The sequence below is a fragment of the Callorhinchus milii genome, unplaced genomic scaffold (genome assembly GCF_018977255.1).
Source record: "Callorhinchus milii isolate IMCB2004 unplaced genomic scaffold, IMCB_Cmil_1.0 Scaffold3, whole genome shotgun sequence".
Taxonomy (NCBI): domain Eukaryota; kingdom Metazoa; phylum Chordata; class Chondrichthyes; order Chimaeriformes; family Callorhinchidae; genus Callorhinchus; species Callorhinchus milii.
This window is the reverse complement of record NW_024704744.1, coordinates 52,096,908-52,163,584: the sequence shown is the minus strand read 5'-3', so window position 1 is coordinate 52,163,584 and position 66,677 is coordinate 52,096,908. Positions and strand designations below refer to the sequence as shown.

At 40.2% G+C, this 66,677-nt stretch overlaps 2 protein-coding genes across 3 annotated transcripts; one reads left to right on the top strand and one right to left on the bottom strand.

The window, feature by feature from the left end:
* Positions 1-26,892: 26,892 nt before the first annotated feature.
* wasf1 (WASP family member 1) lies at positions 26,893-49,287 on the top strand. 2 transcript variants are annotated; one of them, XM_042333494.1, is made up of 8 exons: positions 26,893-27,051; positions 32,107-32,241; positions 34,753-34,906; positions 42,893-43,007; positions 44,135-44,301; positions 45,377-45,568; positions 47,010-47,623; positions 48,334-49,287. In XM_042333494.1, exons 1-8 carry the CDS (start codon positions 26,919-26,921, stop codon positions 48,489-48,491), a joined length of 1,668 nt encoding a protein of 555 aa, XP_042189428.1. In that variant the 5' UTR covers positions 26,893-26,918; the 3' UTR covers positions 48,492-49,287. The 2 variants fall into 2 exon arrangements, with proteins under 2 accessions (XP_042189428.1, XP_042189429.1); XM_042333495.1 differs by lacking the exon at positions 26,893-27,051 and adding an exon at positions 28,256-28,314.
* A 15,317-nt stretch (positions 49,288-64,604) lies between these two features.
* Positions 64,605-65,588, bottom strand: LOC103178340 (G-protein coupled receptor 12). Its single transcript, XM_007893028.1, has one exon. The coding sequence runs from the start codon at positions 65,586-65,588 to the stop codon at positions 64,605-64,607; it is 984 nt and encodes a 327-aa protein (XP_007891219.1).
* Positions 65,589-66,677: the final 1,089 nt, after the last annotated feature.

Below are 66,677 nucleotides of genomic sequence, written 5' to 3'. Positions count from 1 at the left end.
CGCACTTAACGCGGTACCCACAGCAGAAATTGATTTTATGCCAAAGCCTCTCTCAGTTTATTTATTCTGTGTATCCTGTGTATCCCGTCTAAACTGTCTCAACATTTTGAGGAGACGGCAGCCGATGTAAACGTGGGATTGCAATAGCAGCGGGAATGCAAAGTGCAGTACATTTGTGTGGAATTTTTATTTAGTTTTGATTGCAGAATAAATGCCCACTTTTACCGTGCGGGATGATGGTACTTGTTTTGAAATTAACTTCAGGTCAAAGTAAATTTTTCACGGGTTTGTAACGTGCCCGGATTTTCTGGTATCGTCGCATTTTGCTTGGGAGAGGAGGCACATTTCATTGAAATGAAGGCGATGCAAATTTGCAACCTGTGTTTTTTTTAAAAAAAACAATCAGTTGTCGTGTTTTTTTTAAAAAAAATGATCACGGTTTCGAATTTAAGCACCAAATCTTTGCTGATACGTATCTTCATTGTCTGAACACCAGAGAACAACAGTCAGCATTGATTCATTCGCCAGATCCCCCCCCCACCCCCCCCCGCCACCGCCACCCCTTATACTTCAGACATTCTGATGTTCAAAGTTACGCCCCTATTATCTGCTAACAATACATTAAGTCAGGTATGTTTTTCGTGTAGGGAAAATATCTATGCACGGAGCAGTGCTTCAGTGTTTTGAAGCCATGTATTGAAGTTATAGTTTCACACCTGATAATAATCCCTCAAGAAAAACAATAATAATTTGGTCACTCAATCCACCACTGTTTGTGGGACACTGCTGTGCGCAATTGACCGCCACGTTTCACCCACAAATATACAGTCAATTCACTTTACAATATACCCTATGAAGCGCTTTGAGACGTCTAGAAGACGTGAGAAACGCTATATCAAATGCAAGTATTATTTATTATTATTTGAGGACTGAATTTCAAGTAATGTTTGTATAAAATAACCTCAAGGTTACTCTAATGCTATGGATGACTTAAACAAAAGGGAACTTTGTGTCATGCAGAGAAACATCTAGTGAAATGTCTACCTTCGAGGATTAATTTACTGGTTGATGAAGCTGCATTTTAAAATGTTGAAGCTTGGTAGGTTGAGAGAACTCTACTGTAGCATTTTATGATTTGTGTTTTTAACAGCATATCACAACCATAAAAATCAGAAATTCAAACATGGACATTTGAGTCCTTTCTAATATATTGCACAAATTAGATACAACTGCACCTACTTCAGTTAACCAATACTGCACATACGAACTGCAAAAAATCCCACTTCATCCAAGCTAGTTGTGTACCTCATTTATTTTGCTGATTTCATGGGCAATTTTCTTTTAAGAAAAAAGTGAGTTATGAAAAAAACATATGCAACAATATTGAGAGATATTGAGATCAAACTCATGATCAGTTGAATAAGAACAGTTTTTTCTAAATTTGAGAAAAATAGTTATTTATTATGAAAGGCCAGTGTTATCAAAATCGGTTCATTTGTAATTCAGATACAGCGCTTCAAGTATTTCATCTGGCATCTTGAATGCATGCCTAATCTTCATTTGAAGTGCCCCAAATGAAATGGTGCTAGATGTCATGTATTATTGGCTCATTTTTGCGAGAAGGAGTCTGGTACTTTGCATAACTCCAAATTATGGAGATGTTGATAGGCAAAGGAGAGAAAATATTTCCACCAATCTTGTAGGTGGGGTAAGGAATTGTTTTTTTGTTGGCACAAAGTTAGGAGATGGAATTCTCTGTCAGGTGCAATGGTCAAGCCAAAATCCATAGTAACTTTCAAGAGAGAGCTAGAGAGTTATGCAAAAATGAGTAATTTGTAGGGGTACAGGGTAAAGGCAAGTAAATGGATTGCTTTTACAAACATTCAACACAGACAACATTGGCGAAATGGCCTTCTGTATTTTTAAAATTCCTATGATTTTAGGTGGTCATTCTTCATTTGCCCTACACTGTGAATGTTGACAGGCTAATCAATCCCAATTCTAAACACATTTAACTTTCTAATATGAGTCATTGAATAGGATCAGAAGTGGGAACAGTGGCTGATTTCTCCCCAATCCAAGGATGCTGCAGTCAGGACTGCTGACACTCCATCTAACATAATGTTGAGGATGTTCTCATCTACCTTGCTGCATTATTTGCACTTTATTAGGATGGTGTCATATCCTGAGGGAAAGGGAAGATGACTGAAGGTATGGTCAAAGGGGTATGTTTTTAGGTGGCATTTAAAGACCAATAGAGAGGGAATGAGATCAGGGTTTGAAGGGAGTTCCAAAGGTTGAAGTTGCTGTAGGCTCGACCATCAATGATGGGGCTGGAAACGTGGGCCCTGAGTTTGCTGAGTAGATGAGATGAGAGTGGGATAGTAAGTATCAGATATAGCTGGTGTGCTTGTGTGTGTATATGTTTGCTTGCATTTGATACAGCACTTTCTTCCACATTCTCACTACCCTCTGTGTAAAGAATTTCCTCCTAAACGCTTCCATACAACAACAACTTGCATTTATATAGCTCCCCTCATGCAGGGCAGCATCCTAGAGCTCTTGACAGTGGCGGAGCACAACGCTGATCCCGGAGGAGGGCTTTCCACCCCCGGAGATCCTGAAGCAGCCGTTCAGCTGCTCCAATATCTCTCCCCAAAAGCCACTGAAACTCTGGTCCATGCCTTTGTTACCTCTCGGCTGGACTACTCTGACGCCCTTCTCGCCGGTCTCCCATCCACTACCATCCATAAAATCCAAATCATTCAAAACTCTGCCGCGTGCATTCTCACCCGCACAAAACCGCTCCCCGATCACCCCAGACTGCACTGGCTGCCTATCTCAGAGAGGATCGATTTCAAGATCCTCACCCTTGTTTTCAAGTCCCTGCACTCCTCTGCATCCCCCCTACCTCTCTGACCTCCTCTCTCCTCAAAACAGTACCGTTTGCCTTCGTTCCTCTGGGTCTGGCCTCCTCCTCGTCCCGCTCTACCCTCGGCAGCCGTGCCTTCAGCCACTATGCCCCGAGGCTCTGGAACTCCCTTCCTCACTCCCTTCGTCTCGCTCCCTCCCTTCCTATTTTCAGGTCTATGCTGAAGACCTTTCTTTTCGACCGCGCCTTTGGTCACCTTCCTCCCCCTCCCCCGGCTCGGTTCCGGGATCCGTTACTGTGAAACGCTCTGTGTGGAGAGCGCTATATAAATCCAAGTTGTTATTGTTGACTGTAGGCACAACCGAAGAGGAGGGTCTTCAGATTATTTATGGAAGTACTACTATTTGTCAGATTCATGCTCCTTTGTTTTGGACAAGTGAAATAGCTTATCAACATCCACCTTATTTACTCCTTTCATGATCTTAACAACTTTTATCAGTTCCCCTCTCAATTGTCTCAACTCTAAAGAGAAAATATCTATTCTTTCTTGATAGCTGTATTCCCTCAACCTTGGTTACATCCTTGTAAATCTGTGCTATCCTTTCAATTGCTACAATATCCTTCCCTTAATATGGTTACTAGAAAACTATCGACAGCATTTTTATTCAAAATAAGTTTTTATATAACTTTAACATTATTTTCCTACTTTTATACTCAATTTCTCGGTACCTAATGCCAAGATTCTATTTGCATTCTTTCTGGCTTTGTCCACCTGTGTTGCTACTTTTAAAGTCCTTTGAATATAATAATCCTTGCATTTGATATAGTGCCTTATCACATCTTCTAGATGTCTCAAAGCTCTTCACAGAATATACTGTAAAGTGAATTGCCTGTTTTGTGGGTGAAGCTCAGCAGCCAATTGCTCACAGCAATTGTTGTTGTTGTAGCAGTATCCCACAAACAATTGCTAATTAAGTGACCAAATTATTTTTGAGCGATTATTACCCTCAAAAAAGCGATCCGGCAATCGACTAATAACTGGGTTCCTACTTACTTGCTAGGTAAACAGAAACACATGGAGTAAGGAAATTTGCCTAACGCTTTGCATGGCTGGGAATCGAACCCAGAGACTCTCACTTGCGAGGCGAGTGCTCTAACCACTAAGCTACAGGACTCCACTGAATCTGATTCCTAAATCTTTTTGTTTCTCCACCTTCTTCATTATCTGCCATTCAGGGTATAGTTGGCTACTTTATTCTTCCTATTCACATTTCCCTATATTAAATTTCATCTGCCACCCATCTGACCATTTTGCTAGCTTATTTGTGTCTTTCTGTATCTTATTGCTAACCTCTTCACCATTTACACACACTACTTTGGTGTAATTTTGAAAATTTTTCAATTCCATACTTCCTATATCTGAGTCCAAAACATTTGTGTACATGGTAAACAGTGGCACTACTAGTATGTATGGATTCCTGCAGAACAACATTCCCTACTTCTTGCCAGTCTAACAAACTGCCCAATACTCTTAGTCGTTTCTATTTTTTGGCCATCTCTCAATCCATTCCACTATCTCTCCGTTGATGCCATGTGTCCTGATTTTATCCAGGACTATCATATTGAAGGCCTTCTGGATTTACATATAGACCATATTCTGCTTGTCAGTAAAACATTCTGAAGTTTCTTCCTAATGTTCTTAGTATTTATACAGTTCCATATTTCTGTGCCTGTCTGGCTATATATCGTCTTTTTATATTTCCAGATCTCTTCCATGTAGTGAGATTTTATTCTTTTGATTTTGACTCATGTGAAAAGTAACAGTATCCTTATAATGTGAGGTTCTTGGACTGTTACATACTCCCTAGGTGAAATGTACTATATAATACAATTTGTTGTTCTGACCTATATATAGTCATTTTCTTCCATTGTAGTCCTCCCAATAAATTCCTTAAAATATCTCATGATCATTGTAAGATTTTTCATATTCCTCATCAATTTGATTGCATTTTACAAGTTCAGATTGATCTGGCCTATAGCAGATTCAAGTAGTTTGTTTCTTTCTCTTGTGTCACTCAATTTTATCTACACTGATTCAGCTATATCTGCACCAGATCCAGACTTGTTCATCTCAGTTATTTGCATCTAGATATACATATGAGGGAGAAGGGAATAGAAGGGTGTGGGAAGCAGTAAGCAGTGGGTGGAAACTCATCAAGTATATAAATAATGGCAAGGACTGGTTGGGCTAAATGGCGTGTTTCCATGCTATAAATTCTATGTATGTAAATTACCATGTTCTCCCTTTCATGACAAGTTCTATTTTATTATTTCTATCCTTAAACCAAACTATAATTTTTCAAACCATTACTTTAACCCCCACTTTTATACATTAACTTAGCAAATCTTCTGAGGAATCCAAATTTATTTGTAAAACTGTCATGGTATTTATGAACATGATTCTAAATAATCTATTGTCCTAATAATAACCATTTTACTTTGTTTCCTTGAAAAATTAGTTTTCCTATTGAGATCATCTTTTCTTTATTTCTAATCTTGTGTTCCTTCTCTACTTTCACTCAGAAATATATAAAGCATCAAAAGGCCATTGTGGTCTGCTTAGCAAGGGTGAACAAAAACCTATGCTATAATCTCATATCTACACTATTTCTTTTACCACTCAATTGGTTTCTTCACTAAATAATCTAATTCCGCCTTGAATCTAGTCTATAATTCATATTCAATACTCTTTATTTCATTACTTATGCTAAGAAATGAAATCTGAAATGCATGTTCACTTTGCTACTTCTGCACCATGTTCTAGATGTTTTGACCATGTTAATCATATTGTTGGTATTCAGTTATCTACCATTTTAGGAACATGAATATTATAATATCTACTTTGAGTCTTCTCTAAATGTGGACATTCTTAAGTTCCATAACTATTCCCAGCTTCTTACAACGAAGAGTCTATTTCTACTTAATCTAGTTGGTCTTCCGTATGAAACCCACCACCTGCTCCCTCAACCACATCCCTACCCCCCTCCTTACCTTCTAGCTCCACCTCTTTGCCCCTCTACTCACTGACATGTTAACCTCTCCCTGTTCTCTGGTATTTTTCCCACCCCTTTAAAAAATGCTGTCACCACTCCTATCCTTAAAAAAAACACTCCCTGGACTCTTCTCTACTCTCTAACTACTGCCCCATCTCCAACCTCCCCATCCTCTCCAAGGTCCTGGAATGAGTTGTTGCTTCGCTCCTTCTTCTCCCGGCACTCCTTTCTCGAACCTCTCCAATCGGGTTTTCATGCCGCCCACAGCACAGAAACCATCCCGGTCAAAGTGACAAATGACGTTCTGTCCATCTGCAACCAGGGCTCCCTCTGCCTCCTCGTCCTCCTTGACCTCTCTGCTGCTTTGGACACCGTCGACGACTCTATCCTCATCCACCGCCTCTCCTTTCACCTCAACCTTCACGGCACTGTCCTTGATTGGTTCAGATTGTACCTCTCACACCTCCTGCACTTCATCTCCTCAAACAGCTTTTTCTCTAGCTCCTGGACCATCTCGTGTGGCATTCCTCAGGGCTCTATCCTTGGTCCCCTCCTCTTCAACATCTATATGCTCCCTCTTGGTGACATCATCCGCAGACATGGGGTCAACTTCCACATGTATGTGGATGACACCCATGTGTATCTCTCTGCCTCCACCCTTGACTCCAGGACCACTGCTGTCCTGACAGAATGTCTGTCAGACATCAAGTCCTGGATGAGAGCTAACTTTCATCAGTTGAACGTCAACAAGACCGAGGCTCTCCTGATTGGCTCCCGTCAGGGGCTTCTCAGGTTGCAGATCATCCAGAAGTCTACAGTGTGTGTCCTCTCCTGCACCAGGCTCCGCGACCCTATCACCCCCATCCTTACCCAACTCCACTGGCTTCCCATCACACAGAGGATACAATTCAAGATCCTGGTCCTCACCTTCAAAGCCCTCCACGGTCCTGCTCCCCCATACCTCTCCGACCTCCTAATCCCCTACCGCCCTGTTCGCTGTCTCCGCTCAGCGGGCTCCGGCCTGCTTCACATCCCCCATCTTGCTCACCCCACTATTGGCGGGAGGGCCTTCCGCCACTCTACACCCACCCTCTGGAACTCCATCCCGCAATCCCTCCATCTCGCCCACTCCCTACCTTCAAGACCCACCTCAAAACCCTCCTCTTCGTCCATGCTTTCGATCCCCCGCCCTCCCCCACCCCGACCCTCAGCTCAGGTCCATAACTCTGTCTGTCCAGCTCCTTGGGACGTCCTCCTGACATGAAAGCGCTATACAAATGTAATTTTGTTGTTGTTGTTCCTTACATAGTCAAAAACATCCATAGCTAATGAAAACAATGTGAAAATGTCAATCTTGATCTTGTGTGATCTTATCTATAATTTGTTGCTTTGTTTGCTTTGCACAAACTGATTAGAGTAGATTTTGTGTTAATGTGCTCATTTCACAAAAGTTAGTGCTTTGCATATAATGATGGTCAGTCATATCTCTACTTTTAGTAAAGAGAACATTTTGAAGGCTTCTTTCATCACATACTGTTTGATGAAGGCGATTGAACTCTTATTGAAAACCTGCATCAGATCTTAAATCTTGCCATAAAACAACTGAATTTAGGTGTATATATGACATTACATTTTGACATTTGCTTCAATTTATTTATTGAATTTAATTGGAAGAATTGGCATTTTTAATTTGGTACTTCAATCTGCATAATGTAATGAGTTTTTAAAATTGTTTTATTTATTTCACGCTTAAAACTAGACAGCGGTCTCATTAATGTAAATAGAAAAAATTTCGTGCAAATATTTCATGCATCATCTGGCTGCTAGTACTTGCACTTAAAATAATTTTGTCAAAACTATTACAGAATAGGGAACCCATCTAGATTTTTTTTCAAACGTACTCATAGATGAAGCAGGGATATCTGCATAGGGGCCCAATTTATTTGAGTGGTAACTACTATTGGAGTGTTGCAGCTTATCAAATGTAGTTTATCAAATGCCCTACACTAATCTTTTGGATTGATGGATGAATGTTGCTTTAGCTATTCTGCATATGAATGCGTCTGGTTGTGTATGCATTAATTTGGAACCTGGCTTGTGAGTATTAAGCAGTAGGGTATACAGTACAACTACCGAAGTTGCTCTGCAGTGATGTCACTTGATGTAAATTGGACAACATTTACACTGATCCAGTTTTGTGCTGTGTGAAAAAAGTGATAAATAACTTGACATTTCCTGATTTCCGATATTGATGACATATATTCCCATATTGATTGCTAACCTCCCCGTTACTTTCTCAATTACACTCTGGTAACCTTTTGTCCAGGAGTGATAATAGCTGTGAAGCTGGAAACAAACTGCCTGTTGCAATCTAAGAATGGATTTCTACCCTGTTGACTTTTCACATAAGGCGTCATTCCCTGTCACAGTTGATGAAAGTATGATTGTTTTTATTGCAAGTGAGTCTTGCATATCGTATTAATAAACTGTAGCACTTCCAATTGAAATTATCAAGTAAGGATGAACATCTTTGCAATTATACTTCGATACACTTGTGGACTAAACATAAGATACAAGTTGAGCAACTGTAGAAATGAGCATATGTAATGTAGGTACTATTATCCTTCTGAAATACTGTATCTTGTTTTGGTGCAAAACTACTGCTGTAGTTCAAAGGTAAGTTTAATTACAAAATCAAGTTCTTTTGCAGTTGGATATTAGATTCTCTTTTGCTGCAGTCAGATAAATAATCCTTTTAGGCAGATTGTTCTCATCAAATTTTGGCACAAAATACATATTTTCAGTTGGGCATTTGAAATTGAAACGAGGAAACAGCTCTAAATTTCTTTTCTTAAGTATTCGGAAATGTTTTTCCTTGTGGTCACTGGAAATTAAACCCTTTAGAATCAGAAAGTAAGACCTTAGAAATTAAGGCTTTCCTAAGAATCATAGTCTTCTTCCACATATCATTACTCTATAATCCAGACTAGGAATTCCAACGTACCAAATCAATTTCCATTTAGAGTTGAAGAGGGCAGTTTTATTATATTTATCACTTTTTTCAATTAAATCCCTAACCATGTCTGATTTATAAAGATAATCTGGATATTAATATACAAAATTATTCGAACCACTGATGTGTGATCCCTCTTGGGACCTTATATAATTTTATATCTAGAAATTGGGGTTCTGTTTTCCTTGGTGTCTAAGATCAAGATATTGTGGGAACATAGGAACATGAGTAGGCTATTCAGCCACTCGAGCATGTCCCGTCATTCTATTAGATCATGTCTGATCTGTACATCAAATCCAATTATCTGCCTTTGCCCCATATCCCTTGATGTCCTTACCAAACAAAAAATCTATCCACCTCAGTCTTAAAAATTTGAATGGATCCAGCATCCGCAGCCATTTGGGGAGTGAGTTCCAGATTTCCACTATCCTTTGCGTGCTGGTATTTTGTCCTTCTTCTACTATGAAAATGATGTAAAGTATTCAATAAGTCTGTCACTTCCTTATTGTCCATTATAGTCTCACCTACATCTGTCTTTAATGGGCCGACATTCCCCTTTACCAATCTTTCTCGTAATATATTTATAATAACTTTTACTGTTGCCTTTAATATAACTCCTGGACAACTCCCACCAGAGTTTCACCTCCTTTTCTGTTCCTTAATTCATAGTGTTTCCACAGCCTGATCACCCTTACTGCAATCCTTTAATTCTACTGCTGTAATTGTCTTTTATCAATATTGCTCATCCTCCTTTCCCAATGTCCCTGTCCTTTCTAAAGATCTTATAGCTTGGAATATTTAGCTCCCAGTCATGCTCAGCTTGTAGCCAGGTCTCTGTAATTGCTTCAACATCATACCATTTAAACTGAATTTGTGCTTCTAACTCACTTGTTTTATTTCTTATGCTACGTGCATTTGTGTATAAAACTCTAACTCGGGTAACTATCCTTACCCTGCCCGTATGCCCTGATGGTGTGTTTCTCATCCTTATTGACTTGCCACACTTTTTGCAATTACTTCCTGTAACCTTTTCCTGGAGTGTTTGTGTTATCGCTTTTTGTACTCTAACCTTTGCTCTCATCCCTTCTGTTTCTTATCTTTAGATTACAGTTATTTCCAGCTGAACCCCCCTCCCTTTACTGATTTATAGTCCTGTATTTATCAAAGGGTTTTGATCTTTCAATTTAACATTCCCTTTTACCAAACAAATGCAAAGTTAAACATTGATTTCTAAAACGATTGAATAACCTGAAAAAAATGGATTTTCTTCATTGTAACAGTGATTTTAAATTGCTTGCAGAAATTTGCAGAAATTCCAGCAAACATTTTAGCACTTTTTTATTTTAAACCCCAGATTTTTATGAAATATTTTGCCTTTTGTTTGTGTGCCTCTGGTGCTGAAATGATTTAGTGCCCTGTTGTCTTGTTCCAATAAATTGTGAAACGCTATCTAACCAGCATCTGTAGGCAGCACAGATAACCTTAAACCCATAATCCTGATGTCTTACCTGAAGAAGAGCATCTCCAACAATTCAGTGTTCCACAGTACTGCTTAGCCACAGTTTCTGGCGCCTGGAGCTCCCGTGCTGTTTATCCAACACAACTGTAGGCAGAACAGCTCTGGATGCGCATGCGCGGTGCAGCACAAGCGGGAAATAGGCTTCGCTCCATTCGTGGGTCCCGCTGTTGGGATTGCCTGTGTATCTCTCTCTCTCTCTATGTGTTTGTGAGTGTCTTTTTCTCTGTGTCTCTTTCTGTGTGTGTATGTGTGTGTGTGTGTGTCTCTCTCCTCTGCATGCATGTGTTTGTGAGTGTGTGTGTTTTCTATGCAACAATAACAACTTGGATTTATATAGCGCCCTCCACGCCAGACGGCGTCTCAGAGCGCTTTACAGTAACGGATACCAGGACCGAGCCGGGGGGGGGAGGAAGGTGAGTAAGGCGCGATTGAAAAGAAAAATGGTATGCATGTGTGTTTGAGTGTCTCTCTCCTCTGTCTGTGTGTGTCTATTTGTGTATGCCCGTGTGTCTCTCCGTATGTCTCTCTGAATGTGTATGTGCCTCTCCCTTTGTGTCTGAGTGTCTGTCTCTCTCTCTCTGTCTGTGTGTGGTGCCGGGCCCTGAGAGTTAGGAGCTCTTGTAACCCTGCATTCAGGACATCGGTCTGTTTTATGGTGGATCTCCAGGCCCTTTGGGCCTGTGCTGGTATGTTAAACCCCCCACCCTCAAATGTGCCACCCAGTTTTTCTTAAAGAGGAAATTAATTTTAAAAATTCGCAACAATGTGTTATTTACTCATGTTTAATTTTCATCAATAAAGTGAAAAAATGTAGGTTGACAGTAAAATATACCTCAATTGCAACAACCAACTCACCGCAATTTTCTGCAAAATTGCCAAATTTCCCTGCATTTTTTTGCAAATATTTCTGCGATTTTCTATTGGCCCTACCATGGCTTGTCCCTTTTGATGCATAAAAGATTACAATTTTCAACTGAAAATGAAAGATGTGGAGTTCTCTTGCAGAGCAAAGCCACGGTAACCAACTGGTCCCAGTTGTGGACCCAACCTCATATTACAGACACAGGTGCTAGCCAGAGATTGTATATATCATTTGTCTTATACAAAGAATAGTAATTGTATTGCATCTGTTCATTTTGTTTGAGAGATTAATAATCCTTGCATTTGATTCAGTGGGTTAGGCAGTGAATTAGTACATCTCAGATTTGATTCAAATCCAGTCTTTTTTTTATTCTTTCCCCCCAACCACCCATGAAAATTGAGTTTCAGAATTCAAACTGGTTGTTGGTACACATTGTGATACCAGCTTCATAGATGGTAGCTTAGCCATTTTCGGCTTCAGCAGAATTCTCAGATTGAGGGCATTCTATGGTGAGAGATTTAAAACTGCTCTGGTTCAGCTTGTGCAAGATCCCTTGTTTTGGTGGTGTCACAATTACTTTGGATTCTGCTCTGCAGAGTAATCCAGGCAGATTCCCAGCTCTATCAACCTCAAGGGTATTTCAGAGGTATTTCTATTTGAGCCTGGGGCAGCGTAAAGAGCACTGACCTTTGGAAATAACTGTGCTGTAATTGACATGTGGATGCGTGAAGCTGACACAAAGATGCCTGAAATTGGAAGTATTCCATTCTCCAGCAATAACATTTATCATCTCAATCACAATAAATTCACACAAAGAAATAAATACCTATTTTATGTGCATAATTAAAGGGGAATGTGAGTGGTGTGCTGTGATCATGCAGATTGCAGCTTTAAGATTTTAGGGATCACAGAGTTGAGTTTTAGTGTTTGATGCATTGTATTTCATGTTATTTTAGCATCTTGCACAATATTCCCTAAATTTGAATGGAACAGAGTAACAGTAGAAGTGTGATATGGTGCCAGATGATATGTCCTTGATAAATAGTTTTGAGCACTTGCTGCCATTGGTAATAATGAACCCCACTTGCTGTGGCACAGAAACAGGCTAATTAAGTTCCAAAGAAGTTATTATAGTATGCCTATTCTCTGTTACCAGAAGAGGCTAAATAACTGGATTTATCTGCCAGTGAGGTTTCCATCTCTGTCTGACACAGTGAAACAAACATTGGATGCTTTTCCCTGTGAAGACCGGTTTCTTTATTTTGGTACTAGTCTTCATACCTGCGTGTTAGTTGCTGTTCAACATTGAAGTCTACCACTTGCACCAAGCTCCTCACCACTTTCATAGCTATTTTTCCTTTTCTTCCCTTTTGTTTTTTCATCTTCGCAAATTTTATATTTTTCTTTTTTACATTTTAAATGCATCTCCTATGCTGCAAATTGTAAACCTTTATTGGGAAGTGGGACTGAATCGGAAGCACTTTCAGAGAGCTGGCTGACTGAGGTAAATTCCTTTTTTTGCTGTAAATTCTCTGATTCAATGGACTGGTGTCTGACTTTTTTTAAAAAAAAGGCTATTCCCATGGCTGTGATTTCCAGTGTGTGAAATTATTACCTCACAAGATCCTGTTGCCATTGATTTCTATAAGATAGCCTCAATGGTAAGTAGGCCTTTTTATTGAGTACTTTACTTAGCCATATGAATTAATAAATGTATGGCCATAAGGAACCTTATGCTTTATAATTATTTACATTTATGGCTCAGTTGATGGCACTCTCACCTCTGGCTCAGAAAATTGTGGGTTCAAACCTCATGCAGGATGTTGGACTTGTATTCTCTGTTGACGCTCTGATGCAGCACTGGGGTTGTGGAACATTGCTGTGCACAAATTGGTTGCTACATTTGCCTATGAATAGTAACTACACTTTAGAATAGTGAAGCACTTTGAACATAAGAAATAGGAGCAGGAGTAGGCTATTCAGCCTCTCGGGCCTGCCCCGCCATTTAATAAGATCATGGCTGATCTTCTAACCTAATTCCACAAATTCACCCACAAAATATACAGTCAATTCACTTTAAAGTATATTCTGTGAAGCACTTTGCGATGCCTCAAAGATGTGATAAGGCGCTATATCAAATGCAAGGATTATTATTATTACTCACCACTTTCATTTTGAATTTTGTGCTCTCCTTTCAAGGTGTGATTGTTTTTCTTAACTCCAAGCTTTTTTTTGCCAATCAAATATGTATATTTGCACTTGAACCAGAGTTGAAGGGTAGAAGAACTCTGGCCTGTTGATTATCAGGAAAAGAAGGGAAAGGTCGATTAGAAATGGACTGAAAAAGAGGATATGTAAATCAAGAGCACGAAGGAGCAAGAAAGTCTTGGTTAGCAAGACTAGAAAGGTTGGGGGAGGGGGTAAAAATAGATGTAAATACATAAACACTAGAAGGATTCAAAATAAATTATGGAACAAATGTCACTGGCGACAACTGGTAATTACAATGTGGTAGGAATTGCAGACATGGCTAAATCCGGGTGATTGAAATGACCACATCTTGCAAGATTATAAGTTGTTCAGGGATCAGAGAGATAGAAAAATTGAAACTGAACTTCTAGGTGGGCTCAAGGGGCTGAAAATTAACAAACCCCCTGGGACAGTCCAGGGTAGTTAAGAGAAGCCAGGAGATTTGTGAAGCACTGACATGAGGGAGTCAAATCACAACTGATGAGCTTCCCATAGACTGGAAGCAATAAAATATGGTTTCTGTATTCAATAAAAGTTACCGAACCATACTAGGCAACTACAGATCCATTAGTCTGGCATCAATAATTGGAAAAATATGGAGCCGTTCATTAAAGATTATGTATGTAAAACAAAGATTTTAATGAGCATATTGGCTTGTGACTAACAAATGAAGTTCATTACTGATAAATGCACAATACTGCATCTAGGGAATAAGAATATGAGGCATATGTGGGGTAGAACTTGCCAAGGGTGAAGTTGAAGGAGTTGGTTGACTCATTGCTCACCATGTGAAAACAATGTGACACAACTATATTGCCAATCTGTTGAGCTCATGCTCAAGAAATCATGCAGAAATCATGCTCGAGCTGTATAGTTCTCTGGTCAGTATTGCATGCAGTCCTGTCATTTCAACATAAGCCCCTAGAGCAGTGGTGGTCAACTTTTTGGTTGGCCAACCTAATACATTTTTATTTATTGAATTTTTCTTCATTTATGGCCACACCATGGGTATCGTGGCTTGGTAGCTACTAGAAACAAGGTATTGATTTGGCACAGACTTGTCTGGACTGGTGGGCCACTTCTTGATGCCCCAAAAGTGGCCAGTATTATGCAGACAGAGGCACATCAGTCTTACAGGGGTGTGTGGGTGTATGTATATATGTATGTATGTAAATATATATGATATATATATGTATATGACAATAAAGTTGTGAAACTGGGGATTTTACAAAATCCCTTGAATTTTCAGTAAAATTGTGAAACCAGGGATAGTATGTAGCTTATTTGAGCCATCCTCTTGAGAATGGATAATTTATTATTTAGTTCAGTTGTGCTGTTGAATGCTTGTTTATTCTTGATTCAATGCCCCTTAGGAAATACACAGTGCCAGTCTTTTCTTTTCCTGAGCAGTAGTGAAAAGGTCTGATCACAAGGGCATATTGGTTCTTATTCTCTTACAAATGCCCGGCTCCAGCAATGATACTTAGCTGTGTTCTGAATCTCAATTCCTTGTGGGAAATGCACAAAACATTTTAGAAAAATTCAAGTGCACAGTGTGATTAATAATTAGACAATCATATGTACTTTTTTTCTGTACAAAATATTCAATGGTGCAGTGTAACTGGTAGATATTGCATCATCTAAATTATTATTGAAATTTTGCAAATGTTTTCACTTTATTGACAATACTCGGCATGGAAGCTGCTGGGAAAGGAAGAAGGTAGGGGGTTTGGGTTATGGTTACTTCAACAAATGGTGATGGATGTCAGCCTGGCTCAGTTGATGGTATCCAACAGAATTGGAAAGTTCATTCCCCATGTCTCTCACTGGGATTTTGAGTTTATAATCCAGGCTGATACTTCTATGGAATACTAGGGGACTGTTTCTTTGTTGGAGGTGCCATCCTTCAGATGAAACGTTAAACTGAGGTCCCATCTTCCTGCTCAGGTGAACGATAAAGATCCCATGGCGTTTTGGAAAAAAGAAGGCAATTTCTCTTGGTATCCTGGCTTCCAATATTTTGTGGACGAAACGCAGCAGCCAGTTGCACACAGCAGTATCCCACAAACAGTTGTGCATTGAGTGACCAAATTATTTTTTTTAAAGGATTATTACTCCCAGGAAAAGCGATCTGCCAATTAACTAACAACTGGGTTCCTACATATTGCTAGGTAAACGGAGGCATGTGGAGTACGGAAACTTGCTAACGTTTCGCCCTGACCCTCCTGGAAATCAAACCCAGGTCCTCTTGTTGCGAGACGAGAACTCATACCACTACACTATAAGACTCCATGCACCACTGCTGGGGATGTTTCAATGTGACAAGGCACTATTTCAAATGTAAGTGTTATAAATGTGTGTTCCTGCATGTTTCCAACCAGTTGGTAAAGATGTTGAATCATGTAGGAGTGAATACATGCAAAATGGAGATGAGTGCACAATAAATTTGAGCTCATCCAAGAATCTCCCTGCAGCTTTTGATTGAATGTTTTACAGCAAAACACATGATGTTTTGTAACCACGATAATCAGTGTCAGCTGAGTCAGCCACACACTAACAAGCTGTTTAAATAGTCCTAAACTCCAGTGTATCTCAATTAGATTTTTTTAAAAACTGTTTTAATACATTAGGTCTTCGTGTTAAAATGTCTTATTTGACATTCTAAAGTTTTCACAAGCTTTGCATTGAGAAGGTGTATTTCACACACAAATCTTTGGACTGCACATACAAATGCGATTTGATCATTTCATTGGGGGAGAAAGTCAGAGAAAATCAGCATTTGGACCGTTGGGTGATATTGCAAATTATTTTACTGTGCAAAAGATTATTTTTCTTTCATTGTTGACAGGCAATATGATCTGTTTCCTACACTAGTGAAAAATCAAAAATTGCTCTCTATCATTTACCACTCAAGCAATTAAGAAACCCGTTTTGAATCTATCACTTTACAAAGTGCTCCTCTATTTCAGCAGTCTCAAAATCAAACTGGTTATCCTGGATTAGAGGTATCCTGGAAAGAACAATTTTGAGATTGCTTAAGATCCTAGGACTTGTGATTAATAGAGTGAAATCTACTGGGTCTCATTCAGGATCTGTCGCTTAGAAGCCTATTTATAGGTTAGAAGGTTAGAGCACAGAGGTCTGATTTGCAACGAATAGGTCTGAGCTTCAGTTTATGAAGTTTGTGATCAACGAATCTAAAGTTATTTTTTTAAAAAAAGCCAGTGAACAAAATGGCTGATGTTTTCCCACTAGACCACTAATCACCAGTGTTTTTTTTGAAACTTAGCAAATTTGGAATTACAGGTCAAGATGTTCACAAACCAGAAGATGAAATAATTGGAACATATTGGAAATATTGCACATTTCCATAGTTCCCTGTATTTACTCCGGTGGAATGTTCCAATTCAGAGTCTGATTTTATGCAAATGCTGGCATACTATCTCCCATTTAAATATTTTTACAGTAGTTGTCCATCTTAAATATATCACCTTTTGATTTTTGGAGTGGAGAATATTAACTGCAGTGTGGCATTTTTTGGAAGTCATCTGTAAGGCAAAACAATTTAAAGCTCTGTGTGTTCATATAAGTAATGCAACAAAACAAAATTACATTTGTAATGTGCCTTTCATGTTGGGATGACGTCCCAAGACGCTGAACAGTCGGGGATCAGGACCTGAGAGTGGGGGGACAGGGTTGGGATGAAGTAGGGAAGAGAGGTAGGAGGGGGCATGGTCGAAATACACGGTCTTGAGTCGTGCCTTGAAGAAGGCAAGGGAGGGAGCAAGGCGAAGGGATTGTGGAATGGAGTTCCAAATAGTGGGGCAGAGATGCTGAAAGCCTGGCTGCCAATGGCCATGGAGCAGGCCGGAGTCTGCTGAATGGAGGGAGCGGACAGGTTGATAGGGGATTAGCAGGTCAGAGAGGTAGGAGGGGGCAAGGCCTTGAAATAATAATCCTTGCATTTGATATAGCGCTTTTCACGTCTTCTAGACGTCTCAAAGCGTTTCACAGAATAGGCTGTAAAGTGAATTGACTGTATATTTGTGGGCGAAACGCGGCAGCCAATTGCGCACGGCAGCCAATTGCGCACAGCAGTGTCCCACAAACAGTCGTGGATTGAAAATTACCAATTTATTTTTGTTTTTGGAGGGATTATTATTAGGCTGGTGGAGTAAGGAAACTTGCCCAAGGTTTCGCCCTGCCTGGAATTGAACGCAGGTGTCTCGCTTGCAAGGCGAGTGCTCTAACCACTGAGCTACAGAACTCCACAAGTGAGGAGAAGGATTTTTAATTCTATCCTCTTAGGGATGGGGAGCTAGTGGAGCCGGGTGGGGGTGATGGTGCAATTTTTTCAAATGCAATAATACTTAAGATACAGAGCCTTTCAGTTTGGGAGGACTCAAAAGTGTCACATGGGATATTCTGGAAAATTTTGTGACTATTTTTTACAGTCGACTGTGGCAGCCATTCGTGCAGTAATGTATCACACATTGATGAAGTGAATGAACCATTTTAGTTGGGGGAGCATAGACCAGGACACTGCAAGAAACTTCCTTTTTAAAGTGCCTTGGAATCTTTAGCATCCACCTGAATAGGCAGACGGGATCTCGGTTTAACATCTCATCTAAAAGATTGCCCTATAACAATGCACCACTACACTTGAGTGCCAGCCGAGACTGAGTTTAAAGTCCTGACATGGGGCTTGAAACCGTTACCTTTTGACTCAACCGCGACTGTTCTACCAACTGAGCTAGGCTTATTATTATTTATCATCATCACTTCTTTCATGACCTTTGTTCCCGTGCTATCTTCAGCATTGTTTGTGTGCCACAATATGGACCAGCTGAGTTCTCAGCAAACAAAAGTGCCTTCATGATGCTGTGTTCCAAGCTGATTTGAGAAATTTCTAGTTTTTGTAAAATACTGGTATATATTCTAATTGTCTGTGGCTTTTAAATTAATGCGAAGAAAGTAGGCTACTGCATACCTTGGATAACTCTTATTTTGTACGAAGTTCAACCTCCACTGAAGGCTCTCTTCCTGACTGCTGCTTCTTGTTTTCTTTTATCACCTGGCATTGACTGGAGCTGCAATTGTTCTACTACTTTACTCCTAGGTTTTTGATTACCAGCTTCATTTGGCTATACTATTTCAGTGCTCTTCACTGCTGGTTCCACAGGTTCGCTGCTGCATGCCCTGGGGAAAAACTTGATGCCTTGTCTCAGAAAAAGTGTGTTATATAGTTGAGTGGGAAAACATCACCTGACTGCCCAAGGTGCAATGTTTTAAAGGGACAGCAAATAGAGTGATTGTTTCTTTGTGGCATTTCCAGTATGTAGACCTAGATTAAATTTCTTTTAAGGAAAGAAATCCTACCTACCATAAGTAATCTATTGTTGTGATTCCTTAAAATAGACTTTCCAGAACATAATAGACCACCTACAGTATTTAAATTTTTGTGGACTGGGAATTTAATATGTTGAGGATTTTTTTAATGTAGAAAATTAAATGAATACACTTTCATTCATGTTCGTTCAAGATTTTCTCTTCCCTTTGGAGATGCCAAAAACAGATGTTATTTTTTTGTCAGTGACTGACTGGCTTTGCACTAATAGTGGCTTTGCCATATATTAAAATGGAAAGGTATGTGCCTGCATCTACATTTCAGATGTACTTTAATATTTTTAAAAATCTTTTGATATTTGCCACTTTCATTTGTCTCCATTGCCTTGCCCCGTGCTACTCTGTGAGCTCCTGGGTCCCTTCTGCTCCACTCGCTCAGGAACGCAGTCTGTTTCACGTTCCCTACCTCTGCCCCAATATTGATGAAAGAGCTCACTGCAATTCTGGCGTGCTCTCTAGAAGTCCATTGAAAAATCCTACTGCCCACTCCATCATCAACATCCTCCAGAAAACCTTGTGGAGTCCTGTAGCTTATTCCACGTGCCTCTATTTACCTAGTAGTAAGTAGGAACCCAGTTGTTAGTCAATTGCCGGATCACTTTTCCGGGTTAATAATCCCTTCAAAAAAATAAATAATTTGGTCACTCAATCCATGACTGTTTGTGGGACACTGCTGTGCAAAAAATATACAGTATGCAAAATTTACAGTATGCAAAATACTGCAGACGCTGAAAATCAGAAACAAAAACAGAAGGTGCTGAGAACACTCAGCAGTTCAGGCACCATCTATGGAGAAAGGAAAGTGAGTCAATGTTTTGGGACCACCACCCTTCGTCAGAACTGGGGAAAAGCCCTTAAAAGCCTCTCCCTCCCAACATGCCGCAGTTCTGACAAAGGGTTGTGGACCCAAAGTGTTGACTCCCTTTTTCCATAGATGCCGTCTGACCTGCTGAGTGTTCCCAGCAACTTCTGTTTTTGTTTCACTTTACAGTATATTCTGTGAAGCACTTTGAAATGTCTTGAAGACGTGATAAGGCACTGTATCAAATGCAAGGATTATTATTATTACCTCTGATTGAGCTTTCAATTGATTTTCCCCTCAGTTGTCTGAAGCACATGCCTCTTGACATGAAAGGCACTATATTTACAAAGAAGGTACAGCAAGGGTGCTGGTGAATAAATAAATGTAGATTGCTTTAAATGTGTTGAGTTTGTTCATGTTTCAGCAACGTATTTGATTTTGAAGTTTGGTCCTTTTGTTTCTTGGTCAGGGTTCACTTTGCATTCATCTTTAATGTAAATGTGCATTTTCTTACTCCTCTCCAATATATCTTTAATAGAAAAAAGAGTATTGTCCTCATGAGTAAGCTATCAGTGTGGAACTCGGCCAAACAGACCAGACAATTGCCAGTTTGATTCTCAGTTTGTGCTAGCTTAGCTGATTTTATCCAGGGCAGCAGATGGGTGCTACAGGGAAGTGAATAAATCATCTGGGGATTCTGCTCCTGATCATTATCCATTGTTTTTTGCTGAGCCATTGATTGAGAAGAGAATTAGACTTAGCTGTGCTGTCCTCCACTGTTGACTGGCCTCTGGAGACCTCTCTCGGCATACACATGAAGAATGGTACTTGACCAATGCATTGGAGACATTCCAGATGAGTCAGTCACTGATTGTTAAGGAAAGCAGGTGGGAAGGGAATTGGCAAAGAAAGCACACTGTATTTTTAAAAAATAATAATAATAATCCTTGCATTTGATATAGCAACTTATCACGCCTTTGAGACATCTCAAAGTGCTTCACAGAATGTACTGTAAAGTGAATTCACTATATTTTGTTGGCGAAACATGACAACCAATTTCATACAGCAGTGTCCCACAAACAGTCGTGGATTGAGTGACCAAACTTTTATTTATTTTTTGAAGGGATTATTATCCCCGGAGAAGCGAACCACCAATTGACCAACGACTGGGTTCCTATTTCCTGCTAGGTAAACAGAGGTGTGTGGAGTAAGGAAACTTGCCCAATGTTTTGCCTTGCCTGGGAATCGAACCCAGGTCCTCTCGCAGGCGAGTGCTCTAACCATCCAGAATAGTTTTTACATGACAATTTGCTGAGATTTTCAGATTAAAAATGTCCATTGAGGATTCCCTGCAGTTACATTTATTTTTTTAAAAAACGAACCACCTTCAGTGATCACTCAAAATTAGTGCCTAGATCTGAAACCGTTTTCTCATCCCAAAAAATACTAGATGCAATACTATTTTTAAATTTGAATATTAATGCTTCTAATAAAGATGTGTAACTAGTCAGGCTTAGTGTGTGCAGTCGGAAAAATAGCTAACTTGAATGTGGAAGGCAATTGTGAATCTCATTTCATGCATGGTTATGTCCATGTCTTCAATGATGAAGGATGCTATGTTTATACAGAGGAAAAAAATTGGTGGAATGTGCAGGTTTGCTTGTAGGCATTCGATGGTTGGATGAAAGAAGTCAAAGAGTCTCCTGTTTTATTTGACAACAAAATATACTGCATTTGTCTCTGAAGCATTTTCCTAAAAAGCTGTATTTTGTGGTCAGTGGCTATGTGGATACATCCCGGTCTTTCCTCTGATGTGAGGTAATAATAACAATAATAATAATCCTTGCACTTGATATAGCGCTTTTCACGTCTTCTAGACGTCCCAAAGCGCTTCACAGAATATACTGTAAAGTGAATTGACTGTATATTTGTGGGCGAACACGGCAGCCAATTGCGTACAGCAATGTCCCACAAATAGTCATGGATTGAAAATGACCAATTCATTATAGTTTTGTTTTTTTGGAGGGATTATTATTAGGCTCTGTGTGGAGTAAGGAAACTTGCCCAAGGTTTCGCCCTCTGCCTGGAATTGAACTCAGGTCTCTCACTTGCAAAGCGAGTGCTCTAACCACTGAGCTACGGGACTCAGGTAACAGATTGTATTCATTAGTATTAGTGGCACTCTGTTCTGTTGCCTCTTAAGTCAGAAGATGTGTTCAGGTGGATGATAAACATGGCACTATTTGAAAAGAGAAGTTCTTTCTGCATATCAAATGGCCATTCATTTCATGGCTGTTTATGGGACATTGTTGTGTGCAGATTGGCTGCTGGTTCGCCTATGAAAGCAATCGCTACATTTTCCAGTAAATCCTGTGAAATTATGTTTGTTTCAATTATGTAATAAGGTGCTTTATCAAACTAACAAATTATTACCCAGGAGCAATATCCAGACTTAGTCTATTCTAGATAAATAGCGATGAACCTTCTTTTTTTCTCTTTTTCCCTTTATTATGAAATTAAAGTCATTTTTATTTTTAAACTTTGAAATATGCAGTTTGATTTCCTGGTCATTGCTTTAGGTGGTAGAGGTACATCTATCCTAAATGCCTCCTTTGGTGCGTTTGATGCTCCGTGCACCTGTTAAGAAAAATCAAAACTTAGTTTGAATATAAACTTGTGGTTTTCTTCATAATTCAGGCTATACATGTAACTTTGGATGTAGTGGACGGGTTTGTGATTATTCTGTTTGCTTTACACACATGGACAGGTAGCCTGTTACTGGTTTCAGTCATTACGGCTCTGCAATTGACCACTAACTCTGAAACTGACCACACTAACTCTTGTTAACAGCTTGTTGTTGACCCTGAATTGCCCCCCTTGTTGTGAAGTCTTTGGCTTTCACTCCGTGTTTCACCATGACAACATTGCTTAAATCAGGAAGTCAGCCTGTGGAGGAGCCAACATAATGCCATTCTGTGCTGTGGTACAGTGGTCTTTGTTTTCCGTGAAGTATAGAGTATTCTATTTGTAGCTTGCTACTGGGTTTTTTAAAAGAAAATTTGATATGAATTTATTTAAAATTATGCTGGCTTCCAATCATGAACTTGAGGTTAAGAACATAAATGTTAGACGAAAAAAGACCATGGTCCATCTAGTTTGCCTTCCACCTTCCTGGGGGTCGTATGCACATATGTCCCAAAATACCTATGTAATATATCCCATAATGTTATCTCCTAAAAGAAAACTATCTAATCTGTGTTTGAAAGAATCAACACTTCCTGCTTCAACCGTCTCCCTAGGGAGCCTGTTCCACAGGTTCACTATTTGCTTACTGAAATAGTGTTTGTGTAGATTCGTTCTGAATTTATCCTTCTTCAATCGCAGGCCGTGTCCTCTGGTTGAACCCAGTCTTGACTCTCCTAAAAGTTCATGTTTTTCCGATTCTCAGTGAGATTGCTAGATGGGATGTTTTGCTCTATGTCCAATGGATGAGATCTTGAGTGACCTTTTGTGGTCTCCATGGAGAAAGTACAGTGGTTGCAGAGAGGCTGAAAGTGGAACTGTTGTAGAGCCGGGTGGTGGTGGGGGGGAGAAGTGAAGAGAAGACCAGCAAGAATTACTAGAAAGTCTACCCTAATTTGTATGGATGCACTGAAAACAACTGAGCTGCTTTTTGTTGTCTCAAGTAAGTTCTTACACCAGGCTGCTATTTTATTGAGTTGAGATTTGACGGCAATCAAGGCAAGAGGCTGATTTTTAGTTGGTTGTATTTTTCTACAAATTCGAGTATTCAGTGCTTTGAAATCTGGGCATTCCTTTACTTCATTATCAGGGAGCATACCCTTAAAGCCTGTTGTAAATAATTGGATCAGTATGGGATCAAGATAGGTTAAGTTTCCGCACTGGACACCTGGAAATTCACTGCCATAAATCCGAATAGCTGTGCACTCTGCTACCATGGAACAGATTTATTCTTTTCAATCATATCCAGTGTTGATGTTTATTAACACAATTAATAAACATTAACATTTATATTAATACAAATATTGATATTTGGTCATCTTTCCTCCTCCATCCCTCTCTGATCCCAACCCACAGCTTGGATGCAAACCCCCTCATTGGCACTACGTAAATGCAATTTGTTTTTTTTTATACTTTATCTGAATCAAAATTGTTAATTTAATTCTTGGAATTCCGACTTTGTGTTACCTTGTTTTCCATAATCGTTGTTGTTCCACATCTAATAACATTATCTACCCTGTGAGACGTAGAATGTTCTTTTAACTTGCGTTCAACCATTCAGTGACACCTGTGCCTTATGGTAGAGGAGTTGTAATTCATTTGGATTGAATCTTTTGCAGTACCGCTCACAACCATTATAGCCTCTGAAGTTTGTACTCAAATATTTGTAATGATTAAGGAAAGTAAAATGTGTATTTTTTTTAAAAATGTTTGTTTATTGACTCATCCTCTAAACATTTAAGCCTGAATTGCAGTATTGTAGAAAATTCTGCCTAGCTAAGGTTTCACTGGGAATTGGGATAGTTTGTTTGCTTCCAGTGGATTCTAGAAGATTTTTAGGTGTATCTTCTTTCTTTGAATACAAAGTATCCTCTAAACAGAGTGCTCTCGCTCTACTACTTGAAGTTTTTTTTTGGGTAGGGTGGAGGAAGAGGGGTTATTGGTCAAAATAAAATTAGCTGATGTGAGTAGAAAGTGTTTTCCCTGAAATTAGAGTGGATATACCAAATGAATTTTATTCTTAACCTTCTTTTAAAAAAAACTACTATTATTTTCCACTGGCTAAAATGTAGTTATCAGAGCATATGTGATTGTACAGATGTGTGGAAAGACTGAGGGTTGAAGACTAAGTTGAGATTTATATTCCACAAGTGGATGGTTCTCAAAAAAGGGCATCTTATTGCTCTAATGAGTTATGTTTTTATACTAGGTTTTAGTTTAGTAGTTTTGAGTATGAGGTGGATTGTGGAAGGATTCCAGTCAAAGTTGCTGAACTCCTTTCCCACTCGCTGTTAATTGTTCCCAGTCAGTGATGTCCATAAAATAGAGGATTTGTATGCAGATAACATCACCTGCTAATAGTGATGAATAGAATTGTGCATTTGCCTGTGCTGGCATATTTTGCTGCACAATATAGGGGAGAGGAGAGAATGAATTCCATCTAATGTGCTCCTAAAGAAATGCTGCACATTGTTAAAGATCTCCTCCACTAAGAAAACATGTTTGCTCTGTTGTTCTGTTACAAAATTAGAAATGCAGTCTGTTGGAGAACCACCACTTTTGGCAACATAGAAAATGTGCTTTGATAGTTATCCAGCCAGCTACCATTCATTTAACTGGAAGTTGGCATTCTCTCTGCCCTTGGATTCTGATCCTAGAACAGAAATACAGTATAAACATAAAGTTCAGTACCATCTGGGATTTACTCAGATAAATGGCAGCTGGCCAGATACTGTTCTGGTGAATGCATATTCCAAGAAGGACTTTCCAACCAGCAGAACTGATGTGCTAGATCTCCATTGGCAGTTTGTTTCCAATACAAAATGGTCAACAACTTTCTTTTTAAAATCTTTAATAGTTTTTCTAGCAAGGGGAATTATTTTAGATTGAATTCCCTTTCACCCCCTTTCAAAAAGAATAACCTATGGGTTTGTTGACAGCACTGTGTTCATGGAAAACATCAAAGCACACAGAGAAAACAAAGGTAGGGCTTAGCTGAAATGCTACATCCTCATCATTTTCAATAGGAAAATAGTGCTGGAAGGCTATTTACTACCACCACTTTAGGAATTATTTTCTGTTCTTTGCTTTTAAACTCACACAAATGAATGTTTTACTTACAAAGAGTTGTGACTTGAAACTTGTAACAAGAGGAAATCACTCAAAGAATAAAATATTCTTAAATATTGAATGAGAATAATCCAAAGCAGAGCAGAAGAAGAGCTGCATCTGAAAACAAAACTAAATACAAGAAGGCAGACTAGGAAGTGTTTACAAGTTATTGAGTTCTTATCTTTTTCCCCTCTTCCTCTCCCCATTCAATTAATCAATAATACCATTATTATTGGATATTTGAACACGGCATTGGAAAAGTTAAAAGTACATTTGAATGGCTAGTTTTGATAAAGACTGATTCCTTAAGCTCAATCAATTCTGATCATTGTCTGGTTCTCATGAAATGGTGGTGAATGTACTTTTGAGTTTCAAAATCTAATGACTTTGTATTGTTGAACGTTGCTGTTGTCTGCAAGTTGTCATTCATGTGTTTGTACAGTATTCAGTCAAACATGGCACTATTGGGGAAAAAAGGAAGTTTCTCTAGGTATCCTGGCCAACAATCCTGCAGATAAAGTTAGAAATTCACTTCATGGTTTGTAGGACATTGCTGTGCATAAATTGGCTATTGTGTTTACAACAACAACTTGCATTTGTATAGCACCCTTCTGGCCAGGCGGTGTCTCGGAGCGTTTACCTACAAAGGCAGTCACTACATTCTACAGAAAAATTTGAGGCATTTCAAATGACATTGTAAAGCACTATCAAATATAAAGATTATATTTTAAAAGTTCTATCCCAGAAATGCATAGAAACCCCAAAAGAACTTCATTCCACAGTTCCTCCATCTCGCCCCCTCCCTTGCCTCCTTCAAGACCCGTCTCAAGTCTCTCCTCTTCAACTATGACTTTGGTCAGCCTCCACCCCTCCTGATCCTTACCACCAGCTCGGGTGTGGATCGCTGACTGTCCATTCCCTTGGGACATCCTCCTGACGTGAAAGGCACTATACAAATGTAATTTGTTGTTGTAATTGGTAATCCTCTTGGGTAAGGATGTACCATGAAAAGAGGAAAAATATAGAGAAAAAGATTTTGCTTAGTGTCATCCTTCTCAAACCCATTTTACCCATCTCTTTCTGAAAAATAGAAAGGAAAACATCATGTTTTGAAGAATGCTATAGCACTTTATATAACACCATTTGTTAAAATGTGATTTTTTAATAAAAGGTGATCGTTAAATCCAAAATAAAGCTTTGCATGTAACAGTGATTCTTCATTCCTAAAGTATATTAACTGATATAATTTTTTTGTCGCAGGTTTCTTGTTCTGTATGTTGAATTCAGAATGCCATTAGTGAAACGAAACATAGAGCCTAGGCATCTGTGCCATACAGTGCTACCGGGAAGTATTCGGAATGAACTGGAGTGTGTGACTAACATTTCTTTGGCAAATGTAATCCGACAGCTGAGCAGCCTCAGTAAGTATTTCACTCGGATGGATTTTTCTCTGTTTCTGATTATGCGCATCTGAAAACGTATTGGTGCAAATCTTAATTTTCACAGTATGACATGGAAGCTAATTATTGGTAATAACATTGTACATTCCCTGTTAATAGAAACGTAGATATACTGAACTGTTATATAACCTTGAAATGATTTTCATACGAGCATGATTCAAGAGGTTGATTTGATTCTACTTCATTGGGCAGCCTTGAATCTAGAAAAGCCACAGAAAGTGTTCACTGTCTAGAAAATGTCTTTGGCATTGGACATAATGCTTGAAGTGTGGGTTTTAAAAATGTAACTATTTTTTGTGTTTATGAATGAATAGACCCTTTAGTAGATAGATTTTATAGGCAAATGCCCTAAAATACATACATTTACATTCCCGCTCAAAATAGTTGTCATATTAATAAAAAAAACTGTATAAGCTTGCTCAGTCCTTACACATGGCTGTTGAACAATTGTCATGATAGATAAGGTGGGAGCGGTGTGATCTCTTTGCGAGGTTCCGAATTTCTTTTAATGCCAACACCTCCATCACAGTCAGCCTCCAAAACAAGCTTGCCTCAATCCTGCTCAGCAAGCATTAAATAATAAGAAACAAATGTAGTCAATTTTTCAAGTGAATGAAGTCTGTTCTAGTAATCAGCAGAATCTTCCATCAGTATTGCAAAGTAATGGTCTCACATTTTTCAGGGAATATAATTCTCTTTTTNCTGCTCAAGATAAGGATGTTATTGCTGAGATACAATACTATCCAATTTGAAATATCAGCTGCTCCTTATAATTGGAACATTCTATTCTTTTCCAACTCATAAGAGCTTTCCCAATTACCATTGCAATATTTTTCTATTTTCCCACGAGTGCTTTCCTTTTTCTGCTCAAGACTCTGCTCAAAGATAATTCATGTCAAACTTTTAAAGGCAGCAAAGGCTGGGCTCGAGATTAGTTTCCAGGGGTGAAAGACCAGTGTGTTAATCTACTGTGCCACTATCTATATTTGTTTATTTTCTATATTTCTATATTTTTTAACTGAATATTCATTCTAATTCTTCCTGTTCATATAAATTATTTTGTTTGTCCCTGTTGTTGACTAATTCTTCTGTACAACATGTGTGACAAATTACTGAGGAACCATTTAAGAATAAAATCTTGTTTACATCAACAACATTTCTCTGCATCTGTAGCTGATTGAATATAAATGACCAACACACCAGGAATTTTATGGGAAATTTATGGTAAGCTAGATAGTCTACTTCTGCTTGAAATTGTTCTTCTGCATGCGATGAGCCTTACTGCAAACTTGCTAATTTTTTTATGAAATGAAAGATCCTCAATCTGGATGATCGGCCAGCTAAATGAATGGTCTACTCCTGTTGCAATTATGTATATTAGCTATTTTTAAGTTTATGAAAGGATTTGAAAGGTGAGTGTTTATCGGCTGTTTCCACATACATATATGCATATATGTTTTATATATATATTTTATATATATGTGTATATATATATATGTTTTATATATATATGTGTATATATATAGTAGCTAGTAGTAGATCTAATAGGGAGTTTAGGAGGAACTTCTTGATGCAGAGGTTGATGAGAACATGAAACTTGCTGCTGGAAACTGTGGTTGAAGCGAAAGGCATCAATATTATTGAAGACAGAACTTGATGCATACATGAGGGAGAAGGGGATAAAGGGGTATAGGTGAGGGAAATAGGAGGGATGGGGGCACATGTGAAGTATAAACACCAGCACAGACCAGTAAAGTCAACTAGCACGTTTCCATGCTGTCACTCTATGTAAATGCCTCTATGTAACTACTGGAAACTGACCATATGCTTCCAAAGGAAAATATCCTGAGTCTGTTTCCTCTGGTCTAGTAATATACTTTTAAGAAGTAATATACTTTTCTATGAGAGCACAATTTCTCTTTACGCCTTCCCAATTTCTCTTTAGGCCATTTACCTCTTGAAACGTCCTGTTTTAGTTCATTGCTGTATTTGACTAGTTGCGAGAAGCTGCATCTTCTAAAAAATTCCCCAACCTTACTGTTTTATTTCTTTAAATCCCTTCTCTTTCATACCACTGATGAGAAACTTGATGCTGTTTACCTGCTACTTTGTGGGGCAACAATTTAAATGAATTCTTTCTAAAGTGCACTTACTAAATTTACACACTTGTAAGAACATTCAGCAAAGTGTAATAATACTTTTGGACTGCACCAGGAAGTAGATCATTGGCACCAATAATTCATATTTATTAAAGCAACCCAAAATAACGAGTTTCACAAATAGAATGAAGAAAAATATGGCTGCCAGAAGCCCTCTGTTATATTTGTAGTTCAAGTATATATTACAGGTTCAAGCAGAATGGACATTACTTTGTGCTTATCTTTAGCAGTACTTCAAATATTAAGATGACTAAAAGTGGAAAAACATTGTAGATTGTAAGCAAGATACAAATGGAATTTTTTTAAAAATTCTATACGATTACAGTTAATAGAGAGGATTCGCTAATGATAAATTCCCAATAATAATAATAATCCTTGCATTTGATATAGCAATTTTCATGTCGGGAGGACAACAACAACAACAACAACAAGATTCCATTTATAAAGCGCCTTTCACGTCAGGAGGACGTCCCAAGGCGCTGCACAGTTGGGTCATGACCCGAGCAGGGGGGAAATGGTCAGGGTGAGGGGAGGGAAGGAGGGAGCGAGGAGGGGGGAAATGGTCAGGGCGAGGGGAGGGAAGGGAGGGAGCGAGGAGGGGGGAAATGGTCAGGGCGAGGGGAGGGAAGGGAGGGAGCGAGGAGGGGGAAATGGTCAGGGTGAGGGGAGGGAAGGGAGGGAGCGAGGAGGGGGAAGAGGGTCGAGAGGGGAGCTGAAGGCACGGTCAAAGAGAAAGGTTTTGAGACCGGCCTTGAAGGAGGAAAGGGAGGAAGCGGCGAAGGCACTGGGGGATGGAGTTCCAGAGCCTCGGGGCTGAGAGGCTGAAGGCCCGACCACCGATGGTAGGGCGGTTGGGGCGGGGGACGTGGAGCAGACCGGAGCCGGAGGAACGGAGGGTACGGGCAGGTAGGTAGGGGGATAGTAGGTTGGAGAGGTAGGAGGGAGCAAGGCCGTGAATGGCCTTGTAGGTGAGGATGAGGATCTTGAAGTCAATCCTCTGGGGGATGGGGAGCCAGTGGAGGCGAGCGAGGGTGGGAGTGATGTGGTCCCGAAGCCTGGTGCGGGACAGTACACGAGCTGCAGAGTTCTGAATGACCTGCAGCTTGTGGAGGGAGGTGGCGGGAAGGCCGGCGAGGAGAGAGTTCCCATAGTCCAGCCTTGAGGTGACAAAGGCGTGGACCAGGGTTTCAGCAGCGTGAGGGGTGAGGTAGTGCCGTAGTCTGGCGATGTTCCGGAGGTGATGGAAGGCGGTGCCAGTTGTGGTGCGGATGTGAGGGAGAAAGGACAGCTCAGGGTCGAACAAAACGCCGAGGTTCCTGACTGGCTTTGAGAGGTGGAGAGTGCAGCCTTGGATGCTGATGGTGTCAGCGCCTGAGGTGCGGAGGCGCTGACGTGAGCCAATCAGGAGGGCCTCGGTTTTTCGCACGTTGAGCTGAAGAAAGTTGTCTCTCGTCCAGGACTCGATGTCGGACAGGCAGGCTGTCAGGACATCGGTGGTCGTGGAGTTGAGAGTAGAGGAGGAAAGGTAGAGTTGGGTGTCATCCGCATACATGTGGAAGTTAACTCCATGTCTGCGGATGATGTCACCGAGGGGGAGCATATAGAGGGTGAAGAGGAGGGGACCGAGGACAGAGCCCTGAGGGACACCACATGAGACAGTACGGGGGGTGGAGGAGAAGCCATTCGTCGAGACAAAGTGAAGACGGTGAGAAAGGTACGACCTAAACCATTCAAGGACAGTGCCTTGAAGGTTGAGGTGGGAGGACAAGCGGTGGAGTAGGATAGCGTGGTCGACCGTATCGAATGCTGCCGATAGGTCGAGGAGGACGAGGAGGCAGAGGGAGCCCTGGTCACAGATGGTCAGGATATCATTGGTGACCTTGACCAGGGCAGTTTCTGTGCTATGGGCAGCACGGAAACCTGACTGAAGGGGTTCGAAAAGTGAATGGGTGGAAAGGAAAGAGCGCAGTTGGGAGGCGACAACTCTTTCCAAGACCTTGGAGAGAAAGGGGAGGTTGGAGATGGGCCGGTAGCTTGATAGCTGCGACGCATCAAGGGAGGGTTTTTTCAGGGTGGGCGTGATGATGGCAGTTTTTAATGGAATGGGGACAGAGCCAGAGGAGAGGGACAGGTTGATGATGTCAGTGATATGTGGGGCAAGAAAGTGGAGCTGGGAGATAAGGAGTGGAGTGGGGATGGGGTCAAGGGAGCAGGTGGTTGGTTTTAGGGATAGGATGAGTTCAGTGACAGAGGGTGGGGAAACGGGTACAAAAGTGAGTAGGGGAGGATGGGTAGGAGTCGGAGTGTGGGAGGGAAGGGGTGGGTGATGGGTGGAAGTTGGAGGGGAAGTGACCGCGGAGCGGATTCCCTTGGTCTTGGATTCAAGGAAATCCAGCAGGACGTCCCAAAGCGCTTCACAGAATATACTGTAAAGTGAATTGACTGTATTTGTGGGCGAACGCGGCAGCCAATTGTGCACAGCAATGTCCCACAAACAGTCATGGATTGAAAATGACCAATTTATTATTGTTTTTGGAGGGATTATTATTAGGCGTGTGGAGTAAGGAAACTTGCCCAAGGTTTCGCCCTCTGCCTGGAATTGAACTCAGGTGTCTCGCTTGCAAAGCGAGTGCTCTAACCACTGAGCTACAGGACTCCACTATTGAATAATGTAATTCAATAGCTCCTATCCACACACCTTCACTTTGTAGGCATTCACTGTAAAATTCTGGTGAACGGCTCATTTTTAATGAGCAATGTCATAGTGTTTGATAGAAATCTAGTCCTTGTTTTCAATTTTATGTTTGTTTTCCTCTCTTCAAATGTGGATCTGATTTATTTTCAAACTATTTTTCAGGCAAATATGCAGAAGATATATTTGGGGAGCTATTCAATGAAGCTCATAGTTTCTCCTTCAGGGTTAATTCTTTGCAGGAGCGCGTTGACCGTCTTTCAGTTAGTGTGACTCAGCTGGATCCAAAAGAGGAGGAACGTAAGCAAACAATTTTTTCTAAATGTATTTTTAAATTGCTTAATTTGAAGTGTTAGTGAGCATTCTCCCATAGGAACATGCTACTTCTTTTGATAAAGCTTTTTAGACTACTCCAGAGTTTGCTATTGCACTTGCATTAGTGTCTCATTCAAGCCCAAATGCATTTGTTAGCACTTTGACTAACAATCTAAATTCAACCACGATTTATTCAATTCAAGCAAACCCTTTCTTTTCAAATATTTCTGTGTTCATATTAATATTTGATTTCAATTTTAAGATCTGTAAATATTTTGGCCAACTTTTCTCAGCTTTAAACCACAAAGAAGCCTTGTATTTAGCACATAACCATGTTTTAATAATCCTTGCATTTGGTATAATTGCTTATCCATTGTTTAAACATCTCAGTGCTTTAAAATGTAGTGTCGATGGATTACCTTGATAATTGTTGGCCAGGACACTTGAAGAAACTACTTTCTCTTTCTGATAGTTCCATGGTGTTTTTAACACTCACCTAAGCAGGCACAGTTTCTGAAGTATGAGAATTTCCATCTATTTCCTTGTTTTTCCTTTCCCAATCTAAATGTTCTAGGGTATTCGGAAACTTTATCTGACTGGGAGCTATAAGAAGTTTCATTGAAGCAAAGATTGTTTTGTTTAATTTTATAGTAAAATTGCTAGCCTTTTATATAAACAGAATTATAGTGCCGGGCTTTTCAAAGCCTGATCTCATGCCATTTCTTCAACCGTGCCTTCGGCTCCCCTGTCGACTCTCTACCCCCTCCTCGCTCCCTTCCTTCCCTCCCCTCATCCTGACCATTTCTCCCCTGCTCGGGTCCCGACCCAACTGTCCAGCGCCTTGGGACGTCCTCCCGGCGTGAAAGGCGCTCTATAAATGAAATGTTGTTGTTGTATTTGTACTTAGTGCAGGCAACTTTACTGAAATATCAAAGCCAATACAACAAGGAAAAGCACAAACTGTCTTCTCTAAATTAATTAGTACTGTACACAAATATAATGCAGCACGTCCCAACTTTTAAATTTCCATAGGTATAGGATAGGATTCCATATAGCTATGACAGTTAATACTTCAGAATACTGGAGTTGAATAATTTGTCAGGGATCTAAAGTGGACCTTTGTTTGTAACTATATCTGCATTGCCACATCAAACAAGCTGTCCTTTGTTGTACAAATTGCATTTGTTTTTCAATCATTTTCTTTGATCTTTTAATATAGTAAACTCCGGATAACGTGTTTACTATATTAAACATAAGGTCCTAGTAACAAATTATCCAATGTGACGAGTTAGCCAAAGGTCCTCACCTTATGCTCCCATGCTACTCGCAAGCGAAAGGACCTGGGTTTGATTCCCGGGCAGGGTGAAACGTTAGGCAAGTTTCCTTGCCCCACACACCTCGGTTTACCTAGCACTAAGTAGGAACCCAGTTGTTAGTCGATTTGCGGATTGCTTTTCCGGTAGTAATAATAATTTGGCCACTCAATTCACAACTGTTTGTGGGACACTGCTGTGCACAATTGGCTACTGCGTTTCGCCCACAAAATATACAGTCAAAGCACTTTACAATATATTCTGTGAAACTCTTTGAGACATCCTGAAGGCGTGATAAGGACAAAATCAACTGCTATTATTAATTTTACATACATTGATTGAGGTTAGAAACAGCTGATCTTGGATGGGAAAATGTGGATATAATTTAGATCCTAATGTTCTGCTGGCTGTAACTTGCTCACATCTTATTTGCTTGTGTGTTCTGATTAATTCAGTGAGTTGTCTGAAAGTAAGCACCAGCGTCCTTTCTATCACGTATTCAGTTCATACCACGTTGGTTAAATAACAGTAATTTAGTTCCTATTTAAAATGTACGTGTGACTTTAAATATGGATCGAAGAATATTTTTATCATCACAGTAAAACTTTTTTCTATTATTCTAGACATCCTCCAATACAGCTGGGATATGGTAGTGCCAGGGATCCAAATGCACCTACAAATAGTCACTAAAACTTTTTACAATAAATCCTACGAAGCATTTAAGATTTTTTATGAAGTGATAAAATGCTGTACCAAATGCAAGGATTATAATCGGTAGGGCGAACCCAAAACCTAAATTTCTTCTCTGCTGCTGATTAATGAGAACTCCCTGAGCAATATTACTCTCTCCCATGTTAAAGTAGTGATATGTGAACTTGTAAACAAAATTCCCGCCCACTAGTTATTCCAGCTTGATTTTGGTCTCTGGTGATGCTGTTTTTTTTTAAAAAAAACTACAAATGTTTTTGTGTAATGTCATGTGTTCTCCCTATGATGGCCTCCCAAGAGAAGTATTAATTATACTGGCATTATATGTGGTATAAATGACTAGAATAGCAAGTTTGAAGTCATGCAATGATAATTTTGTGAACATTAGTCCATTAGTATTTTATTCAAAGAAGTATGTAGGACAGGGGGTTTAAATGATTTCCAGCCTTAATTGCTCTTTGGTTTCTCATTTCAGTGTCGCTGCAAGATATTACAATGAGGAAAGCCTTCCGAAGTTCCACAATTCAGGACCAGCAGCTGTTTGACCGCAAGTCGTTGCCTATTCCATTATTGGAAACTTACAGCACATGTGAAAAACCACCACCGCTTAATATCCTTTCTTCGTACAGGTCTGGACATTTTTTAAACTTAGATGAGAGACTTAGAAAGAAAGAAAATCAGATAGCTAATTTCAGAACAAATAATTACAGAAAAACAGCTGTGACCAAATTTGGGCCTTTGATTTTTTTTTAATTCTGTAAATAGTAAACTTAGTGATGGACAGAGGCCTGGAATTTACATGGTGTACTGCCAAAATGTCATATTACAGTGTGACCTATATTTATTTTGTGTGCTTAATAAAAAAGCCATCACTTTTGGAAGTTATAGTTACTAAACTATTCAAAAATAAGCTGGAATAGGCAGACAATCTTAAAATTATTAATTTTCTTTGCTATTTTAAAATAAACTACATTAAGTAGATTTTCTGTGTATAAATATTAAATGTGATTTGTTTGTTCACTGTTTACTGTGAAGTGCACTTATCTTTCAGTGAGAGCTTTATTTGAAGATGGTACTTATTCATCTTGCACCAGTATGTATCAACACATGTCGTGTTTACAAGGTGTGCTGCCCATTTCTGGTGATAGGATGTCATTGCTCATGGTATAACTATTATGTAACTTGTACTTGTTATGGTAAGGGAGGGGCAAAATACAATTGAGTTTTTTCATCTAACAAATAATTTGGCTTGACAGCACTTTGAGTTTAACCCAAGGTTTTGAATATTTTTTTCAGGAAAGGAAGAGGGGGGGGGGGCGCGGTGAGGGAGGGGTTAAGCTTTAATCCTAAAATCAAAAGACTGACTTTTTAAAAATAAATTCAAAGATAGCTTTAGTGACATTATTCTGCCTCCCAATTAGAGAGGAAATGAGAAGAAAATTTGCTTTTTAAAATTCTTCTGTTGGTTAAGTCTTTCGTACACAATTGACCAAAGGAATGCAAAGGCACAGAAAAAATTGAGAATGGGAGCAGTTGCCATTTTTCAACCAGGCAGACTTGCATATTTGTGTTTGCTGACTACTATGAGCAAAGCCATTGATATTCTCACAGCAGGAAGAATGTGTTGCTTTTAATGGATTGCTTTTAAGTGCATTTTAAAGGTATCCATCTTGATTCATTTTAGTTCCATGTAGCTTCATCCCTTGACACTTCTCAGAGAAAAATTGCTCAGCACTGCTCCCTCTAAGGGTTCCTAACCCTATTATCACCTTAGGATCTTGTGATCTTCCTTCAGTTTCATACTGCATAAAAGTCCAATCTTCAGTTATCTTTCTAACAATGGGAGTAGTTCATTCTAGTAGATTCCACTGTTCATCTGTTTATAATGCTGGAGATTTTTTGATTAGATACATTTTTTAAAAAGTATGAAGTAGGTTAAGTTTACATTGAAAGTTTCTTTAATGAAGATAGGATAGTTTCCGTGGCTTCTCCCACAATAATGGGGCTAACATAGTAACCTAGCAGAAATGCAGGCTGTGGGCGCATATCTACATCCCACTGTGATGCTGCAATACCATGTTGCCCTTAAAACAATTTAATTTTAGTTTTAAGGTCAAAGTGTCTTCACTTTTTTATGTGGTTATCTGTTGTTTAAGTTCAAATTGACTACTGGCACAAACTAGTTGAGCTGAATGGCCTGTTTCTGTGCAGTATCATTCCATGTAAAACTCTTCATGGACTTTTCTGGATTTTCCGTTTCTATATTCTTTACTATATAAGAACATAGGACTTAGGAGCAGGAGTAGGCCATTCGGCCCCTCGAGCCTGCCCCGCCATTCAATAAGATCATGGCTGATCTTCTAATCTAACTCCATCTGCCCGCCTTATCCCCATATCCCTTAATCCCTCTATCCTTTAGAAATCTATCAATCTCAGTCTTGAATATGCTCAAGGACTGAGCATCTACAGCCTTCTGGGGTAGAGAATTCCATAAATTCACTACTCTCTGAGTGAAGAAGTGTTTCCTCAACTCTGTTCGAAAAGGCTGACCCTTAACCTTAAGACTGTGACCCCAGTCTCGCACTGTGTACTCTGTCAAGCCCCATAAGAATCTTATATGTTTCAATAAGATCACCCCTAGTTCTTCAATATTCTAGAGAATATAGGCCTAGTTTACTCAACTTATCCTCATAGGTCAACCCCCTCCTCCCAGGAACTAACCTAGTGAATCTACGCTGCACCCCTCTAAGCCAAATATGTCCTTTCTTAAATAAGGAGACCAAAACTGCACACAATATGATAGGTATGAGTCAGTTGTCTTTTGTTATGGATTATTATAGACACATTTTACTTATTTTAATGGTGGCTGAGGATAAAGTTTTTACTTGCCCATCAATTGTCTCTTATGATCCTAAATATTATAAGTAGTATCAATTAAACATTTCCCATAGTAGTGTCCCTTCAGAAAGACCCATGAAAAATTGAATGGTTGGGCAAAATGTTATAGGAATTTGCATAGCGGACTAAATTTTATCTACTGATCTTTTTATTAATAATAATCCTTAAATTTGGTATCATGCTTTTCATGACAAGAGGATGTTGCAAAGGTAAAAATCTTCACTGTAAAGTGCAGTGTCCCATAAAGCCATGGAGTGAGTGACAAATTTTATTTGGGGGATTGTTGGTCAGGACACCACTCCCTTCTGTGTTTGAATAGTACTATGGGACCTGAATAGGCAGATTGAGGTTCAATTTCTCAACTGAAGGATGTCTAGATTTGATAAAATAGTTTTAAACCCCGGTGAGTAATGTATAGATATTGAAAATACTTAAAAATTCACTGGTACTGTTCTTGTGGTGTAGCATGCCTTGATGCTCAGCACATTCTGCTCCAGCTGAGTGCCTGATTCCACATCTTGATCTTTCCTGAAGATCTGCAAACAAGGCTGTTCAGGCTGTCCTTGTGGGTAACTGATTTCAGGAATTCTCGAAATTGTTTAGAAGTGCCAGTAAAAGCCATCCTGGGAATGAGTGCAAAAAGACAGTGAATCCTTTTAAGGCCAAAACATTTTCCTTTGAGCTTGGACATAAAGGTAGTAGGATGAACTGGAATCACTGTCCTAACATTGCAGCACTGATTGTTAACCAATCGTATTGCATTTTCTGGTCTAACCACTGTTACAGGGACTGATTCACATTGTACCCTCATTCATGCCATCACATTTAAACTCAACTATTTGAACACCCTGCTCAACAGGCTCCCCAAATCTTTCCTGCACATGTGGCAGACCATCCAGAACAAATATATAGCACCTTTCACTTCGGGAAGGCTTCCCAAGGTACTTAACGATCCTGGTTGGGAGCCAAGCTGGGGGTTGGAGCTGAGTGGAGTGGTGAGAAGGGAAAATGACTGAATGCACAGTCAAAGAAGTAGGTCTTGAGATGGATCTTGAACAAGATGATGAGGAAACAAGTCTAATGAGGACTCCAGAATGAAGTTCCAGTGGAAGCAAATAGTATGAAAGCCTGTCGTCCATCAGTAGAGGGGCGAGCAGGGCAGGGTACATGAAGCAGGTTTGTGCCTGCTGAGCAGCTGGGTCAGTACAATTTTAGTAGGTTTCAGAGGTGGGGTGGGACGAGAGCATGGAGGGATTTAAGATCTTGAACTCGATCTGCTGGGGGATGGGGAGCTAACGGAACTGGGCAAGGATATGGGTGACAGGCTCAATGGATCCTGTTGTGGGAGAGTCTACAAGGTTCTAGATAGTCTGCAGCTTGTCTAGGAAAGAATTGAATAGTCTGAAGAACAGAATGTTGGCGTAGTCAAGCATGGATGTGGTTAATGCATGGATGAGGGTCTCAGCAGCCCAAGGGGAGAGGTGGAGTTGGACAATATTTCAGATGTAGGGCAAAGCTGGGTCGGTCCGAGCATGGATATGGTGTTTAAAGGCATCAGAACATAATAAGTTCTGCACTAGCTCCACAACTTGTAATGTGTATTCACACAGGTGATGCTCTCAACACCTAAAACAAGGTGGCACTTAAAGGAGCCAAGCCATAGAAACTCTGACTTGTTGACATTCGACTGGAGGTATAGGAACAAAAATAATGGGAGCTCATCAAGGACTTGATGTCTGATAGGCAATCTGTCAGACCAGCAGTGGTGCTGGAATTGAGGGTGGAGGTAGAGTTGGGTGTTATCTGCATACATGTGTATGACGTCACTGAGCTGGAGCATATAGATCTGAACTTTTGTTTTCTGCAGCTCCAGGCTCTGTGAGCCTAACTCCCTGCTTCCCCCTTGTTCAGTTCCACTGACTCCCCATCAAATTCAACTTTCTCATCCTTGCATTCAAATCCATCCACAGCCTCTACTCACCCTACCTCTGTGACCTCCTGCAACCGCACCACCCTGGCTGTGCTCTCCACTCAGTGAACACTACTTAACGTCCTCACCCCAACAGGTCACACTATCAGTGTGCATATGTTTGGCCATTCTGGAACCTCCACCTCACCTTTCCCTCCCCACCTTTAAAACCTATCTTATAATGTTTCTTTTCTCCTGTGCTTTTGGTCACTTCCCTCACTTCAGGGGTCCTCTTTAGCCCACCCCACCTTCAGCTATGACTTCCAGTCAGGTCTATGAAGCACTTTGAGATGTCCTCTCAACCTGGAAGGTGCTATATAAATGTAAATATTTTGTTTTTGCTGTCCACTCCCTTTGTTTATTATTCAACACTCCGTTTCCCCCACACCCTCCCATTGTTTTTGCCCCTTGGTCTCTGTTCCTCATCCCTCATCCTTATTTGAAGGGCACGATTCTCCCTTGTTATAAATGGTCTGTTCTTGTTTGAGCAGCTGCTTTTTCTTGGGGGCATTTTATGATCCTTTTTGCTCAGTATAGAAACAGACAATGGGAACAGCAAAATTCTGAACTTTTAGTCTGACCTAGCTGCTCATCATCTAACCTAACAGCTGAATTCCTATTATCAACTTGCAAAAAACTAAAACTTGTGTGAATTGCTGTCTGTCGGCATAAGGGCTTTGTGGTTTGGGTCATGGACTGTCGTTTAGGAACCATGTGCTCTGGATTCAATCTGCTGGTGGGTGACTTGGAATAGACTTCAGCATTTATAAATATTGCTGTTTGGTTACCCCCTTCAAAAAAAAAAAAAAAAAAAAAAAAAATTTAAGCAAGGTTGATCATTTGATCACATCCCAAGTTTTGCTATTCTGCTGAATGTATTCCCCCCTCCCCCGGGAGAATAGTCACTAGTGAGTAATTTGACAGCTAACAAGATTTGAGCTCTCACTAGGTGGATGCCACAATTATGAAAAGTACACAATACAAGGGAAACAAAGTTGAAAGAGAGTAATTGCTATTCAATATGCTCTCCTAGCTAGTTTATTAAATTGTATCCTTGTACAAGTCATATTTACTGTAATAATAATAATAATGCTTGCATTTGATATAGCGCTTTTCATGTCTTCTAGACATCTCAAAGCACTTCATAGAATATGCTGTAAAGTGAATTGACCATATATTTGTGGGCAAAACGTGGCAGCCAATTACACACAGCACAAACAGTCCCACAAACAGTCATGGATTGAAATGAACAATTTATTATTGTTTTGGAGGGATTATTATTAGGCGTGTGGAGTAAGTAAACTTACCCAAGGTTTCGCCCTGTCTTATGTGGTGCACATCCACAGATATGAAGAGGCATCAAGGGACTATGTTGTAATAATGTATTGTTATTGACAGTCGAAGAATACTGAGACTCCTCAACTCCTCACCTAGAACACTCCAGTAACCTCATTGCCTGGGGTGATCTGCGTGTTATCTCAGAGTCGCTATTTACTTTAATGGGACGGGTGCCTTGGTTGAGCCTAGCAGCTGATACAGAACTGCCCAAATAAGGGTTAAGACAGAATACCAGCAGGTATTCAAACATTACTTAGATGGTTACTGGATCCTGATTATCTCCTAAGATGGAGAGAGACAACCATCCCCATTGGAGTAAATAGAGTAGCTCCAAGGTGCATCTGCCTTCTACCATAGGTCAGCAATACCCATTAGAAATAGACTTCAGCTGACAAGGGAAGGCAGTAATTTAAATAGAAAACCCTTCCCCTCCTAGATATTCCTCAAGACTTTTCCTATTAATGTAATTCCGTTGTTTTATTTCTTGTACTACCCACTTTCAGCCACTGGGGGCATAAATTGCCCACTCAAGCTGCCCAGCTATGGTTTAATTGGGAATTTGGGGGCTTGAGAGAATGGCCTAATTACAGCCCCTAGTTTTTATTCACAAGTCTGCAGTATCTTGAAAGATGGCTTTCATTTTTTGAGATCAGGTTGTTTTGATCGGGGTCGGCAGTGTTAGCCGAGCTCAGTTGGTAGCACTCTCACTCTTGAGTTAGAAGGCTGAGGGTTCAAACTCTGGTCTTTGAGCTCATAGTCTAGATTGAGGGGAGCGCTGCATTGTAAGCGGTGCCATCTTTCAAATGAAACTTTAAACTGGGATTCCATCTGTCTGTTCAGGGGACATTAAAGATTCCAGAGCGCTATTCAAAAAAAGAAGGGAGATTCTGATGTCCTGGCCTACAATCCTGCAGATAAAATTGGTCATTCGCTTCATGGCTGTTTGTTGGACATGGCTATGTGCAAGTCAGCTGCAGTGTTTGTCCAAAAATGGTCACAATACTGCAGTATACTGTGAAGCGTTTTGAGACATTTTGATGTTATCAATGCAAGTATTTTTGGAATTTGCTTTTTGTACATATTTGTTATTGGCTTACGAAGGAATACCAACTGCATATTTATTGAGTTATCCAGGTCTAGAGAATACAATGCTCTTGAAAGGAGAGGATTCAGTGGTAAAGAGAAACATCTGAAAATGCTGTTTAAGTGACCAACTGGGATATGATCATTACAACTTAGGAGTCCTTTCACCTATTGCTGGGCTCTAAGCTCTCTAGCGATCTGGCTAAAATGTTTTTTTACCCATTATAATAACCTGAGTTTTGAGCTAATGCTCCTAATAACAGTGCACTATCAATATTTTCACAGTATTATGTCCATTGTTTAATTCCAATCATTTTAAGTAATAAGTTATAGTAGTATCCAGATGTGATGGACTAGCATTAGTCGATGGAATAAATCTTTGCTTGCTTAATGTGGTGAATAAGTGGAGTTGTTGCACACTATTGCAGTAGAATATAACTGTCGACAGTAACAAGTCTTGAAGGGGATAGGGCAGGATAGTTGGATTGAAAGTACAGCTTGCTCCGAAAGCTGCTGCAGACTTGATGGATTGAATGGCCTCCTCCTGTGCTACAAATTTCTATGATTCTAACCAAAACCATGCAATGAACTGAAAACGGTAGAATATAACTATTCACTAGTTTCCTATATATTAAATAGGACAACATGTAGTCTGGAACATTACAAGGCAGTTACAGATCTAATGGTCGAAATAATGTTGAACTGCTCTAGGTTTGTTCTCAATGGTTGACCTTAGACCCCAAATTATCACTATGACTTTGTTATCCTATTAATAGTCCTTGCATTTGATATAGCGCTTTTTACGTCGGGAGGACGTCCCAAAGCGCTTCACAGAACACACTGTAAAGTGAATTGACTGTATATTTGTGGGCGAACGCAGCAGCCAATTGGGCACAGCAATGTCGCACAAACAATCGTAGATTGAAAATGACCAATTTATTATTGTTTTTTGTTTTGGAGGGATTATTATTAAGCGTGTGGAGTAAGGAAACTTGCCCAAGGTTTCGCCCTTAGTTTGTTATCTGGAGGGTAGTGGAGAATGGCTGTATTTTAATACTCTGTGACTGAGGAAAGGGACAGGAGAAACATTTGTCAGCCTGGCTATTTGTTTTTTTCCAATGCTAAATGTGGTTACAATAAATTGGACTAGTGTAGTGAAAGTTAATTTGTTTAGTGCTCTGTGCCAAATAGATCTGAAATGTCCATTTGGCACAGAATCGCTAACAAAAGACATTAAATGGTAAATGTGTACCATATCTTTTGAAGACTATCTATAGAACTGAAGGAAGCAATTCTGATGTTAATGTGACCTATTGTGTTATTGCAGAGACGATGGCAAAGATGGTTTGAAGTTTTACACAAATCCTTCATATTTCTTTGATTTGTGGAAAGAAAAGATGTTGCAAGACACCGAAGAGAAGAGGAAAGAACGAAAACTAAAGGTTTAAACTGTTGCTGAATAAGAAAATGATTTTTGGCATTTTGACTGACCCAATTAACATGCAAATTTTAAATAAAATGCAGAGTAGGTCTTGATCTCAAACGTGAATTTGAGAATGGAGATCAAATACTCCCCAAAGGATTGAGAACGGAAGAACCAGTTCTGTCAGGGGAACATATCCTTATCGGCAAAGCCTAGGAACGTTTGGCTACCCACTATTTATGCTGGAGGGGTAAAAGATACTAGCATCCTTTCGGTTTCTTATCCCAGAGTGCGTCAGTGAACTTGCACTTGATATAAGATGCCAATCCATTTGTGTTTTCTATATTTTAAAAAAAACTCACTGAACGTTGAGCTTCTCAGCTTTTTACTGAAAATGGAGAGGCACTAATCCAACACAGCTTCACCTCCAGTATGAAGGAAGAAGTGGGAAACTATAAACTGACCAGTTTAATCAGCAGCAGGGTAAAGCTCTTTAAATAGTGATGTGTTGTAAATTGTGGGTGAAAAAATAGTATAGTTTTAATTTAAATTGAACTGGTTTTTTTTTCTTGCTTATTGCAATTGTAGCTGTTACTGAGATATGAGCCCATCAGTGGACCTTACTACTTCACCTAATGTTTTTTGTTGCATGTGGGAGACCATGGGTTTAATCTTGCAATTTCTTCAGCTTGTTAGTTATTCGTGCCTATCCAACACACAAAATGCTGCTTACTTTCCCACAAATCTATAAATAAAATGAAAGTGAAAATAATTTGTATATTACTATTACTATAATTAATAATATTAATTATTAATTAATAATTTGTATTATTACTATCTTGGAATATTTCCAAGAGATCTTAGGAGTCCCATGCTGCCTGTTTGCTTTGGTAATTGTACAATGTGGCCTAAAGAGATTTGTTAGAAAATAATACTTTAAAGATTTTAAGCTCATAGAAATAATTCCAGTATTCCATAAAAACAGTTTTAAACATGCAGTAGATTTAAATAAATGTTTTTTTCCGTAAATGGAATAGTTACGAATTCCATGGTGGCAGATTCTTAGGTCTACTGAAACATTATTATTGGTAGTGGTATCATATCAGTATCTTGCTCCTATTGCCATCATTCTTTCTTTTCCCCCAGAAACCAATAGATCGGCCCCGAGAACCAGACCGAATACCAAGAATGCCCCAGGACAGACGAAAGGGTGGAAAGCAAGCCCTGGGCGCAGAATTTTCAGCTGATGATCGAGATTTTCTTCAGAAAAACCGAGATAATATCAATGGACCACCATTATACTCTGAGCTAAGGTTTGTTTTGTAAATTATGTGGAGTTGAAGAATTCATTTTTGTGAAGCTCAAAATGTAGACACAATACTAAAATGAGTATTTGTATATGGTATTTGGTCGTGTAACTTATTGCCCAGACAATGAAGGATAATGGGGGCATAACAAAGGTGATATTCCTGAGTGAAACTCGATTCATAAAGCACCATATCTGGAATGCTAAGACTGCAGCCTATACAGTAATTTTGTATTTTGAACTATTAAATTGCTTTCCAACAATGATTTGCATTAATATAGTGGAGTCCTGTAGCTCAGTGGTTAGAACACTTGCTTTGCAAGTGAGAAACCTGGCAGGGTGAAACCTTGGGCAAGTTTCCTTATTCCACACGCCTGATAATAATCCCTCAAGAAAAAAACGATAATAAATTGGTCATTTTCAATCCACGACTGTTTGTGGGACTGCTGTGCGCAATTGGCTGCCGTGTTTCGCCCACAAAATATGCAGTCAGTTCACTTTACAGTATCTTCTGTGAAGCCTTTGAGACGTCTAGAAGACATGAAGCGCTATATAAAATGCAAGGATTATTATATTATTATTATAGTGTCCTTCACATGGGTTAGCATCTTGAAGCGCTTAACAGTGTAGTTTTACACCAAGCCAGGGAGAAAGGGGAAGTAACTGTAGGTACAGTTGAAGAGGAAAGTCTTCAGTTGCAATCTGAAGATACAACAAAATTACATTTGTATAGCGCCTTTCACGTCGGGAGGACATCCCAAGGCGCTGGAAGTTGGTAAAGGGAATAAGGTGGAGGGATTATGACAGGGAGTTTGAGGTCAGGGTATAGTGGCTCTAGGTACACCTGGCAATGGTGGAGCATAGATGGCACACATGGAACTCTTCGTCTGGTTTGGATACTCTTAAGCATGGTGATAGGTTTCCATGTGTGTCAAAGACACCCAGCTGATCAAAAAAAAGTGCTGATTTGTAAACTTCTATAACTAATCCACTGACTGTTCCATTCAATAGCAATTTCCAGTAGTTAATAATATATGAAAAGTAAATGCTAACAAGTGTGAAAAATCTTTTCCCTCTTCTAGGCAGGACCCTTGTGCTGACTATTCAGATGACCATCTTCTACACCTTGTACACTCAACAATACCAATTAGTCATATTACTGATCCTTCCATTGGAATGGGGGATAAAATATTTGTTTCAAGACCTCACGAGCCACCTCCACCTCCACCAGTGCAGACTGTGACTGATGTGAAACCGGTCCCACCAGTCTTTAGGTAAGCAATGCTGCACCAAGAATCTATTTCTTTGACAACTTAACTTATTTCATTTAAGAAATGAAATGGTTTTAGACTTGCTTATACTCGCAGTGATGGAACTAACTTCAAATTAGGTAGGGCACACTTTGTATTGGTAAACCATAGTAATCTAACTTGTTTTAAAATAGTCAATTCCCCAGTCTGTGCTATGTCAGCTGATCTCAGTTAATAGGGGTTTACAGTTGGCCTTAATGACCTAGACTAGGGTGGAGAAAAATCTGGTTGGATTCTGGCTGCTGACTATCGAGTGACTCCTGCTGGAAAGGATGTGTGAATGTCAGGTGTGGGCAGGATTGAGCTCTGCTCTGGTGCCCCTTATGGTCGAATAACCTGCCAACAATCACTGTCTAGGCTCATGCATGAAGAACGGGCTGAGATACCGGAGGGCAGCTAGCACCTATGGAACCATTCTTCAGAATAAGTCAGCATCTTCAGGAGAAATGAGGGGGAAAAATGGAAGCGAGAAAAACAAATTGGTACATTTGTTCAGAATATCAGTAGTCTGATATATTATATTTATATATAATATATTTTAGAGCCCCCCCATTCAAAATGAATACCAACTTTCCCCATTTTTGCTTCCTTCCTCTTAACCCTCTGTATTAGTGTAGCAGTACTTTGACTTGCATCAGTTAAGTAAATGTTTTATCATTTATGCTGCACTTTAGATTTCGAACCACCAGGTAAAATAGACTCCTTCTACTTGCAGTGTGGCCACATAAGAACTGGTATTCAGTTTTACACCACTCAAACTGCACAAACCACTGCCTTAAGTAGTGTACTCTATGCTTTGACAACGTATTACTGACTTGATCTAACTTCAAGATCAATCCTTAACTTCCTGCCTCCAATAGTGTATTACTTTAATTGATTTGCTTATTAAGATTGTATGAGGGTGAATGTCAGATTACTTATTTCTTCAACTTCTACATAGAACTCTTCTTTTCACCCCCCACCCCCACCCCACACACACTTCAATTCTTTTGAGTTTGAGGACTTGCAGCAATTATATTTGTATATATTTTCCATGTCCATTCAGTCTTTGTCTCTTTTGTTGCTCTATCAGAAAACCTAAGGCCTGTTATTGACAAAAATACATGCAAGTACTTTATTTCTATGATTCTCCGAGCAAATAACTGACTATACCAATAGGAACGTGGTTTATTATTTTGACACACAAAGGGGGAGAGTGAAAATCTTATGAGTTATGCTACAACATCCTCTGTCAGGAAATCTCTTTTGCTTGTGATTTGCCCTGTTGGTAGCATGTGCAGGATATTTGTTATTCAAAGAATGAAGGTGGCCCTATGAAGGTAAGTACCCTAGTTTGTATCTTTTGTATATGTTAGTTAAAATGTCATTAATATTTGTACTAAAAATGTGTTGATTTCCTTTTCAGTTTGAATGCCGATTTGATGGATCATCATCTTCGATCTCCAGTTACCAGCAAGGCAACCGTAATTATGAGCCCTGCTGTTCCGCCTCCCCCTCCTCCACTACCACCCCCACCACCTCCTCTTCCTCTCACAGGAGCTTCAGTCAGAACCACCATCACCTCAACACCTCCACTTGCTCCTATGCTGCAACAGCCAATGGTATCTGTGCCACCACCAGCAACACCTCTTCAGATTGCCCCTGGAGTACTTCATCCTGCTGCTCCTCCAGTAGCACCCCCATTGATCAAGCCTTCCCTTCCAGTTTCTGCCCCGTCGCATGGAGCTGATGTGATGACTACCTTTCCAGTTCAAACAAGTAAAGGACAAGGGCTGCCACCACCACCCCCACCACCACCACCCCCTCCTCCATCTGGACCACGATCCTTTTCTCCCCTTGTCGTAGGACCTGTCCCACCACCACCAGGTCCACCACCACCATCTTTTGGTTCCAGACCAGCAGTTCCGTTGGTCCCACCATCATCTCCTTCTCAAGCAGGATCTGATGCTAAACGACATCCGTCTTCCCTGCCTGTGATTAGTGATGCTAGGAGTGTTCTGCTTGAAGCAATACGTAAAGGTAAGTAAACTACAATGTACTTTTTAATGCATTGAACATGCATTACTCTGTGTTAATAACTGGACTCAAATTTTCAGCCCAAGATTTGGCAGATTGTTGAATTCAGTCTTAGTCTTGAAGTCTCTTATCTTTAATTGTTTTTTTAAAAAAACTTGCAGAAAATCGTCTTCAAAATTAAGGCTGTATTTAAGAACAGAAAAACAGAGTTTGCAAATTCTGAACTCTCTAAAATCTATGTAAATAGGGAGAAATTCCACCTAGGTGTAAATTTACTCTATTAGTTGTTTCTCATGTTGTTTGGATTAATGACCAAATAACCCAATTGTATGCATTGCTGACTTGCATTCTAGGCTGAGGAATGATAAAGTATAGGGTCATAGAAATACCAGAGAAATACAAGAACAAGTTGCATGAATACATCTATCTTGATGCATTAGGTGATACAAAACAAAGGTTAGTGGTTTATCATTCCTGGAATTTTAAGAGAATGAGATGTTTATATTATATATACAAGTGTGAGGCAGACCTCTCGATGAGATGAGAATGTCTCCAGGAAATTCAATTCCGATTCAGACCGGCAGATGCACATCTTATTTTTCCACATTGAAGGGGAGGGTTGTTCAACTTGAGGCTGACTCCATTCTTCAGTTTCTGCAACACAACTCATTTAACTTTACAGAATAAAAACCTTCCCATTTCTTCTTTGATAGGCATTCAGCTTCGCAAGGTGGAAGAGCAGCGTGAGCAGGAGGCGAAACACGAACAAGTTGGTAATGACGTAGCAACAATTCTGTCTCGACGTATTGCTGTGGAGTACAGTGACTCAGAGGATGATTCTGAATTTGATGAAGTGGACTGGTTGGAATAGTGCTCCAAACTAACTTTGTACAGTGTGGAATTTGATGTTGGACATTCACTGTGGCACTCAATCCATAGGAATGTGTGTATATTTCATAGTGGGGAGACGGGGATGTTTTGTGTTTGCAGTATGTGTAACACTACAGATTTAATTGGGACACCAAGCATTTTCCTGGGATTTTCTACTTCTGGTTCATTGCATCTTACTAGTTTTTTTAATACAGACTAGATGTTTTCCATGTTGGTTACAGTTCTGTGGAGCGTTTTGTTTTGTATGTTTGTAGAACAAAGGCAAACCCCTAAAGTATTAAACCTAGGCTACTGGACACTAACACAGCGGCTCTGAAATGTTTGTCTTGCGCTGTGTGAGAGCTCTCAGTCTTTGTGTTCTAAAAGTCAAAAAGAGCAGCTCGGGTTACACTATGAAGCACATTAGGAACACTATTTGTAAGATTGGCCTTGCACTATAGTTGCTTCTGATGTGAAGAGACAACATATCCCATCAAATATTGCCTATGTCAGTACTGTGTAAACAACCATATGCACTAACATACCATTATAAGTAAATGGACTGCCTGTAATAAATAGAAGTCATTGATCCATTGTGGTGACTTGCCTTACTCCATTATTCATAATTTAATTGCAACTCTTTGTTTGAATGTACTATTTTGCCTGCACACTAAGTGTTCATCTGTGAAAACTACTGATTAGAAGCCACTGCATCACATATTTAACCTCAAGTGATATGAAAATAAGTTTTCCTGATGTTTGCTGTATTTAATAAATTGAAATTTGTTTGAAATGTTTTTTGAATGACTGGTTTACTTTTTTAAAAGCTGATATATATATGTATATGTGTGTGTATATATAAAATATACTTGTGCAGTTTATTTAGTATATTTAAGGTTCTCACATTATCTGAAAGCAATGCCTTGAGTTTTTAACAGATCTAATTTGATACAAAATGCAGGTTTAGCTAACGTGTACTTGATTTTCTTGTCTATACTAATGTGAGAAAAGCTAATTGTTTGTTAGTCATCACTCAAATCCAAGGAAAAGCTATGCCTTTGTTCCAGTTGTAGTAGAAATAATGAGTATTCCTCATGCCCATGAGTTGGGGCTGATTACAGCACTAAAGGAAAAGGTTCATTTCCTCAACAGTGGTGAGCTCTTCATCTCAGTTGCATTATATACTTATATTTTAATGCTACTAAAATAACTTGTCTGCTGAGTTAAGCCCACAATACATAGGTACTCCACTTTACAATGTATTCTGTGAAGTGCTTTGAGACATCTCAACGACTGAATCATTAAAATGATAAGCCTCATCAAATGAAAGAGCTATGATCTAACTGATCTAAACTTCAAGGCAAGGATTGGTTATGTTGGGAATGGACACTTTTGATGCCAGCTTCAAGCATTCTATACCATAGCAAATTAAAAATTTATGTTTCCCGTACTGTAGTCCAATACTGGGGATTTATAGAAAGCTCCACAATTTATTCAAATCGTACAGACTGGTTTCCTCTGAGCACCCAGTGGTGAACAGATGCACTTCATTTTAGACATATCAGACAACTGATACGTTTTTACACAAATATTAGGGAATCATCTGGTTTTGTATAAATGTGTTGTCTTCATGCTGCAGCAGCTACACAAATAAGTTAGCGTTTGCTTATATTCTTCGCTGCTCATTCATTATCTAACCTTGTTCTGGTAACCCCTTTATCAGTCATTAATTTCATCACAGTGATTTGTTTACCAGGTAAGACAAATAGCAACCTGGCATGACTAGTGATGTAGATTGCAGTTGTACTCTCCAGAGAATTACTTTGGCAAATGTACTATGATTAGATATCACTGGCAGAGACCATTGTGGTGTGCAGAATGCATAAGAATACTTTGATTAGGTTTACGGGAAAATTAACTGACTGCTTTTGTCCAGTCACCCTGAATTTTATAGCCTGCAATTTTACAATTGTTTTGCAACTTAAAAAAAATCTAAAGGGCCAATGTATATTGCTGAAAACTGTCATGGATATTTTGTTTTGATCTGTTTTAACACGACTCCATCAATACTGTTGAGGTCATGAGCAACTTTTATCCATGATCAATCCGACTGTGTATCGTGCCATTAATCTGTCACAGACACTTTCTTTTTGTAACACGGTATAAACATATCCAGGTGTTAACATTGTGTAAATGGCCATCTTCGGATATGGAAGGCGACCATTATTGCACAAATAGTACTCAAACTTCATAGGAGTACAAGGACTCCAATCCCAATATCCTCAAGAGTGTTCAAAGATAAAACAAAATGTTTCCATTTTAATAACCTGTTAGAAAGAGCAACTTTCATATTTATGCCATTTTATGTTGAAACACCTTAAACTACTTCACAGGTATCGCAATGAATTGTAGTAATACTTCGATAGGCAAAGGTGGCAGGAATGTGCACGTAGCAAGGGAACACAAAAAGCCATGAGCTGAATGAGCAATTAGAAACTCTCTTCATATAATATCTAAGGGGGGTGGGGGGTAGGGATAACATCCACTTGAACTTTTATCCACAACCATTGTCCAGCAATGTGGTGCACTCCCAGTACTGGACTGGAATGTCATTACACCTAAACCGTGAGCTCAAATTCCCAACTCGGAGGTGAACACACTACCAACTGAACCAAACTGACACAATAGGCTATTCAGCACATTTTTAATCAAATCCGTTTGCAGAACTGTTCCTTTTTATTTTTGGTAGGAAGTTTTTATGGACTTTTCCCCATCCACTGATGAGATATTTATTTTCAGTGAGTTTTCCTTACTGTCATTTTATTCTCTGCTTTTTGTAACAAAGAAGCCATTCAAGAAGATACATAAAAGTTACCCTGCTACTCTAATAACTCACAAAGTTGAATTTAACTCATTTGTTTCTTGACTAACTGAAGAAAACAAATGTTAACCACTGGTTTGGGATATACAAATTGACAAGGCAAAGGAAAACAAGCAAAAAAACAAAATAGAAAATAAAATATCAAATAGAAAATTGAAAAGAATAGGGGAAATAGAACTCAGTAGAGAAATAATATTTTTTATAATTGTTTAAATATATATTAATACAGTATTCAAGCGATCCTCTCATCACAGTAGTATTCTTTCTGTGATACTTGCCAAAGTGATGCTCGAAACATTAAAACACAGCACTACCAGCCTGGGAAAGGTACAGAAATCCTTAGATACAACAGTGCTGTGAGAAACTCGGTTTGGGGTCACCTCAGTAATCCAGCCACAATTGCGGGCACATTTTCACAGTCTTGTTTCATTGTCAATGTTGAAAGATAGGCTGTCTGTCTGCTTCAGTAAACCCGGCACCTCACTATTCAGGACAATGGTCATTGATCGCAGCCGCTACAGCGCCCTCCTCCGCTTCAAACCCGATACAAACACCCCACCCCCACTACTAACCTGTACAGTACACCGTGTGCTTGGCCTTGGACTTCTCGCGCTGTTTACTTGACGCTACTGTGGGAGGAGGGGGCTCCGGTCGCGCATGCGCAGTGCGGGGAGTGTTGGGATCACAGAAGTGGCGCGAGCGGAAAATCGACTTGCCTGGCACCCACGGGCTAACTTGAGCTCCTGCAGCCAGTTCTTGGGCAGTGCTGTATTCAGAGCATATGGTTTGTATGTACATTGTTTGTTTTGATTTAGTGACTGTTGACAGGTGTTGTAAACATACCACCACGGAAGGAGTTGTCCTTACACGAGAGAGTGGACTTAATCAAAAACAGTAAGGGCGAAAGTCACACACAGTTAGCTGTGATCTATGGCGTTGGCAGATCACAAATTGGATACATTCTCAAAAGCTCGGCTGAAAACATGACAGCTTTTGTTTTAAATGTGACAATGCCTTTATTTTAATGAGATTGCAAAGTTAAATGCTCGTCACCTTTGTCCATTATCAATACCCTTAACATTGCATCAGTGACCTGAATCACCCGACCTGTTTCAGTAATCAGGTCACTTCACTAAATTGGTCACTTTTGCCCAATCCCTTGAGTGACTGGATTAGTGAGGTTCTTCTGCATATTCAGAGGTTCAGAATTGAAACTGAATAAATCAGCAGCCTTAATCTGGCAGCTATCTAAACACATGCGGTTACAAAATTGGAGGGCAGAGTATTGGTAATGAGCACAACTTGTATCTGCCAAATACAGAGCTGGATTGATGATTGTGGAGAAAACAGAGCTCCAGGCAGGCCCATGTGCCAGGAGCATGAGCAAAGCTATTAGCAATTGTAAAGTTCTTACTAACAAGGCAAATCAAAAATGATCATTTTAACCCTGAGTATGAGGCTTATATTTAGAATATCTCATTTTTTTGAGAAACCTCTGCTCATCAAAGGAAAATGGAAGGTTTCAGAGAAGAAATAAAGAACATATTCATGCAATGTCTCAAAAGGGTTTCACAGTAATTAATATTACATAGAATCATCGTTTTAATGCCCAGAATGATTCAGGGACAAACAAACACACTCGCAGATTAGAACTGATTTTTGATGAAGAAAGGGACATTGAGATGGGGATAATCTTGTCTTTTAAAATAATGAGAAGTGTGAATAATTTAGATTATTTATCTTGAACTCTGATCACAGAACTAGAGATGATGAGCACAAAATTAACAAGCATTGGGATGGATTTGATTTTTTCTTAGAATATTGGATTACCTTTGGAGTACATCTGGTCACGTTTGAATACAGATTGGGATGGCAGACTAACATGGTGTTTTGCTTGATAATCTTGAGTTTTAGGGAAAAGGTTCAGAATTATATCTTTTTGGGAGATTTTAACTTGTCTAAGTCTGGAGGAAGTGATGCCTATCCCTGGCTATAAAGCTTGTGTATTTACAGAGCTGTGTGATGTCGGTGCTTATATACAGTTTGGAGATGTGGACACTGCTGAAGAGAGATTCGGACGTTCTTCAAGCATTTCACATGTGGTGCCAGTGGAGAATTCTCAGAATACGCTGGTTTCAATCATGTTGGGAACGACATAGCGTTGGCTCAGACTGGTTTACCCAATGTGTGCAGTGACATAGCGGAGGCATCACTCATTCTTCGGACATGTCTGGCAGGTGTACCAACGTTTGTCTGTGTACTGGGTTGTTGGACTTGCTGATCAGACGTTCCACAGCTCGAGGCCAGACCAAATCTGGAGGCGGCTTCATGGGCGTCTGAGACACACCTTGTGTGGCAGACAATATAGGGCTGATCGTTCCTTGAGGCTCAGGGCACCTGGGACACTGCATGTGGTTGGTTAGCGTGGATGTCACCAAGGCTCAATGCTGGTCATGCACACTAGTAGCAGTAATAGTCCAATGACCTGGGACTGATGAAAGGGCACTTTAAGGAAACTTTAACCTAACTTTCTCTCTCAGATGCTGTTAATTATACCCACATCTATTTAATGTGCAAAAACAATGCAGTCGTTCAGCCAATGCTGACAGATCCAAAACACATACTGACAAGATGATATAATTTTGCTTCATAACCCAAATTGATGGGAATACACTGCCCAGAGCAGTGCTGTTCATGGTTGACCTCCAAGTGCCTCATAGGCCTTGTGTGTTTGAGCCCAAATCCTAGTTATATAATAATAAATAATTATTAATAAATAATAATAAAGAATTATATAATAAATAATAATACTTACATTTGATATAGCACCTTATCACATCCACTAGATGTCTCAAAGCGCTTTACAGAATACACTGCAAAGTCTAGTGACTGTCCAAAACATAGTTGGACAGGACAGTGAATTTCATAACATAAAAGTGATAATAACATCACGTAATGAGGTCTAATCTGCAGTTTTTCTTAATGGAATTCCTTCATAAGGTATCCTGGTAGAAGGTCCATTGACCTCTGCTCTGGAAGAGCAATGTTTCTGTCAGTCAACAGCAGATGCTCCTGTTTAACGCCATGGTGTTTCTGGACTTCCATTTACCTCCTTACTTACTAACGGTGACATGTTGCCTGAGCTGAGCATCAGTGCTGTTTTCTTTTCTCTGCTGTCCATTGAGAAAGAGTAAGCTTGTTTCACCAGCCGTGGAGCAGGTAAAATGTTCTATGAAAATGATAGGACCCAGATTACTATTTACTATTCCCTCCCACCTCGTAGACCTCCACTTGATGAATCCCCACAACGGAATGATTGAAATCAAAGGGTCACTGAGGGGAAATGGCTAATGGAGACCCACAACCCATCATTCCATGGTGCAGGGAGTTGGACCATTCCTAAGAGTGGCACTTGAGCAAGCCAAAGCATTTGTGATCAGCACTGACCTGGAACAGGGTCTACCCCAGCTTGCAGCATCATTCCCATAGATAGCATTCCATTAGCATTTTACATGCAATCAGGTCCTCTCTCCTCTTCTGTCCCAGCATTACTACTGCAAGATTAATAAATCATCCTCCTGGTAAGGCTTGACCCTGGGCCTCATATGGAATGTCTCTGGTAGCTGGTGCACTCAGAAGCTTCTGACAGAACTCACTAAACCTGACCCTGAAGCAATATTTAAAATGTCACGTCTGAGCAACGTCACATAATAGATGATTTACCTGAAATTAGATGTCACTGAGACAGATCAGCCGTGCACCAGTTACCAGAGATATTCAATTACGTGACAGATAATGACACAATGGAATTTTTGAAAGCTCAGCGATGATTCGGGAATAGGTTCATCTATGATATTTACAGATTACAAGGTGGCAGTTTTAAAAATGACTCCAACAATCACTGCGGCACCTAGCCTCCCCCTCTCTCCACCCCCCAACCCATTTTGAATGAGGAGAACAACTCTGACATTCAAAGGATTGTGGCAAACCAATACATCCTGAATTATATGGATTATAAATGCAGCTTAATTTTGTATGTTTGGGTACATATCTGGCAATGTTGCCCAGCTTCCTTGTTCGCTCTGTTCATTGTCGCTTGAGACTTGTCTGGATTGATTTAAGGTCTGAAACAGAAATAAAAAATACTGATAAAGCACAAAGTGTTGAGCAGAATCGAAATGAAAATAACAGGTGAGCATCTTGAGTGTTATCCTTGATTTTGATTGACTTGATGAGCATTTCCAGCATTTTCTGTTTTTACTGTATTTAAAATTTCCAACATTTGTGCCTTTTCTTTTCAGGCACTTCTTATATGTTAGAGCTCCATCTGCTGGATAGTATAGTATATAGTACTGCAAGGTTAATTGGAGCTGAGTGGAAAGAATTCCTCGTGACTGGTCTGACCTTCCAAATCCTGCCAATGAACTACTGTGCTATCATCAGTAGAGCCCTGGAATACTGCAGACCCGCCTGGCTCAGGAACCGGACTATCAAGACCGCCACAGAGGGTTGACTTAACACTGATAATCCGTTGCTAAGCACATCACCTTGAAACCAGTTCAGCTCCAAAGGATCTCACCTACCCCCATTCCCCCCACTGCCCTCCCAGGGTACAGTTACTATTTGGTCATTCAATATCCGAAGGTTTGAGCCTTCTGTGGATAGCAGGTACCAGGAACTCCCTGCAAGCTTCCTAGTGAGCTGTTGAACTTGGCATGAAATGCATGAGAGCATTGGCACCATCTTCCTTCCCACAGCTCAGACACACATCCCTACCAATTGAACGATAGTTCCACTGGTATCCGTAAACACAAAGCCCAAACATCTGCCACTAGCGAATTGAAGAGAGGACGTCCACTGCCCATGGATTGCATTCCAGCAGACGCAAGAGTCAAATGATTTTAGGAGAGTTTAGGTGAAAATCTAAGGAGGAATGTTGATGTGAGTAACATACATTTAGATGCTGGTGAATGGTGGACAGATTTCTATGAAAATTTGAAAGTACAGAGTTCAGCTTTGACTGAATACAGAGTGTCACTTAGTGCTGTCACTCACACTTTACCACTCCATTCCATTGATTGCAAGTACCACTTTCAAACAAATTGTCCTCTGTGAAGAAGCCACAGAAATAGCCTGAGATATTGGTGGGAGACTCAAACCTTCAGCTGCTTCACCAGAGAAACAGAGGAAAGTCTTGCTTTAGCTGGGGGATCGGCTTCAATAGGCTTCATTGTGTTTTGGATTGGGTACATATTCCTCCTCTCTGATATCAACAAGACATGCGTCAATTGGAACTGAGTATGAGGGCGCTGAGTCAACATGTGCTGCTCTGCATTGACCACTAGGAGGCGGGCAGGAGTTGCCTGACGATGACTCTCCCTTTCATAGTCTCTACCTTGACAACAGTTGCTCCGCTGAACAAAAGAAGGAAGGTACCAGAAAGATTTTAACATTAGAAATATATATGGGGAAAAGAGGTCAAAACAGGCAACAAAAAAAAGTAAATTAAAGAAAATAGAAGTGAAAGGGGGTAACATTGTGTGCAAAGGTAACATTTTTAATAGGTTTAATTTTTATTTAAATTTAATAATAATAAACCTTGCATTTATTATAACAACTTACCATGTCTTCGAGACGTCTCAAAGCACTTCACAGAATATACTGTAAAGTGTATATTCTGCGTGTGAAATGTGGCAGCCAACTGTACACAGCAGTATCCCGCAAACAGTTGTGGATTGAGTGACCAAATTATTATTATTATTATTTGTTTTAAGGGATTATCACCTCAGAAAGGAGATCCGCTAATTGACTAACAACCAGGTTACTTCTCGGTAAACAGAAGCATGTGGAGTAAGGAAACTTGCTAATTGCCTAACGTTTGACCCTGACAGGAATCGGATCCAGCATCTCTCATTTGTGAGGCAAGTGCTCTAACCACTAAGCTACAAGACACCACAAGACTTTATGTTTTTGTATTTGTTTTTTATGGGTTTGGATAATTTTGTCCTTATGTTGAAATAGCTATACTACTGTAAGAGTAGTATTAGTGTATTTCAAGATCACAGTTTATGAGCTAAAAATATAAAGAAACAGTCAGTTCAGAGTCTTTGTCGCGACAGCAGGCTGAGAGTTAACAAATAATAATACTAATAATAATAATGCTTGTTGATAATACCCAAAATGCATATAATGTGTGTGAATATAAGACTTGTGTGCCTGCATGGGAATATAATGGCAAATAAATGCTATTCTGCTGAATAAAGCAAAGTCAATGGCTTGTAAGCATTCAGTTCCTACTCGTGTTTTAACCCTGAATCTTACACTGCATTATGTATGGCACATTGCTAATGTCAGTTGGACATGTGGAATACCTGATTCCATTACTGCCTGAAGAGAAGGAGCCATGTGATGTGGCATGTGACATTCCCCGGTGCTGCGGTGTGGGAGTGTTTGTGGTTGCTAATCGGCAGGATGTATGGTATTGAAGTTTGCAGATATGGGTTTATAGCTCTCAGGTCTCCTGTTTGGAGCGCGTGACTCACACAGTTTAATTCCTTGTCACACTCTTCGGCATGAATCTCTTTAATCTGATAGCAATTTACAGCTCTTTCAAAGCTGGGTTAGAATCTCAGCAGGAAAGGGGTTGAAAACGTTAGTTGCTTGTTTTTACACTACCTCCTGCACTCTCAGTCAAAAGGAGATATCCACATGCCCAATCTTCAAGATTACCTGTACCCCAGCCACTGACTCATGCCCCTCAGTGATGGAACGTCCTCCCGATGTGAAAGGCGCTCTATAAATGTAATTTTGTGGTTGTTGTTGTTGTTGTTCTAGGATTTAGAAAGTGCTTATTGTTGAATTGGAAGATGACGTTATTCTCCTAGAACCCTAATTGTTAATTTTAATTTAAAGCTCATTTTATTTATGCTTTCTCTCGTTTCTTCACTTTCACATTTTCAGGGCCTTGGGACGTTTCCCCCGAAATGAAAGGGGCTATATGAATGTCATTTCTTATTGTTGTTGTTTCATTTAAAGGTGGTAAGCATTCCAGATGCAGTCCATCATAACTAAGGCTGCCACTGTTCCTGTCCTCGCCCCAGATCCACAAAGATACCGGTCTGATAGGGGCAACTGAGAGCAATCGGTTGCAAAAACCACAACTGTTTTTGATGCCCCCAGCTGAGACTCTCACCATGACCACAGCTACATTCAGCCTTGACTAACCTCAGACCAGTTAATAGAAATCCAGGACCTTCCTAGTCTATATAGCTCCAAACTACACAACATGGGGGATGATTACAGGGATAGAAATGAATAACTTAATTTGGTATTATACAGCCCAATCCTTCCACATTGAAAATCAGGCAGAAGTTTATTATGGCTTTTGTGTTGAGAGCCATGATCCCAACCAATAGTTTGAGGGACACTTCCAGAAATACTGCAACACTGCACTACAGCGTCTTGGGGCCCAAACCCATTAATGTTATGTTGTGTTTCTGAAGGGAAGCACAAAAATATTACCCATGGACATTTCTCAAATATGGCAAGCGAGTGCTCTAACTGGGTTTGATTCCTGGGCAATGTGAAACCTTAGGCAAGTTCCCTTAGTCCATCCACATGCCTCTGTTTACCTAGCAGTAAGTAGGAACCCAGTTGTTAGTCGATTGATGGATCGCTATTCGGGAATAATAATAATAATCCCTTCCAGAAAAATACTAAAAATAAAATAATGTGGTCACTCAATCCACAACTGTTTGTGGGCAGCACTGTGCGCAATTGTTTTGTCCACAAAATATACAGTCAATTCACTTTATAGTATATTCTGTGAAGCACTTTGAAATGTCTCAACGACTTGATAAGGCGGTATATCAAACGCAAGGATTATTATTATCTCAAAACTCTTAAACACATAACAACTAGCATGCACAAAATCGTGAATGTACCCCAGTAATGGAAACTTCCACTGAGAGCAGAAGCCCTCAGTGCAAATAAATGCAAATAAGTCTGATTGCATGAAGATCACATGACTCCTGCATCAAAATAAAATTTAAGGAGATGGTTGTCCCATGAAATGTGATGTCTAATCATCATTCAAAGCGTAGTCTGCAATTTGTAAGGAGGAGTAATTCTTCTTTGTCCAACCCTTGGGAAATAAACTGTAATAAAAGTAATAATCCTTGCATTTGAATTTCTTTGCTGTCGCAGTGAAATATCCCTATGCAGTAGTAGTCTGAATCCGAAATAACATTTGTTGCTGCTGTGGGGTTTTGTGTTTGTTGCTTCAGCAACTGCTGTGATTCAGCAAATGATCACTAAATGCTGGGTGACGTTTCATTGGCTTCGCCTTCGAATCCTTGACTTTACTTGACACTTCAAAGCATTATGAAGGTGCATGTTTCAAAGAATGGAACAGCACACAAGTCCTCTCCTGACCTTTGCACACACTTCTAACATCTATTGGTCGATTACATGGTAATACACTCTTTCCGGTTCAGAACCCTCACTTAACTCCACCACCTGGATACTCACCCACACAAAACTCCATACCCCCATCACACCGTCCTTGTCAGGCTCTACTGGCTCCCAATTACCGAACAGATCGATTTCAAGATACTCTCACTCATTTTGAAATTACTTCATGCCCTCGCATCTCCCTACCTATCTGATCTGCTTAGCCCCCACTCCACCACTCACTGCCCCCGCTCGGTTGGCTCCAGCCTCCTGTTTGTCCCTCGTCCCCTTCACTCCACCATCAGTGGCCGTGCCTTCAGCCACTACCCCAAAACTCTGGAACTCTCTCCCTCAATCCCTCCAGCTTGCCTCCTCCCTCCCCATCTTCAAATCCCATCTAAAGACCTTCCTTTTTGATCGTGCTTACAGTCACCTCCCACCTCCCTCTCCCCTGGCTCAGCATCAGACTACACCACTGTCAAGTGCTCCAAGACGCTGCCCTGCATGAAGGATGCTATATAAGTGCAAGTTGTTGTTGTTAACATGCACGTCAATACAGGCTTCTACTCATTGCAAGGGAGCAAGTGTCTACTGATATTTTCTGGACAATTTTATTGTATAGGAGAATAGATGTGTTCATAAGTTATTTACATATTTCCTGAGCTCCCGTGCTGAAATCCTCATCCTAACACTTCAGAGGCTCCATCAGTCTCCTCCACATCAGCTCTCGCTGCTGTCTCCAGTCTCACTCTTTCTTTCACAGATTTTTTTTTATTTGGGCATTTAGGCTCATCGATCCCGCTCGCTTCTATATGTGAAGAGGAAAGGAAATAAATTCTAACCCAGTAGAGGGTTTCACTCTGATTTACATTCAAAATAATGTAGGCATCTAATTAGCGCAAATTCTTAAGCAGTGTGGTTATTTTGTGAGGATTCAAAGTGGAAACGTTCCTGTGATAGCATAACCATCCAAGGATGCACACTCCACCTCATTGAGCCAGTCTGGAACCTTGGCATCTTGTTTGACTCTCAATTATCCTTTCTACCCCACATCCGTGCCATGACCCACTCTAATAATCTGTGTGAAGCACTTTACTATAATCTTTCAGTGTTCTGTAATCACCACATTTATGTATAACAAGACGATTTTCCTTAGCAATAAGTTTGTTCTCTGCCATTTGGATCCAATATTATTTTCTTTTGTTGTAAATTCAGTGCCTGTACTACATGTACTAAATGTTAGCGGTTCAGCAGGAGGGTCATGGTTTCTTTGGTGCAATGCTTTTAGAATATGAACCACTCCACTCAGCACAGCTTTCATCAAGTTCTATCTTCTTTCAAAAAAAATTTAAAGAGAGAACCGAATGGATAATGCTGCACTCACATGTCCATAAGACTGGGAGAACACGTGCGTTTGTTCATTTAGTTATATGTATGTAGCCCATTCACTATTGTGTATATGAATGAAAATATTGTGATTCTGTTATTTATTAATACTGTAAGATTGAACAGGCAAACATTCGGTGTAAAACTGATAGATTTAAAACCATTTCCCTGTAAATGGCTGTGTAGAAGCAACAAATAAAATCACACTCAACATAAAATGCAATCAAATAAAGAAGAGTCACTCTGAACAAACGGTGACTGAAAAGGTACTGACAATAGTAGCAATAAGACTAATTGAATTCTATTTAAGCAGATGGTCACTTTGTCCATCTGTTACTGTATCCCTTGAACCAAATATCTATATAACATGAGAATGTTTTCCTTCAACCTCTGTACAATATAATAATAATCCTTGCATTTGATATATTGTGTTATCAAAACATCTCAAAGCACTTCACAGGATATACTCTAAAGTGGTGCACCTGTGTATTTTTGTGGGCGAACACGGCAGCCCATTTGGACACTGCAATGTCCCTCAAACAGCCATGAAGTGAGTGACCAATTTTATTTGGGAAGAATTGTTGACCAGTACACCAGGAGAAACTCCTTTCTCTTTTTGAATAGTGTCATGGGATTTTTACAGATGGGACCTCAGTTTAACATTTCATCCAAAGGACGGCACCTCTCACAATGCAGCACTCCCCAGCTCTGCAATGTCAGCGTAGACTGTATAGTCCTGGCATGGAGGCTTCAACCCACAACCTTTTGACTCAGAGGCAAAGTGCTACCAATTGAGCCAGGCTGACGGCCTAAAGGCCTAAAAGATCATAGTCTATAAAATACTGAACGTGGTAAAAAGGGAAGTGAGAATCCTGTAAATAACACCCTCTACAACTTTAGTAGGCCGACCTTTCCTCACCTCTGATCTCCAACTTATTTTTCTCTCTCGCAAGCTTTGTATGTCTCTTTATCCATGCTATTATGGTCGTCCCTCTTCTGAATGGTCCTCTCGTCTTTCCTCTTTCCTCATTTATTCACTACTGACAACATCAAAGTTCGGTCGAACTTGCTGACAGACATGGGACACCAGACTTGTTGGACCTCTGATTCCAATCCCATATAACCTTTTGCTAACACACCCAGCAAACAATTGACTTTAACCTTGTCCCTGCTAGTGGACATGCTCCTTTTGTTCTAAAAGGATTAAACCTAAATACTGCAAACATCCCTGGTAATCCTCATTGAGGTTAAAACTGGAGTCTGAATCTTTTTGAGGCCATCCTTTCCAGTGAATTTACAGACAAAATTTACAGACAAAATAGCCTCAGTTGCAGGTATTATGCATGAACCTTAGTCAAATTAGTCAAAAGTGCATTGTTTATATTTCTTCTGGTACAAATTCCCTAAACACACATTCACAACACTTTATAGTATGAGCGAGAGAGCCTGGGTTTGATTCCCGGCAGGGCAAAGTGTTAGGCAAGTTTCCTTCCTCCACACGCCTCTGTTTACCTAGCAGTAAGGAGGAACCCTCTTGTTACTCCATTGGCGAAATGCTTTCCGGGTGTAATAAACCCTTCAAAAAAATGTGGTTACTCAATCCATGACTGTTTGTGGGGCACTGCTGTACGCAATTGGCTGTCGCATTTCACCCACAAGAAAATAGTCAATTCACTTTATAATATATTCTGTGAAACGCTTTGAGATGTCCCAACAACGTGATAAGGCGCTATATCAAATGCAAGGATTATTATTATTAATAATATGAAGCTTCTTCTCCTGCCGCCAGTGCTTCCGTCATCGTGTTCAATAGTTATTCACTACATTGTTATTTGTGGGAAGTTGCTGTTCACAAATTGCTGTGCAATGGCTGCATTTTACCATGAACCTTGTAAAGCAGCATTAGGCATCCTCATGATGTGAAAGACCTGAATAAAACCTAAGGTTTATTGTCACCAAGCTCGACCGGCTGATGAGCCTTTGCACACACACACACCATCATCCAGGAGTGGAGGGGGGTCAAACAGTGCCGATGCTTTCTGTGGGGAAGAGATTATTCGCCCCTGAGTGTGTTTGACCGATGTTCTGATCAGCTTTACAGGTGATAGTACCAGTTAATAGCCATTGCAAATGAAGAGGATTATCTTCTGTGAGGCTGAAAATAAATACTGCACGTTGCTGGTTAGCAGCCACTGACAGGGGTAATTCCGCACGTACCCCCCCACCCCCCCCTCCCCACCTCCACACCATTCACTTGGAGAGAGATTCACTGGTTTTTATTTTTTAAGTGATGCATCCGATTTTATGCACCTTGGTCTTAAAATAAAACACAGCCATGCCTGCTTCTACATCTGGGTTTGTCTTTCTCTGTCTGTTATTGAGACAGTAGGGACGACCAGATTCGTTCGTGGTGGAGCTGGAGGATGCCTCGTCACAGGTAGATAGATGTCTTTACACTGAGGCGAGACATTTGTGAGGAGGAGAGTAAAGTTCCAGTCAGTGGCAGCTCAGGCACATACATGTCTGAGGGGGGAGACTGTCTGCCTGCTGCCTGGACATTGACAGCCACATTAACGTCAGCATCAATAACTCTCCCCTTACTTGTCTTGCAACACTCTCATGCCCGATTTTACACCAAATACTGTCGATAAATAGTCGATAAGCTATCCATCCGCTTCACCCAATAATTGCATGGTTGTTGCAATATAATGATTAGAGGTTTAGTCACAGACACATGCATTGTTTGTTATTCCTTCACACGTGTCTGGCTTCAGGTAACACTTTCTGCACATTCACCCACATGTAATCCTTGTCAGGGAGATTTTTACTGGAACACACGAAAATCTGTGAAGATTACTAACCGTTAAATCAGAAGTTTAATCATCACTTGTACATGTGTTGCTGGAGATTGGGTATTGCTTTTTAAATGTATTGCATTATGTTTAACTTCTCTGTCTCTTTGTTGATTTTTTCAGATAATTTCGGTAACACGGAAAGAATAAATGAGCAAATTCTTGTGTTATTTGTAAAAAAAAGTTTATTTTTTACATTATGACAAAATATTCACCCGAATTCACGATGATCATATACCACAAAATAGAATATATTATAGTAAACATTTACAATACAGATGCTTGTTTTACCTGCATGGGTAGTCAATAAATCACCCAGAAATAAAGTGCACAGTTCATTCAATACTTTGTTCTGTAGTTCTGGCTTAAGATTCTTTACAATAGCTGAATCATTGGAGAGCATTTTTTTTCTTGAGATGAATTGCATTGTAGAAGTTTCTATGTTTTCCTCCCGGAATTGGGAGCTGATTAAAGTACCAGTCAGTACCCAAGGCTAGTTCACACACATCTGTCAGTTTTTGTTTTCTTTCCAGCAAACTCGTGGCTAGACTTCACTGGGGGACCTGGAATGAAAGGAAGCATTGGACTGAAAACAGCCACAAAAGAGAGACCGGGTAGCTTTCTGGATCTCTGGGTTCTTGAAGGCATAGATGATGGGGTTGATCATAGAGTTGTAGGTGGCTGGGAGGAGGGTAGCGTAAGTGTACACTGAAGGAAAGGCGTGATCCCCAATCAGGCAGTAAATGGCAAAAGGCAGCCAGCTTGTCCCAAAAGTCCCTAAGATGATGGCCAGAGTGTAGATGCCTTTCTTTGTGGTCACATAGTAAGATGTTGCTAAAAAGTGATGTTGTAGGGCGATCTGGTGCGCGTGGCGACACACTATCTTACAAATTTTAATATAAAGGTACAACATGATGATAAAAATCAACAGGAAGGAGGTGGAGAGGACGGTCAGGTTGCTGGAAGTCAGAGGTTTCACGATGCTGCAGGTAGATGTGTCTTCTAGACAGTTCCATCCCAGGATGGGGAGTAACCCCAGGCAGATAGAGACACCCCAAGTGATGGCGAGCATCAGGTAAATGTAGGTAATTGTCCTCTCGGAATAGTAGGTGAGAGCGTTATACAGGGAGAGGTAGCGATCAATGGTTATGGCCAACAGGCTGCTGACTGAGGCGCAGAAAGAGGCCACCATGAAGCCCACAGTGATCAGGTTAATGGTGTCTGAGTGAATTAAATAGCGAAATAAGAAATTCATGATCAAGCCAATCCCCGCCAGCAGATCTGCCGTAGCCAGGCTCCCAATCAGTAAGAACATTGGAGATCTTAATGTTGGGGTGTAGAAAACAATCGCTACAACGATGGCATTTTCACAGGCAACGAGAGTCCCCGAGATACACAATATTATATCCCAAGGATCCACCAACAGCGGCGGCTGCTGGGAATCCAGCCGTAAGGAAGTGTTGTCACCCAGTGGTTCCAGCCAACTGGAGAGATTGGCAGCTTCTCTCACTCCTGAACTTTCATCCATCACGTCTGGTTGGTGAGGAGGTTTCTGCAATTCACAACACATCACATCAGAGAGGCTCAGCCACACACACACATCTGGGTAAAATACATACGGTTCCCTGGTCTCACAATCTCACTCGGCAGCAATAAACTAACCCTACAAGCATTGGGTTGTGTTGTGAGGATGGGTTTCTGAATACAAGGACTGTTCAGGAGAGGGTGAGATATACAGACAATGTGGCCAACACAGGAAAGGTGGCAGCTGTCAGCGGGAGGTTTAAATAAAAAGGAAAAAAAAACACTTAAAATAAAGGGTGAAAAGCAGGTCAGAGCGGGGGACAGGCAGGGAGGGTGAATGGGAAGTCAATAATAATAATAATAATCCTTGCATTTGATATAGCGCTTTTCACGTCGGGAGGAAGTCCCAAAGCGCTTCACAGAATACACTGTAAAGTGAATTGACTGTATATTTGTGGGCGAACGCGGCAGCCAATTGCGCACAGCAATGTCCCACAAACAGTCGTGGATTGAAAATGACCAATTTATCGGAGTAAGGAAACTTGCCCAAGGTTTCGCCCTCTGCCTGGAATTGAACTCAGGTCTCTCACTTGCAAAGCGAGTGCTCTAACCACTGAGCTACAGGACTCCAACGAGATGTGAGAATTCAGCCCTGACCATGGTGCTGAACATTGCAGAGTCTATGGGATTGACAGAGCGACATAACAGCCACAGACTAGACCAGACTGGACTGACTACAACTGTACGTTTTATTATCAGACAATGTTGCATTGCAGACGAAGTTCTCACTAAGCGCTCCCACAAGGGAAGCAGTGATGTACTTGTGCACTCACCAGTGAAGGCAGGAAGGCAGGCGATGCTCTCTCTCTCTCTCCTGTTGCTGGAGGGATGGAGTTGTCAGGGTGAGTCTGTCTCTGGAGACAGGGGAGGATGGCACAGGGCTCCGGCTCGGTGTTGCAGGCGGCAGTTGCGAAGTGCAGGATGGAGTGAGTGAGAGCAGGCAGGGAGGAGCAGGCAGTGGGAGCAGGCAGGGAGGAGCAGGCAGGGAGGAGGTTGTGTGAGTGCTGAGCTGACGTCAGCTGGGGCTCTCACT

What these genes read in the sequence shown, in the direction of transcription:
- wasf1 (XM_042333494.1), top strand. Translation starts at nt 26,919, where the DNA reads ATGCCATTAGTGAAACGAAACATAGAGCCTAGGCATCTGTGCCATACA. An exon ending in CCGACAGCTGAGCAGCCTCA is followed by an intron (nt 27,052 to 32,106) that starts GTAAGTATTTCA and finishes ACTATTTTTCAG; the next exon opens with GCAAATATGCAGAAGATATA. An exon ending in AATATCCTTTCTTCGTACAG is followed by an intron (nt 34,907 to 42,892) that starts GTCTGGACATTT and finishes GTGTTATTGCAG; the next exon opens with AGACGATGGCAAAGATGGTT.
- LOC103178340 (XM_007893028.1), bottom strand. Translation starts at nt 65,588, where the DNA reads ATGGATGAAAGTTCAGGAGTGAGAGAAGCTGCCAATCTCTCCAGTTGG.